We start from the raw sequence: 72,089 nt of genomic DNA, 5'->3' as shown, positions 1-72,089 counted from the left end.
TGTTTATCTATAGAATTAATTGTGCATTGTTTTTCACCAGTGAGTTTGTTCATAACTACATAAATCCTAAAACTAACCTATAGGTTTACAAAAAAGGGAAAAACATTTGAGCATTCTAATTTAATTTGCATCCCACCAGAACACAGGAAACTTCACATACATAGGTAGTATACCTAATTGCCATTGCAGCATAGTTTTCATAATAGGCACAAAGACCTCATCACTCAATGTTAGTGTATATTTTTTATTTACATTTTCTGTTTACTTGTAAAATCTTATAAGTTGAAGTGAGTGGAAAAGAAGAGGGGATAATAGCAAAGAGAGATAATGTTCCATGAACATACATAGAAGGATAGAAGGAAAAGTTGCTCAAGATTTTTTTAGTTGTCTAGTTATTTACTGTACAAATTGATCAAAGGCTTAGAACATTGACTTATATATTAATTATGTCTGTTTACAAAATGTTTTCCTTAACAAACTGCAAATGTAATCTCCCTTAATTGATGTATTTCACATATAAGGCTATTGAAATAATTTAAGATTGTCTTTATAGTTTTTGTTTGTTTAATTATTTCTTTTTTGAGGATTAATCAAGGCAAGTGAGAGGCCTTGAATTGAAGCTCATGCTCTCTGCAGCTCTTTCTTAAGTTTTAAATGTTAAGAAGATATGATATAGTATTGCAAAGCAGGCAAAAAGACTTTTTTTAAAAGAAATTGACTTGTACGTTTGTTTTTTTTCTTGTATTTTTTTTATTAACTTGAGTATTTCTTATTTACATTTTGAATGTTATTCCCTTTCCCGGTTTCCGGGCCATCATCCCCCAACCCCTCCCCCTCCCCTTCTTTATGGGTGTTCCTCTCCCCATCCTCCCCCCATTGCTGCCCTCCCCCCAACAATCATGTTCACTGGGGGTTCAGTCTCAGCAGGACCCAGGGCTTCCCCTTACACTGATGATCTTACTAGGATATTCATTGCTACCTATGAGGTCAGAGTCCAGGGTCAGTCCATGTATAGTCTTTAGGTAGTGGCTTAGTCCCTGGAAGCTCTAGTTGCTTGGCATTGTTGTTCATATGGGGTCTCAAGCTGCTTCAAGCTCTTCCAGTTCTTTCTCTGATTCCTTCAACGGGGGTCCTGTTCTCAGTTCAGTGGTTTGCTGCTGGCATTCGCCTCTGTATTTGCTGTATTCTGGCTGTGTCTCTCAGGAGAGATCTACACCGGCTCCTGTCTGCCTTGTACATGTCTTTCTAAGTCAGCCATTTTGGTATGACTAGTGATTACTTTCACCTCAAATAGCACGCATAGAACCTTCATCAGTATGAAAGCAAGTCTGTAGAAATAAGGATTATAGTACTGCACTTATTTTGCAAGGTTCTATGATCACATATGCCCAGTATTCAGTAATAGGATCTTATTGTCAAGTCCTAAAGTAAGGAATAGCAATGGCAATAGTTGTTAATGTTTGGGTGAACTGTCTATGGTACTGCATTGACCAACAACTCAAACTTCTATTCAGAGCAATTAGGCAGCAAAAACAAGTCAAAGGAATACCAACTGGAAAGGAAGAAGTCAAAATGTCACTATTTGCAGATGATACAATAGTATACTTAAGTGACCCCAAAAATTCCACGACAGAACTCTTAAACCTGATAAACAAGTTCTGCAAAGTGGCTGGATATAAATTAACTCAAACAAAGTGTGAATGCTTCAGACCTTCTAAGAAGGGGAAACAAAATATTTACAGGAGGTAAAGGGTGGGATGGACTTTAGAAAAAGAGAAGAGGTGCAGGGGGAAAAGGGGGCAGGATCAGGTATGGGGGGAGATGGGGATGATATCCAGATGGTCAAGTATTTGAACAGAAGTGTGTAGCAATGGGGGATGTGACACAGGAGGTAGCCACTGGAAAATCCCAGATGTCAGGAAAGCAAAAGACCTCCAGAACCCAAAGGGGATGACATTAGGTGAATTGCCCAACAGATTGGAGGGATAACCTATAGAATCCTTATACAGAGGTTAGGCACAGTCCCCACTTGAGGGATGGAGCCACTCAAACATCCCAAATTTTAACTCAGAATTGCTCCTGTACAAAGAAAATACATGGACAATGTGTGTGTGTGTGTGTGTGTGTGTGTGTGTGCGCGCGCGCGCGCGTGTGTGTGTGTGTGTGTGTGTGTGTGTGTGTGTGTGTGTAAAATTCTATTGAGTATAGCAGTTTTAGAGGTAACATTCTTTTGTGCAACATCTTGTGGTTGCAAGAAATTTACACTAGTTCGAAGCTCTAAATTTAATAAGATACTATTTTTTTTTTTGAGAGAAAAATGCAACCTTTACTTTTCTGGTTCTGTGTTATCTCACTCAGAATAAGCCATTTCAAGTTTCATCCATTTACCTGAATTTTAATTTATTTTATTTTTTTAAACCATTAATAAATTTATTGGTATTGAAATAACTGAATTTTAGATTAAATAATGTTTATCCTGAAACATTATTTTTAGATTTTTTTTAATTTATTTAATACTTAATAATAATTCTTTGGTTTCTGGGCAAACATCCTCCTCCCCCTTCCCCTTCCTTATGGGTGTTCCCCTCCCAACCCTCCCCCCATTGCCGCCCTCCCCCTAACAGTCTAGTTCACTGGGGGTTCAGTCTTAGCAGGACCCAGGGCTTCCCCTTCCACTGGTGCTCTTACTAGGATATTCATTGCTACCTATGAGGTCAGAGTCCAGGGTCAGTCCATGTATAGTCTTTAGGTAGTGGCTTAGTCCCTGGAAGCTCTGGTTGTTTGGCATTGTTGTACATATGGGGTCTCGAGCCCCTTCAAGCTCTTCCAGTTCTTTCTCTGATTCCTTCAACGGGGGTCCTATTCTCAGTTCAGTGGTTTGCTGCTGGCACTCGCCTCTGTATTTGCTGTATTCTGGCTGTGTCTCTCAGGAGCGATCGACATCCGGCTCCTGTCAGTCTGCACTTCTTTGCTTCATCCATCTTGTCTAATTGGATGGTTGTATATGTATGGGCCACATGTGGGGCAGGCTCTGAATGGGAGTTCCTTCAGTCTCGTTTTAATCTTGGCCTCTCTCTTCCCTGCCAAGGGTATTCTTGTTCCCCTTTTAGAGAAGGAGTGAAGCATTCACATTTTGATCATCCGTCTTGAGTTTCATTTGTTCTAGGCTTCTAGGGTAATTCAAATTTTAAATCATGATCCCCGTTCATGCCAATGATTCTATTTTAGTGTGACCATTTCAATTTGATATAAACACACTAGTCTACTTTTGTTTTCTTTCTCTCTGTTTTGCTACCATAACATGGACATGCCTATGATAACATTAAGAAATGTAATGTTTGTGTTTTCTCTTTCTTCCACTGAGCATTTTAATTTCAGCTATTGCAGTAAGTCTACATTATATAATTAATTTTGTATGGTTTGAAAGAGAGTATACTTTCAGACTTTAGCATGGAACTATATATCATTTGATCTCAAGACTATCATTACCATTCTGAGTACTACCATGCTAGTTGACTAGTTATGGATGGATTTTTCCTGGGGACTATTCTCATTAAATGTTCTATATGCTTGCAATGATAAAATTGACACACACTTCTAATTACATTAATTATGTATCCTAAATTCTTTTAACTGAGGAGCAAAAAAGTAATTAAGCATAATTTATAATAACTCCAATTAAAAACACAGAACTGGAAATTGAAACACTATTCAGGCAGTATGCATATGAATATTTGTGACAAATACTCAGTATCACCAATAATTAAGAAAATCAAAAGCGTAATGAAAAACTTCACCAAGTTTGCTAGTGTGATATTGTAGTGGTTATCACTAACACAAGATGGAGATATTGTGTAGATACTGTTTAGAAGTAACTACAGGAAAGAAATGTTGTGTAAAAAGGATGAAAGACTACAACATGTCAAGGCAGAGATATTTTGAAATTTCATGTTGCATAGAATAAGTCACATAAACTTAAGCATATATGTTTACTTAAGTAAAGCACTAAAGTGATTATATAAAGCTGAGTTAGTTGGTATGTGTTGCAGTTCAGTTAAGAAAGACGCATGTGAAAATGCCTTGGGAGAAAGAGATGAACACCCTGAAGTGCAGACAACCCTGAGACTGCAGGACAGACTAACATTTCTGCCCACCTTTGCCTATATCACTAGCCCAAGAGGAAACCGCATAGTGCATCTGGACACAGAAATATAGAAGCAGTCAGCTGCCAGTAGCTCTGGTTCAGGTCTGTGCCCAGAACTGGACTGAACTAAACTGAACAAGTCAAAGAGTTCCCTGCACCCAAATCCTGTGTGAGTAGAAGGGGGGACTAGACCCTCAGAAGTGCGGACACTCCTGAGAAATCAGAGGAGACTACTCTCTGCCCACATTCCCAACTCAAGAGAAAAACGACTAGTGCCATCTGTGCCCCCTGTGCACAGGGACCAAGGAGCAGTAGGGGCAGGGCCCTTCCAGTTGCTGCCCTCGCTGAGAGCTGAAAGTCAGCTGGCACGAACAACTAAACGCCTGAGAGCAGAACACTCTGTTACCATAATTGGCTGAAATAAATGAGGAAAACAGATCTACAGTAATGCTGACACACAGGCCTACAGGAGGGTCAAACCACCATCAGAAACAGCAAGATAAAATAACACTAGAGGCAACCTGATGGCAAGAGGCAAACACAGGAACTCAAGCAACAGAAACCAAGATTACTTGGCAACATCAGAGACCAGTTCTCCCACCAAAACAAATACTGGATATCCAAACACACTGGAAAAGCAAGATTTAGATTTAAAATCACATTTTATCATGATGATGGAGGATTTTAAGAAGACCAGAAATAACTCCCTTAAGGAAATACAGGACACCATAAGTAAACAAGTAGAAGCCCTTAAGAGGAAACACAAAAATCTCTTTAAAAATTACAGGAAAACACAACCAAACGGGAGAAGTAATTGAGCAAAACCATGCAGGAGTTAAAAATTAAAATAGAAGCAATACAGAAAGCACAAAGTGAGACAACCTGGAGATAGAAAACCTAGGGAAGAGATCAAAAGTCAAAGATATGAGCATCATCAACAGAATATAAGAGATAGAAGAGAGAATCTCAGGAGCAGAAGATACCATAGAAAACATTGACACAACCATCAAAGATAATGTAAAACAAAACAAAACAAAACAAAAGGTCCTAGCCCAAAACATACAGGAAATCAAGGACACAATGAGAAGATCAAACCCTAAGGATAATAGAAATGGAAGATAATGAAGACTCCCAACTTAAATGGCCAGTAAATATCTTCAACAAAATTATAGAAGAAAACTTCCCTAACCTAAAGAAAGAGATGACCAAAAACATACAAGAAGCCTACAGAATTCCAAATAGATTTGACCAGAAGAGAAATCCCTCCCATCACATAATAGTCAAAACATCAAATGCACAAAACAAAGGAGAATATTAAAAGCAGTAAGGGTGAAAGGTCAAAAGACATATAATTGCAGTCTTATCAGAATTACACCAGACTTCTCACCAGAGACTATGAAGGCCAGGAGATCCTAGACAGATGTCCTACAGACCCTAAGAGAACACAAATGCCAGCCTAGGCTAATATATCCACCAAACTCACAATTGTCATAGATGGAAAAGCCAAGATATTCCATGACAAAACCAAATTTGCACAATACCTTTGTACAAATCCCACCCTACAATGGATAATAAATGGAAAAGACCAACACAAGAAGGGAAACTATACCCTAGAAAAAGCAAGAAAGTAGTCTATTTGCAACAAAACCAAAAGATGAGAAACACACAAACATAATCCAACCATTAAGTACCAAAGGAACAGGAAGCAACAATCACTGTTACTTAACATCTCTCAACATCAATGACCTCAATTCTCCAATAAAAAAGACATAGATTAACAGACTGGATACGGAAAGAGGACCCAGAATTTTGCTGTATATAGGAAACACACCTCAGAGATAAAGACAGACACTACCTTAGAGTAAACACATGGAAAAAAATTTTCCAATCAAACGGTACAAAGAAGCAAGCCGGAGTAGCCATTCTAATATCGAATAAAATTGACTTTCAACCAAAAGTCATAAAAAATGATAAGGAAGTATACTTCTGACTCATAAAAGAAAACAGCCACCAAGATGAACACTCAATCCTAAATATCTATCTTCCAAATATAAGAGATTACCAAAAAACTTACCAAAGCTCAAAGCTCACATTGAACTTAATACAATAATAGTAGGGGTTTTCAGCACCCACTCTCACCAATGGATAGATCATGGAAATGGAAATTAAACAGATACATAGACTAACAGAAGTTATGAACCAAATGGATTTAATGGATATTTATAGAACATTCCATCCTAAAACAAAAGGATATATCTTCTTCTCAGCAACTCATGGAAACTTCTCCAAAGTCGACCATATAATTGGTCACAAAGCAGGCATCAACAGATGCAGGAAGACAAAAATAATCCCATGCATCCTATCAGATCACCACGGACTAAGGCTGGTCTTCAATAACAACAATAATGGGGTTGGGGATTTAGCTCAGTGGTAGAGCGCTTGCCTAGGAAGCGCAAGGTCCTGGGTTCGGTCCCCAGCTCCGAAAAAAAGAACCAAAAAAAAAAAAAAGATAAAAAAAAAATAACAACAATAATGACAGAAAGCCCAAATATACATTGAAGTTGAACAACTATCTACACAATAATAAATTGGTCAAGGAAGAAATTAAAGACTTCTTAGAATTTAATGTAAATGAATGTGTAACATGCCCAAATTTATGGAACACAATGAACTCTGTCCTGAGGGGGGGAAAAAAAAACTAGTAGCTCTGAGTGCCTGCAGAAAGAAACAGGAAAGATAATACATCAGCAGCTTGACAGCACACCTAAAACCTATAGGAATAAAAAAGCAAATACACCCACAAGCAGTAGAAGGCAGGAAATAATCAATCTCAGGGTTGAAATCAACAAAGTAGAAACAAAAAGGACTAGACAAAGAACCAACAAAACAAGGAGCTGGTTCTTTGAGAAAGTCAACAAGATAGATAAACCCTTAATTAGACTAACCAGACGGCACAGAGACAGTATCCAAATTACCAAAATCAGACATGAAAAGGGAGACATAACAACAGAATCTGAGGAAATTAAAAAAACAATCAGATCCTAATCCAAAAGACAATATTCAACAAAACTGGAAAATCTGGAGGAAATGAACAACTGTCTAGACAAATACCAGGTATCAAAGTGAATAAGGAACAGATAAACCATATAAACAACCCCATAACTCCCAAAGAAATAGACACAGTTTTTAAAAGTCTCTCAAACAAAAAGGGTCCAGGACCAGGTGGGTTTAGTGCAGAATTCTATCAAACCTTCACAGAAGACCTCATACCAATACTATCCAAACTATTCCACCAAATATAAACAGACAGAGCACTACCAAATTACTACTATGAAGCTATAATTACACTTATAAATAAACAACACAAAGATCCAACAAAGAAAGAGAACTTCAGACCAATTTCCCTTATGAATATTGACAAAAATACTCAAAAAATTGTGCAGACTGAATTAATGGACACATCAAAATGATCATCCATTATGATCAAGTAGGCTTCATCCCAGGGATGCAGGAATGGTTTAATATTTGGAAATCCATCAACATAATCCAGTATATAAAAAAAGCTCAAAGATAAGAATCACAAGACCATTTCATTAGATGCTGTGAAAGCATTTGACAAAATTCAACATCCCTTCATGATAAAAATCCTGGAAATAAAAAGGAATTCAGGGCCCACACCTAAACATAGGTAAGGCCATATAGAGCAAACCAGTAGCTAACATTATACTAAGTGGGGAGAAACTTGAAGCAATCCACTAAAATCAGGCACTAGACAAGCCTGCCCACTCTCTCCTTACTTATTCAATATAATTCTAGAACCCTAGTCAGAGCAATCAGAGAATAAGAGGATGCTAAAGGGATACAAATTGGAAAGGAAGAAGTCAAAATATCACTATTTGCAGATGATATGATAGTATAATTAAGTTACCACAAAATTTTCAAAAGAGAACTACTAAGTCTGATAAACAACTTCAGCAAAGTGGCTGGGTATAAAATTACTTCAAACAAATCATTAACCTTCCTGTACTCAAAGGATAAACAGGCAGAGAAAGAAACTAGGGAAATGACACCCTTCATAATCGTCCAAAAATATAAAATACTCAGTCTGCCTTTAGCCAAGCAAGTGAAAGATCTGTATGATAAAAACTTCAAGTCTCTGAAGAAAGAAATTCATGATCTCAGAAAGACCCCCATGCTCATGGATTGGCAGGATTAACATAGTAAAAGTGGCCATTTTACCAAAAGCAAACTACAGATTCAATGCAATCCCAATCAAAATTCCAATTCAATTCTTCATAGATTTAGAAAGAAAATATTTGCAAATTCATTTGGAATAAAAAGAAACAGGAAGTCTAAAACTATCCTCAATGATAAAAGAACTTCTGGGGGAATAACCATCCCTTACCTCAAGCAGTATTAGAGAGAAATACTGTTAAAAACCTTATGATATTGGTACAGAGACAGGCAGATAGATCAGTGGAATAGAACTGAAGCCCAGAAATTAACCCGTATGGTCACTTGATCTTTGACAAAGTTGCCAAAACAATCCAATGGAAAAAAGATAGCATTTTCAACAAATGGTCCTGGTTCAACTGGAGTTCAGCATGTAGAAGAATGCAAATTGATCCATTCTTATCACCCTGTAGAAAGTTTAAGACCAAGTGAATCAAGGACGTCCACATCAAAGCAGATACAAAAATGAAAAAAAAACTAGTAGAAGAAAAGGCAGAGAAGAGTGTCAATCACATGTGCACTGGGGAAGATTTTTCTGAAGAGAACACCAATGGCTTATGCTCTAAGATCAAGAATCAACAAATGGGACCTAATAAAACTGGAAAGTTTCTGTAAGGCAAAGGGCACTGACATCAGGGCAAAACAGCAACCAACAGATTGGGGAAAGATCTTTACCAATCCTACATACAATAGAGGGCTAATATCCAATATACACAAAGAATTCAATAAGTTAGACTCCAGAAAACCAAATAACCCTATTAAAAATTGGGTACCGGGCTAAACAAAGAATTCACAGCTGAGGAACATCAAGAGGCTGAGAAGCACCTAAAGAAATATTCAACATCCTTAGTCATCAGGAAAATGCAAATCAAAACATCTCTGAGAATCTACCTCACACCAGTCAGAATGACTAAGATCAAAAACTCAGGTGACAGCAGATGCTGGAGAGGATGTGGAGAAAGAGGAGCACTCCTCCATTGTAGGTGGGATTGCAGACTGTTACAACCATTCTGGAAATCAGTCTGGGCCTTCTTCAGAAAATTGAACATTGCACTACCTGAGGACCCAGCTATACCTTTCTTAGGCATATACCCAAAAGATGTTCCAATATACAACAAAGACACATGTTCCATTATGTTCATAGCACTCTTATTTTTATTAGCCAGAGGCTACAACGATCCCAGATGCCCTTCAACAGAGGAATAGATACAGAAAATGTGGTACATCTACACAATGGAGTACTACTCAGCTATCAAAAACAATGACTTTATGAAATTCATAGGCAAATGGATAGAACTAGAAACTCTCACCCCGAGTTTGTTAACCCAATCACAGAAAAACACACATAGTATGCATACACTGATAAGTGCATATTAGCCCAAAAGCAATACACGGACCACATAAACTCAAGAAGGATGACCAAAATGTGTTTTTTCCCTGCTTCTTAAAAAGGGGAACAAAAATATCCATAGGAGGGGATACAGCAGAAAAGTTTAGAGCAGAGTCTGAAGGAATGGCCAACCAGAGCCTACTCCACATGAGGCCCATTTATATACAGCAACCAAAACTAGATAAGATGGATGAAGCGAAAAAGTACTTTCTGAGAGGAACCGGATATAATATCTGCTGAGAGACAAGGCCAGAACATATCAAATATAGTGGTGAATGCTATCAGCAAACCACTGATCTGAGAACGGGACCCCTGTTAGAGGAATTAGAGAAAGGACTGAAAGAGATGAAGGGGCTTGCAACCCCATAAGAACAATAATGCCAACCAACCAGAGCTTCCAGAGACTAAATCACTACAAAACATGGGCTGGCCCATGGCTCCAACAGCATATGTAGCAAAGGATTGCCTTGCTGGGCACCAAAGTAAGGAAAATCCCTTGGTCCTGCCAAAGTTGGAACGCGCAGTGTAGGGGATTGTAACAGCGGGGTATAAGGTTGGGTGGATGGGGAGGGGAATACCTTAGAGAATGAGGAGTTGGAGGGGTTGGAGGCTGATGAACAGGAAACTGGGAAAGGAAATACTGTTTAAAATGTAAATAAGAAATATCCAATTTAAAAAACATGAAAGAAAAGAAAAAGACACATGAGGTAGAGAGCTGGTCTCACAGCAGTGCAAACAATCCTGACAGCTCAGAGGAGAAAATTACTTCTCCCCAAATTTCTGACCCAAGAAGAACCTGCATAGTACCCTCTGTGCCCCCTGGGCACAGGAACATAAGAGCAGTCAGTTGCAGGACCTTTCAGATTTCTGCTGGACCCAAGAGATGAAAGACAGTCCCCTGGAATACTGACATACTTGAGAGCAGAGGTAAGACCAACTCTTTTGTTCCAAGCAACCAACCTGGAGGCTTCGGGACAGAAAAACCCAGGGGTAGTTCTCTGTTTCCAGATCCTGCTAAAAGAAAACAGGTCTACAAAAGTGCTGCCTCACAGGCTTGCAGGAAGGTCAAGCTACTGTCAGACAGCAAGACAAGGTAACACCAGAGACAACCTGATGGCAAGAGTCACAGCAGGAACCTAAGCAACAGAAAACAAGACTACTTGGCATCATCAGAGCCTAGTTCTCCCATAAAAGCAAATACTGTATATGAAACACACCAGAAAAGCAAGATTTGGATTTAAAATCATATTTCATGATGATGATAGAGGACTTTAAGAAGGACATATATAACTCCATGAAGAAATACAGGACAGTACAGGTAAACAAGTAGAAGTCCTTACAGAGGAAACACAAAAATCCCTTGAATAATTGCAGGAAAACAAGCAAACAGATGATGGAATTGAACAAAACTTTACAGGAATTAAAAATGGAAATAGAAAAAATAAAAAAATGCACAGAGGGAAACAACCCAAAAAATAGAAAACCTAGGAAAGATATCAACAGTCATAGATGCAAGCATCACCAACAGAATACAAGGGATAGAAGAGAGAATATCAGAGGTAAAAGACACCATGGAAAACATTGACACAACCATCAAAGATAATTTAAAATATAAAAAGCTCTTAAAACAAAACATCCAGGAGATCAAGGACACAATTATAATATCAAACACAAGGATAATAGGTATAGAGGACAGTGAAGAATTCCAACTAAAAGGGACAGTAAATATCTTCAACGAAATTATAGAAGGAAGCTTCCCTAACTTAAAGAAATAAATGCCCATAAAAATATAAGAAGCCTACAGAACTCCAAACAGATTGGACCGGAAACGAAATTCCTCCTAATACATAATAGTCAAAACACCAAATGCACAAAACAAAGAATGAATATTAAAAACAGTAGGGGGAAATGTCAAGTAACATATAAAGGCAGACCTATCAGAATTAAACCAGACTTCTCACCAGAGATTAAGAAAGCCAGAAGATCCTGGGCAGATGTCACACAGACACTAAGAGAAAACACATGACAGTCCAGGCTACCATATCCAGCAAAAACTCAATAAACAAAGAGGAAAACACCAAGATACTCCATGACAAAACAAAATTTATACAATACCTTTCTAAAAGCTAAGCACTATGAAGGATAATAGATGGAAAGCTCCAACAGAAGAAGGGAAACTAAACCCTAGAAAAAGAAAAAGTAAACTCCTTGCAATGAAATCGAAAGAAGAGAGACACACAAACATAATGCTACCTCTAACATTAACAATAACAGGAAACAACAATCACAAATTTTTAAAGTCTCTTAACATCAATGGTCTCAATTCCCCAACAAAAAGACCTACACTAACAGGCTAGATACATAAATAGGATCCAGCATTTTGCTACATATAGGAAACATGCCTCAGAGACAAAGACAGACACTACCTCAGTGTAAAAAGAGAAAGCCCACATATACATGGATGTTGAACAATGCTCTACTCAATGATAATGTGGTCATGGAATGAGCTTGAAGGGGCTCAAGACCCCATATGTACAACAATGCCAAGCAACCAGAGCTTCCAGGGACTAAGCCACTACCTAAAGACTATACATGGACTGACTCTGGACTCTGACATCATAGGTAGCAATGAATATCCTAGTAAGAGCACCAGTGGAAGGGGAAGCCCTGGGTCCTGCTAAGACTGAACCCCCAGTGAACTAGACTGTTGGGGGGAGGGCGGCAATGGGGGGAGGATGGGGCGGAGAACACCCATGAGGAAGGGGAGGGGGGAGGGATTAGGGGGATGTTTGCCCGGAAACTGGGAAAGGGAATAAAAAAAAAAGAAAAAAAAAGAATTTAAAGACTTTTTATAATTTAATGAAAATGGAGGCACGACACACCCAAACTTATGGGAGACAATGAAAGTGTGCTAAGAGGAAAACTCATAGATCTGAGTGACTGCACATAGAAGAGCTATATACAGAATCAATAAAACTAGGAGCTGGTTCTTTGAGAAAATCAAGAAGATACACCTTAAGCAAACTAACGAGAGGATACAGAGAATGTATCCAATATTAACAAAATCAGAAATGAAAACAGAGACACAACAAGAGAATCTGAGGCAATTTAAAAAAAAATCATCAGATCCTACGACAAAAGCCTATACCCAAAAAACAAGAAAATCTGGAGGAAATGGACAATTTTCTGGGCATATACAAGGTACCAAAGTTAAATCAGGATTAGATAAACCATCTAAACAATACCATAACTACTAAATAAATAGAAGTAGTTATTAAAAGTCTCCCAACAAGCAAGCACAAGGCCCTGGGTTCAGTTCCCAGCTCCGAAAAAAAAAAATAAATAAAAAGTCTCCCAACAACTAAGCCACTACCAAAGACTATATACATGGACTGACCCTGGACTCTGACCTCATAGGTAGCAATGAATAGCCGAGTAAGAGCACCAGTGGAAGGGGAAGCCCTTGGTCCTGCCAAGATTGAACCCCCAGTGAACGTGATTGTTGGGGGGAGGGCGGTAATGGGGGGAGGAAACACCCATAGAGAAGGGGAGGGGGAGGGGTTAGGGGGATGTTGGCCTGGAAACCGGGACAGGTAATAACAATCGAAATGTAAATAAGAAATACCCAATTTTATAAAGATGAAAAAAATTTAAAAAAATACTGATGATTATTAAATATTATTGCAAATTAAAAAAAAGTCTCCCCACCCAAACAAAAGGACCAGATGGGCTTAGTGAAGAATTCTATCAGACCTTAATAGAAGGCCTCATTCCTATACTATCCAAATTATTCCACAAAATAGAAACAAAAGGAACACTACCCAGTGCCTTCCATGCAGTTACAATTATGCTTGTACATAGACCACACAAAGATCCAAAAAGAAAGAGAATTACAGACCAATTTCCATTATGAATATCGATGCAAGATTACTCAATGAAATTCTTGCAAACCCAGTCCTAGAACACAACAAAATCACCATCCATCATGATAAAATAGGCTTCAGCCGAGGGATTAAAGTATGGTTCAATATACAGAAAGTCATCAAAGTAATCTGTTGTGTAAACAAACTCAAAGAAAAATACCAAATGATCACTTCATTAGATGCTGAGGATGCATTCAACAAAATCCAACATTGCTTCATGTTAACAGACTTGGAAAGACAAGGAATTTAAGACCCATATCTGAACATAATTAGAACAATATACAGCAAACGAGTAGCCAACAATAAAATAAAGAGAGAGAAACTTGAAGGAATCCCTAAATCAGGGACTAGACAAGGTTGCCTGCTTTCTCCCTACTAATTCAATAGAGTACTCAAAGTCCCACCCAGTGCAATCAATCAGACAAGGAAAAATAGGTCAATCAATAGGTTGATTTCTTCTTTTTAAAATAATACATAATTGTTCTATTGTGGCAAACATTGCTTTACATACTATAAACCATTCTTACAATATGGAGATGTAAAGTTTGTCACTTCAGAAACTAGGTCGTACAGTAGATCCCTAACAATTATTCACAGAATAACAAAATCTAGAGTCTAAACATAAATACCTCACTCTTTTCCCTATCTCATGCCTTAGAAATCATTATCGTACTTATTGATTTAAAACTGTGATCATTAAATGGACATATAAAATGGAATTAGGAAATATTTGTATTTATAAAAGCATATTATTACCACAATGTCTTTGAAACTCATCTGAGTTGTCAAAAATGGCACAATATCTTTTTCTTAAATGTCTGAATATCATTGTGTTAGGCATTTTCATTGAATCCAAGCATCATGTTTCCTATATTTGTCTTTCCCTAAATGAATGTTTTTCCAATGTACTGACTGTTGCGTGCATTCTTCCAAGGAATATAAAGTTTCAAATATATTTTCAACATATAGATTTCACTTTTTAAACATACACAAAGAAGTATTTTGACAACATTTATTAGTTTACATGGAATTTGGAAGGATCTTTATGATTCCAATCGTGGCTATATCATTGTGCCTTTTTAATAACAAATCATATATTTTTCTTGTATTCACACATACACTCAGACATACATACACATAAAAACACAAGAGTGTGAACATATGTGCATTCATACATATAGACACACATAATCTTGATTTTTTTAAAAAAATTCACCCCAATTGGTGTAAGATATTATTATATTACAGTCTAAATTTTCATTTCACTGGTAATTTATGATATTGTCTATTTTTATACAACAATTAGGATCTTATGTGTTTTCCATAGGTAAAACAATTGTTCAAAGCAGAAGGTTCCCTCTTATTTTGCCATTGTTATGATTACTGAGCTGTAGATGTTCTTCACATGATTTCAAATGAACACTTTACCATTTATGAGATTAAAAAATAGTTTCTCCTCTATAGTTTACCTTTTGGTTGCTGTTGAGACTTTTCCTGAGGATCAGACTTATTTATGCAACCTTGATAATTTTGCTATATTGCCTGAGGTTTTGATGTGACAAATCCAAAACACTATTACACAGTCAAATAGCTAGAAACTGCTCTAGAAATGCAGCCAATCACTGCATTTATTTCATTAACTTACTTTGAATTGATTTTTAATATGGTATAAGCTAGGTCTAGAATTGATGCCTTCTATTTCATTTGCATATTCATGTCTACTCTTCATATATTGTTTATTAACAGAACATTTTTTCCATTGTTTATTCTACAAATTCTTATAAGAACATTGAATCTTTTATACTTGAAATTATTTGTAGCATTTTGATTCTGATTCACTCTTCTATGCACTAGCCACTGTTCTGAGGATAAAATCTACTAAAAATAATATTTCTACTTACCTATGTAGGCTTTTCACATCTATTGCTGGCTGAGTTTTCTTTGCTTTCCATTCTAACTTTTATTCATATAGTATAGAAATGAGGATTTGCAACAAGTATAACCTATAACCCAACTAAATTTTAAACTCTTTGGCTTATATCTATTTGAAGAGTGAGAGTGACATACTCAGTTAACATTTGCAAGCTTGCCTTGTCAATCCTTCTTAATTAGTATGACTTTCATAAGCAACAGAAAACTCACAATAGAAATGTTGTCAGATGTGAATCATAGAGAAAAGTATATACATTCACCTTCTAAATATGACTAAGCAAAAGGGCCTACGACTGAATATTCAGTGCTCTCTTGTATATAATATTGTATTGTGGAGATGAGCATAGCATGAATAAACTTGAAAAGATTCAGTATTCAAATATTGTAATGATCTCATATTCATCAAACGACCTTTGCTTTATTTGACTTCTTGCAGTTTCAGACTTTAAAAGAATATGCTAATCATACTGCTTAGTTTTCTGGTCCATTAGAATAATTATATTTCTCAAGACAAAAAAGGAAGTTGATATGATCCTTTTCTACATCAGTATTCTGAGCTTGCATAAAATAAGAGCACTTGTTCGAAACAGGTCCCCTCTAGTGCTAAATCATATTGAATGTTAAGAGTAGTCTAATGATAGAAAACCTGCAATAATGATACTGCTGCATGACTCTTTAGAAATGGGCAATTTAGCCTTTTCTGCATTAATAACTACCTTGTGTAGTATCTCATTGGTAAGTCTATTATCGAGATATAGAAATCTCTTTAATTCCTTTTACTATGATTTTGTAATGATTCGTGAAATATTAATATTTATTAAAAATTTACAATATATGGTATATGGAACAGTGATAAAATATATACCATCATTACAAACAAGAAACACTGAGAAAAATTCTTAAATGTTACAAAATCAGGAATAGTGTAACAAATTAAGAAAGACACAAAAAAGAGTCCCTAGAGATGGCTAAGAAAAATACAGATAAGAATGAATGCTAATAGATAAATATATAGAAAGAAAGATATATGGTTTAATATTTGCAGATTAGCAGAGACAGGTGGCTCTCTGTGAGTTTGAGGTCAGCCTGCTCTACTGAGCTTGTTTTGAGTCAGTCATGGCTACACAGAGAAATCCAATCTTGAAAAATAACAGAAGAAAATGCAAGAAATCAATTAATTGATCAATCAATAAACAAACAAACAAACAACAAAATTCATTTGAAGCCAAACACGGTAGTGCATGGCTTTTATTCCCGCATTTGTGAAGCAAAGACAGGCAGATTTCTAAGGAATAGAGCAAGAATGAGACAGAGAGAGAAAGAGAGAGAGAGAGAGAGAGAGAGAGAGAGAGAGAGAGAGAGAGAGAGAGAAAACAGATTATATGTGACTTTGACTTTTGAGATTTTGAGCTTCATCACTGTAGCATTATTACCCAACTAATTCTACTCAAATAGACCTGAGTAGTGGTGTAGCAGCAGTGTTCTTTGCTACTCAACCAAATATTCTGGGTTCTCCAATGAAAAACACATAAGCCTGACGCCTTATATTTTAATTTGCCTTGAACATCTGAATGGCTCAGCTACTTTCAAATCTCTATGTGGCTAACACAGTCCTCTCCGATATTCCTGAGTTATTACTCACTACAGCTTATATTTATCTTCATTGACCTGGACTCAGACCTGCAGTACTATCAGGCTGAGTTACCCAGTACCTAGAAGACTGCTATGTTTCCTGTCCAGCACCTCTCAGGTATTGCATCTATTCCTTTCCTATCCTGGCTGCTCTCTTTTTTTGCCCTTCCTTAGTCCCTTGCCAGGGATTTCAAAAACCCCACTTCTGTCTCTCTGTCTAGTCATTGGTCAATGACAACTTTACTTACCAATCAAAAACAATTATGGGGCATGGTCCCTCAAAGTCTTAACATGCCATCATGTAGATTCATGTTTAATTTTGGGCACCAAATCCATAATACTTTAAGCCTTTTTGTCCATTAAAAAGGAGTTTTCTTTCACACACACACACACACACACACACAGACACACATGTATATATATATATATATATATATATATATATATATATATATATATATATATATAAAACAAAATTTATATAAACACTAAGGTATGATATACACTAATGATGTCTAGTCCATAATTTCTGTCAATTCATGTACATCCCTTTAACATTCATCCTAACTTAAAGAGCTTACAATTCTGCACCTAAATTATGTTTTGATTTTAACTTGCATTACCATTCTTTTACATCTAGATCATCTGCCTTAATGGTTAACAACTTTAGTTTGATTTATGAGACTATAAGTAGATTTCAAAATAGTCAGAGATTTGAGAATGAATTAAATATTTCTTGAATATATAGGAGGAAACATAACTTTCAAAACTTAAACAATTTGTAGAGACAACTGACTTCCTTGATAGTGCCCTATATTCCTCATAATATTGGCACATCTGTCTTCATCCTTCTGATCCAGAGACAATTGACAGACCTTAAGTGAAGCAGGGATTTTGAAGGACTATCTTACTCTGTCTTGGCAGAGCAAGAGTTGGTGACTATCCTGAATCCAGTAACATACATTTATTTATTTATTTATTTATTTATTTATTTATTTATTTATTTATTTATTCATTCATTCATTCATTCATTCATTCGTCTTCAGATGAATTAGGGCAATTCTTGAGCAATGGCTACCTTGCGAAAATTGGAGCAGCTCTACATGGAGGTTATGATTCTCAATATCTTCTCTTAACCATGAAGGTGGTCTGTCAGGATCAGAGATGTCTCTGAGTTAAAAGATTTCTTAATAATGAAATGATTTTAAATGCCATGTCTTGTGGACTTCTTGTGCATTTGAAATATATATATATATATATATATATATATATATATATATATATATATATGTGTGTGTGTGTGTGTGTGTGTGTGTATCATATGAGCTGCTAAACCTTGACTATACTTAGATATTTCTATTTGAATAATAATGAAAACACTAAATTATAATTAAATCAGAATCACTATCTCATCTGTAATTTTCATTACTTAGACATCCTCAACAGTTTATAATGGGAGTTGTTGGAAGGATTGGGTCTAAGCTTTGTGTTCTAAATTGAGTTGCCTATATACAATGCCTAAGAGTAGCAAAATTATTATTATTATTATTATTATTATTATTATTATTATTATTATTAAATAATAATAATAATCTTTAACCATATTTACAGTCCAAGAGTCCAGTCCTTATCCCTCTCCTGGTCCACCACCCCCACAGTTCCTCATCCCATTTGCCTTTCCTCTGTTTCCAAGGGGAAGTCCCCAACCCCTTATCCTCCCTACACTCAACCCTGCCAGGCCTCCCCACACCCTGCGTCAAGTCTCTCAAGGTTTAGGTGAATCTTCTCTCATAGAGTCCAAACAAGGCAGGTAAATATGTTTGGGGCCTCGTACCAGCTAGCTTATACTGCCTGGTTGGTGTCTCAGAGTTTTACAGATTTCATGGGTCCTGGTTATATGAGTCTACTTTTCTTCCTATGGGGCTAACCACCTCTTCAAGTTCTTCCAGTCTTTCTCTAATTCAACCACAGGGACCCCTGATTTCAGTCCATTTGTTTGATGTAAGTATCTAGGTCTGTCTCAAGTCAGCTGCTTGTTGGGACTGTCTAAAGACAGACATGCTAGGCTCCTGTCTGTAAGCACACCATAGCACCAGTAATGGTGTCAGGCCTTGGAGTCTCCCTTGAGATGGATCCCAAGTTAGGACTGTCACTGGACTTCCTTTCTTTAGAGAGTAACAATTACTGTTGGACATTTCATATAAGGTCCCTTTGAACCCTGATATTATCCCATCTACCAGGTCTTTGGTGCATTCTAGAGGGTCCCCCCACCTGCCTTTCCTTGAAGTTGAATATTTTCATTAATTCTTCTGGCCTTCAGGGCTTCTCTACTGCCCTACCCACCTCAAGCCCAATATATGAACATATTCCTCTTTCCTCCCTCCCCTCCCACACCTAAATCCCTCCCTCACTTTGCCTCCAGTTATTGCTTTCTTCTCCCTCCCAAGTGGGATTGAAGTATGCTCACTTGGCCCCTTCTGCTTGTGAATTTTCTACAGATTTTATCCAGGTTATTCTACACTTTTTGGCTATTATCCATTTATTAGTGAGAACACACCATACATGTCCTTTTGGTTGTGAGTTATCTCATTAAGGATGATATTTTCTAGTTTCATGCATTTGCCTCCAAAACTTATGATGTCCTTGTTCCTAATAGCCAAATAGTATTCCAATGTGTAAATGAACAACATTTTCTGTATCCATTCTTCCATTTTGGGATATCTCAGTTGTTTCCACTTTCTGGCTATCACAGATAAGGCTGGTATGAACATAGTATAGAACACATGTCCTGTGGCTTGGTAGAGAATCTTTTAGGTATATGCTCAAGAGCGGTGTAGGTGGGTCTTCAGGTAGATATAATTCTAATTTTCTGAGGAAGCTCCAGACTGATTTCCAGAATGGCTGTACCTATTTGCTCTGCCACCAGCAATGGAAGAGTGTTCCTCTTTCTCCCCAACTGGCCAAAACGTGCTGTCACCTGAGTTTTTGATATTAGCCATTCTAATTGTTATAAGATGGAATCTTGGGGTCATTTTGATTTGTATTTCTCTGATCTCTAAGGACTTTGAACATTTCTTTAAGTGCTTCTAGGACATTTGAGATTACTCTGCTATGAATATTAAGATCCATATCCCATTCATCAATTCTTCATCTTTGATCCTGAGCTTTAGAGTTTTGTTTAGGAAATTTCCCCCGGTGCCTATGAGTTTGAGCCACTTTCATAATTTCTCTTCTATTAGATTGAGTGTATCTGGTTTTATTTTTTTAAAAAAATTGATATTATAAATACAAGGCATCATTTCTCCTTTCCCTTTCTTCCTTCCAAACAAAACGATATTCCTGTCCCTTCTTACATTCAAACTTATAAACCTTTCTTCACCACTAATTTTTATTGTATGCATATAAATTTGTGTGTATATGTATATGTTGCTGATATAACATGTTTAGTCCATATAATGTTGCATTCATGCATGTTCTTGGGGTTGGCAATTTGGTACTGAAAAATGAACTGTTGTGGTTTCCTTTGGGGATGCCTGCTTCTTCCATTCCCAGTTTCCCCTGCTGCTTGTGATGCTTTCTGTAAAATGGAGGCCTGTTGGATTTTCTCTATCAAACTTGTCACACCCTTGTTAACCTCACATTTGGGCTGAGATGTTCATGAAACTTTATGAGTGTAAACTGTGATGTTATAATGAAATGCACGAAATCTTTAGAACATCAAATCTCCACACATAATGTCAGAGCAATTTTTCTGATCATCTGGCTCTGAGCATTTTTCTTCTCTTCCTCCTTATTTTTCCATGAAGCTTACTTGCAGGAGTATTTTATAGCTTTATACGGTGAATAATTCTTTTAATAACTAATTGTAAGCATCTGGCTTCTCAATATTTTTCCTTTCATTTAAAAAAACTTTTTCTCATATAACATATTCTGAATATGGATTCTTCTTTTAATCTTCCCTGTTCCTTTTTAACTTCCATACAGTTAGGGTCCAACACATTTATGTCTCTCCTTTGAAAACAAACATGGATACTAAAATAAAATAAAAGAGAAAAAAACCCAACATATAGGAATAGGACAAAAGAAGTAAGTAAGCAAGCAAGCAAACACAGAGAAAGAAAAGAGCCCAAATAATGGATATATGTATATGTATGTACATATATATATATGTATATATATGCAGATATACAGAGATCTACTTGTTTTGTTTTCACACTCAAAAATCTCATAAAACACTAATATATAAATAATATATACATGTAAGTACCTCTAGGGTAAGAAGAGAATATATATATATTCTCCTCATATATGTATATATATACATATACACACACGTTTGTGTGTGTGTGTGTGTGTAATAAAAGCTAAAGAACCAATATCCTAGTGTTATTCCCTTTCAGAATGCAAATACTTCAATACATCCTGTGTACAAAACATTTTGAAAGTGTTCATTTGAACTCTTATTTTAAAATATATGGTCCCTCAAAATTATAAGATAATCTTAGGACTTAGAAGTAGTTTTCAGCTTTATGATTTTGAATTACATCAAAATTGTTAAGATTTCAGGTATTTGTACAAATTAAGTAAATATGAGTTACATTATGATGTTGGCATAAGTCTTTGAGTAATTGTGATGGAACATTAAATGAATTAAAGTTGGTATGTTGAATAGGGTTGGAATATTAAATGAATTAAAGGTGATGTATTTATGCATCTGGAGAAATTGTTCAGTAGTTAAGAGTACTTGTTGATTTTGTCACTGTGCCTGATTTATTTCTAAGATCTACATGGTAGCTCAAAAATATTTGTAACTTAAACTCCAGAATATCTACCATTGTCTTCTGGCTTCTGCAGACATCAAGGATGCAGGAGGTGAATGTACATACATGTAGGCAAAGCTCTCATAATGTACACATAAATACATCCCTTAAAAATGCCATGAGTAGTTGTTGTGTTGAGAAATGATTAGTTTATGATGGTTAACCTTTTATGATCAATTGCGTGGATTTGAACTCCCTAGGAGATACACCTCAGTAGAAAACTTTGAATAATTTTCTAATAAGGTTTAACTGAAGATGGAAGACCCAGTCTGAATATGATGGCAATGCTGCACAGAGGGTATAAGACTGGCAAACAAAATAGAAGCGTATACAATTCACACTAGTGCTAGGTTTACAATGTTTTTCTTTATTTACAAGTATACTGACACAATTGCTGTAGTTTACCTACTCAATACTGTACTTAAAGTCCTAGCCAGAGCAATTAGACAACAAAAGGAGGTCAAAGAATGCAAATTGGAAAGGAAGAAGTCAAAATATCACTATTGGCAGATGATATGATAGTATTCTTAAGTTACACCAAAAATTTCACAAGAGAATTCCTACATCTTCTATATCAAGTTTCACTACTTTCCTGTGGACTGTTAACCAAAATAAATGTTTTCTTTAAGTTGCTTTGACACTATTGGTGACAGTTATGAAACAAAAGGATAGTCATATAAGTCATATTAAGTAGAAAATATCTGCAAGGAAGAGTAGCTTTGTTTATAGGGATAGCAAAAATATAATGACAAAATCTGCAACTAAGCAAATATTTTCTTGATAAAACTAAGATAAGGCTCCATGTGGTCCTATGGTGCCAGAACTAGTGTGGAATAAAAGAAACTTTTATTTATTTATTTATTTATTTATTTATTTATTTATTTAGTTTTACTGCAACACATACCTTGCACCATTACTGGGGCTAAGAATCTCTGGCTAGACACCATACACCCTGGGGCCTATTACTATTATTCTACTAAGCAGTTATATTATTAAACAAACTCTAAATCACTTATCATTGTAACCATAGATTCATGCATATCTCAACCTTCAATAGAGGATCTTCTTTTTTCTGTACATGGTAATTAACTCAGAGATACACAATTGGTCATGGTGTTAGTTAAACTGGCAATTAATATGTAGAAAATGAAAATAGAACCATATTTGTCACCTTGCACAAAGGTCAAATCCAGGTGAAACAAGGACTTCAACGTCAAACCAGATACACTGAATCTAATAGAAGAGAAGGTGGGAAAGAGTCTTGAACTCATTGGCATAAGGCTCTAAACAGAACTAAACTCCTAAATGGGACTTGGGCTCTAAGATCAATAATTGATAAATGTAATCTCATGAAACTGGAGAGCTTCTGTAAGGCAAATGTTGTAGTCAATAAGACAAACCAGCAACCTATAGATTGGGAAAAAAATATCTTCACTAACTCCACATCTCATAGAGGGTTAATATAATATATATATATATATATATATATATATATATATATATATACATATTTTTCCTATTTCTTTTTTATTGAATATTTTTTATTTATATTTCAAATGTTATTCCCTTTTTTGGTTTCCTATCCCAACCTCTCTCCTCCCTTCTTTTATGAGGATGTTCCCCCTCCCATCTATCGACCCCTTCCAACTACTCCACTCTGACTTCCCCTACTCTAGGAGGTACAGCCTTAGCAGGACCAAGGGCTTCTCCTCCCATTGGTTCCCAACAAGGCCATCCTCTTCTACATATGCAGCTGGAGCCATGGGTCTGCCCATGTGTACTCTTTGGATTGTGGTTTCCTCCCTTGGAGTGCTGGTTGATTGGTTTTGTTGTTCTTATGGGGTTAGAAACCCCTTCAGCAACTTCAATCCTTTCTCTAACTCTTCCAGTGGGGATCCTGTTCTCAGTTCAATGGTTTGCTGTGAGTATCTGGCTCTGTATTTGTCATGCTATGGCAGAACCTCTCAGGAGACAGCTATATCAGGCTTCTGTTAGCATGCATTTCTTGGCATCAGCAATATTGTCTAGGTTTGGTGGCTGTATGTGTTTAGGGTGGATCACCAGGTGAAGCAGTCTCTGAATGGCCTTTCCTTCAATCATTGCTCCAAAAATTGTCTGTTTCCTCCTATTAATATTTTTGTCCCCTACTTTCTTTTTTTAAGATTTATTTATTTATTTATTTATTTATTTATTTATTTATTATATATAAGTACACTATAGGTGTCCTCAGACACACCAGAAGAGGGCATCAGATCTCATTACAGATGGTTGTGAGCCACCATGTGGTTGCTGGGGTTTGAACTCAGGACCTCTGGAAGTGCAGTCAGTGGTTAAGAGCCATCTCTCCAGCCCTGTCCCTCACTTTCTAAGACAGACTGAAGACTCCGCACTTTGGCCATCCTTCTCTTGAGCTTCATGCGTTCTGTCGACTGTATCACTGAGTAATCCGAGCTTTTGGCCTAATATCCACTTATCAGTGAGTGCATACCACTTGTGATTTGTTTACCTCACTCGGGATATTTTCTAGTTCCATCCACTTGCCTATGAATTTCATGAAGTCATTGTTTTTGATAGCTGCGTAGTCTTCCACTGTGTAAATGTACCACATTTTCTGCATCCATTCCTCTGTTGAGGGACATCTGAGTCCTTTTCAGCTTCTTTCTAAAGCAACTTTGCTGGATAATGATTTGAAAATAAATGTTTTTGTGCACAAAGAAGTCATTCTCATAATCTCTCCCCTCCAAAACTGAGGAATAACCAGTGAGTTATGCAATCTAATATAAAATCTAGTCCTGCTTGAGCTGCAGAGCACACTCTTACAAGCACAAATAAAAACCCGATGCATCTGATCTTACGTTTACCTTAAAGCAGTTTTATCAGCTAGATACATCAACACTGACCTATAACTCCAGTATATACACATGTACCAAAACAGACACACATACCTACATATATACACTACATATATAGATAGAATATACTATTTAAAATATATTTCCAATTGGAAAGTCATGTTAATTTACTGCTTTACAACTAATGGAGTTCTTTTTGTGTACAGTAATTCCATTTCTTTTATTGCCTCTAACGTGATAGTTAAAAGGGAGGTAATATGATTTTTCCCCTATCAATAACAGAATCACATTTTAGGCTTAAATGGCAAATGTGAGTAATAATGTGGAACTCAATTTGCTCTACTAGTTGATGGGACAGCTGATTAATAAATGACTTAGTTAAGTATAATCACCTTATCTAACTTATAATGCCTTATTTTTGACAAGCTCATGCAGTTTTCTCCTATCTCATGTATTCCTCTAGGTGATCATTAAGCTCCTTCAATTCCAATAGACACATTTTGATTAATAACGATTTCAAAATGACACTGCCATTTCCTATGTACACAAAGGCTTCCTAAACTGTAGCGGTAAATGTTCTATACTCTCATCTTATTATTCATGAAAAAAAAAACATTCAATGCAGTTTTGAAGTGTTTTCTTCAGCATGATCATGCAAACAACATTCTTCTCTTCAAACTGTTGATTAAGTTACATTGCTACACCCGCGGATCCCGGCCCGCAGCAGCTCTCTGCTCCCAGACCCGGTGAGAGAGAGACCCAACCGCCTGGTCAGGTGGGCACTCCTGAGGCTGCAGAGCGGAAGAGACCACCAACTCTGCTCACCCCTGCCCACATCCCTGGCCCAAGAGGAAACTGTATAAGGCCTCTGGGCTCCCGTGGGGAAGGGCCCAGGAGCGGCAGGACCCCTGTGCCTGAGACACCGCAGGAACCTGAAAGAAACAGACCGGATAAACAGTTCTCTGCACCCAAATCCCCTGGGAGGGAGAGCTAAACCTTCAGAGAGGCAGACAAGCCTGGGAAACCAGAAGTGACTGCTCCCTGCACACACATCTCGGACGCCAGAGGAAAAAGCCAAAGACCATCTGGAACCCTGGTGCACTGAAGTTCCCGGAAGGGGCGGCACAGGTCTTCCTGGTTGCTGCCGCTGCAGAGAGCCCGTGGGCAGCACCCCACGAGCGAACCTGAGCCTCGGGACCACAGGTAAGACCAAATTTTCTGCTGCAAGAAAGCTGCCTGGTGAACTCAAGACACAGGCCCACAGGAACAGCTGAAGACCTGTAGAGAGGGAAAACTACACGCCAGAAAGCAGAACACTCTGTTCCCATAACTGACTGAAAGAGAGGAAAACAGGTCTACAGCACTCCTGTCACACAGGCTTATAGGACAGTCTAGCCACTGTCAGAAATAGCAGAACAAAGTAACACTAGAGATAATCTGATGGCGAGAGGCAAGCGCAGGAACCCAAGCAACAGAAACCAAGACTACATGCCATCATCGGAGCCCAATTCTCCCACCAAAACAAACATGGAATATCCAAACACACCATAAAAGCAAGATCTAGTTTCAAAATCATATTTGATCATGATGCTGGAGGACTTCAAGAAAGACATGAACACACTTAGGGAAACACAGGAAAACATTAATAAACAAGTAGAAGCCTACAGAGAGGAATCGCAAAAATCCCTGAAAGAATTCCAGGAAAACACAATCAAACAGTTGAAGGAATTAAAAATGGAAATAGAAGCAATCAAGAAAGAACACATGGAAACAACCCTGGATATAGAAAACCAAAAGAAGAGACAAGGAGCTGTAGATACAAGCTTCACCAACAGAATACAAGAGATGGAAGAGAGAATCTCAGGAGCAGAAGATTCCATAGAAATCATTGACTCAACTGTCAAAGATAATGTAAAGCGGAAAAAGCTACTGGTCCAAAACATACAGGAAATCCAGGACTCAATGAGAAGATCAAACCTAAGGATAATAGGTATAGAAGAGAGTGAAGACTCCCAGCTCAAAGGACCAGTAAATATCTTCAACAAAATCATAGAAGAAAACTTCCCTAACCTAAAAAAAGAGATACCCATAGACATACAAGAAGCCTACAGAACTCCAAATAGATTGGACCAGAAAAGAAACACCTCCCGTCACATAATTGTCAAAACACCAAACGCACAAAATAAAGAAAGAATATTAAAAGCAGTAAGGGAAAAAGGTCAAGTAACATATAAAGGGAGACCTATCAGAATCACCGCCAGACTTCTCGCCAGAAACTATGAAGGCCAGAAGATCCTGGACTGATGTCATACAGACCCTAAGAGAACACAAATGCCAGCCCAGGTTACTGTATCCTGCAAAACTCTCAATTAACATTGATGGAGAGACCAAGATATTCCATGACAAAACCAAATTTACACAATATGTTTCTACAAATCCAGCACTACAAAGGATAATAAATGGTAAAGCCCAACATAAGGAGGCAAGCTATACCCTAGAAGAAGCAAGAAACTAATCGTCTTGGCAACAAAACAAAGAGAATGAAAGCACACAAACATAACCTCACATCCAAATATGAATATAACGGGAAGCAATAATCACTATTCCTTAATATCTCTCAATATCAATGGCCTCAACTCCCCAATAAAAAGACATAGATTAACAAACTGGATACGCAATGAGGACCCTGCATTCTGCTGCCTACAGGAAACACACCTCAGAGACAAAGACAGACACTACCTCAGAGTGAAAGGCTGGAAAACAACTTTCCAAGCAAATGGTCAGAAGAAGCAAGCTGGAGTAGCCATTCTAATATCAAATAAAATTAATTTGCAACTAAAAGTCATCAAAAAAGATAAGGAAGGACACTTCATATTCATCAAAGGAAAAATCCACCAAGATGAACTCTCAATCCTAAATATCTATGCCCCAAATACAAGGGCACCTACATACGTAAAAGAAACCTTACTAAAGCTCAAAACACACATTGCACCTCACACAATAATAGTGGGAGACTTCAACACCCCACTCTCATCAATGGACAGATCATGGAAACAGAAATTAAACAGTGATGTCGACAGACTAAGAGAAGTCATGAGCGAAATGGACTTAACGGATATTTATAGAACATTCTATCCTAAAGCAAAAGGATATACCTTCTTCTCAGCTCCTCATGGTACTTTCTCCAAAATTGACCATATAATTGGTCAAAAAACGGGCCTCAACAGGTACAGAAAGATAGAGATAATCCCATGCATGCTATCGGACCACCACGGCCTAAAACTGGTCTTCAATAACAATAAGGGAAGAATGCCCACATATACGTGGAAATTGAACAATGCTCTACTCAATGATAACCTGGTCAAGGAAGAAATAAAGAAAGAAATTAAAAACTTTTTAGAATTTAATGAAAATGAAGATACAACATACCCAAACTTATGGGACACAATGAAAGCTGTGCTAAGAGGAAAACTCATAGCGCTGAGTGCCTGCAGAAAGAAACAGGAAAGCGCATATGTCAGCAGCTTGACAGCACACCTAAAAGCTCTAGAACAAAAAGAAGCAAATACACCCAGGAGGAGTAGAAGGCAGGAAATAATCAAACTCAGAGCTGAAATCAACCAAGTAGAAACAAAAAGGACCATAGAAAGAATCAACAGAACCAAAAGTTGGTTCTTTGAGAAAATCAACAAGATAGATAAACCCTTAGCCAGACTAACGAGAGGACACAGAGAGTGCGTCCAAATTAACAAAATTAGAAATGAAAAGGGAGACATAACTACAGATTCAGAGGAAATTCAAAAAATCATCAGATCTTACTATAAAAACCTATATTCAACAAAACTTGAAAATCTTCAGGAAATGGACAATTTCCTAGACAGATACCAGGTATCGAAGTTAAATCAGGAACAGATAAACCAGTTAAACAACCCCATAACTCCTAAGGAAATAGAAGCAGTCATTAAAGGTCTTCCAACCAAAAAGAGCCCAGGTCCAGACGGGTTTAGTGCAGAATTCTATCAAACCTTCATAGAAGACCTCATACCAATATTATCCAAAATATTCCACGAAATTGAAACAGATGGAGCACTACCGAATTCCTTCTACGAAGCCACAATTACTCTTATACCTAAACCACACAAAGACCCAACAAAGAAAGAGAACTTCAGACCAATTTCCCTTATGAATATCGACGCAAAAATACTCAATAAAATTCTGGCAAACCGAATTCAAGAGCACATCAAAACAATCATCCATCATGATCAAGTAGGCTTCATCCCAGGCATGCAGGGATGGTTTAATATACGGAAAACCATCAACGTGATCCATCATATAAACAAACTGAAAGAACAAAACCACATGATCATTTCATTAGATGCTGAGAAAGCATTTGACAAAATTCAACACCCCTTCATGATAAAAGTCCTGGAAAGAATAGGAATTCAAGGCCCATACCTAAACATAGTAAAAGCCATATACAGCAAACCAGTTGCTAACATTAAACTAAATGGAGAGAAACTCGAAGCAATCCCACTAAAATCAGGGACTAGACAAGGCTGCCCACTCTCTCCCTACTTATTCAATATAGTTCTTGAAGTTCTAGCCAGAGCAATCAGACAACAAAAGGAGATCAAGGGGATACAGATCGGAAAAGAAGAAGTCAAAATATCACTATTTGCAGATGACATGATAGTATATTTAAGTGATCCCAAAAGTTCCACCAGAGAACTACTAAAGCTGATAAACAACTTCAGCAAAGTGGCTGGGTATAAAATTAACTCAAATAAATCAGTTGCCTTCCTCTATACAAAAGAGAAACAAGCCGAGAAAGAAATTAGGGAAACGACACCCTTCATAATAGACCCAAATAATATAAAGTACCTCGGTGTGACTTTAACCAAGCAAGTAAAAGATCTGTACAATAAGAACTTCAAGACACTGAGGAAAGAAATTGAAGAAGACCTCAGAAGATGGAAAGATCTCCCATGCTCATGGATTGGCAGGATTAATATAGTAAAAATGGCCATTTTACCAAAAGCAATCTACAGATTCAATGCAATCCCCATCAAAATACCAATCCAATTCTTCAAAGAGTTAGACAGAACAATTTGCAAATTCTTCTGGAATAACAAAAAACCCAGGATAGCTAAAGCTATCCTCAACAATAAAAGGACTTCAGGGGGAATCACTATCCCTGAACTCAAGCAGTATTACAGAGCAATAGTGATAAAAACTGCATGGTATTGGTACAGAGACAGACAGATAGACCAATGGAATAGAATTGAAGACCCAGAAATGAACCCACACACCTATGGTCACTTGATTTTTGACAAAGGAGCCAAAACCATCCAATGGAAAAAAGATAGCATTTTCAGCAAATGGTGCTGGTTCAACTGGAGGTCAACATGTAGAAGAATGCAGATCGATCCATGCTTATCACCCTGTACAAAGCTTAAGTCCAAGTGGATCAAGGACCTCCACATCAAACCAGACACACTCAAACTAATAGAAGAAAAACTAGGGAAGCATCTGGAACACATGGGCACTGGAAAAAATTTCCTGAACAAAACACCAATGGCTTATGCTCTAAGATCAATAATCGACAAATGGGATCTCATAAAACTGCAAAGCTTCTGTAAGGCAAAGGACACGGTGGTTAGGACAAAACGGCAACCAACAGATTGGGAAAAGATCTTTACCAATCCTACAACAGATAGAGGCCTTATATCCAAAATATACAAAGAACTCAAGAAGTTAGACCGCAGGGAAACAAATAACCCTATTAAAAATGGGGTTCAGAGCTAAACAAAGAATTCACAGCTGAGGAATGCCGAATGGCTGAGAAACACCTAAAGAAATGTTCAACATCTTTAGTCATAAGGGAAATGCAAATCAAAACAACCCTGAGATTTCACCTCACACCAGTGAGAATGGCTAAGATCAAAAACTCAGGTGACAGCAGTTGCTGGTGAGGATGTGGAGAAAGAGGAACACTCCTCCATTGTTGGTGGGATTGCAGACTGGTAAAACCATTCTGGAAATCAGTCTGGAGGTTCCTCAGAAAATTGGACATTGAACTGCCTGAGGATCCAGCTATACCTCTCTTGGGCATATACCCAAAAGATGCCTCAACATATAAAAGAGACACGTGCTCCACTATGTTCATCGCAGCCTTATTTATAATAGCCAGAAGCTGGAAAGAACCCAGATGCCCTTCAACAGAGGGATGGATACAGAAAATGTGGTACATCTACACAATGGAATATTACTCAGCTATCAAAAACAACGAGTCTATGAAATTCGTAGGCAAATGGTTGGAACTGGAAAATATCATCCTGAGTGAGCTAACCCAATCACAGAAAGACATACATGGTATGCACTCATTGATAAGTGGCTATTAGCCCAAATGCTTGAATTACCCTAGATCCCTAGAACAAACGAAACTCAAGACGGATGATCAAAATGTGAATGCTTCACTCCTTCTTTAAATGAGGAAAAAGAATTACCTTGGCTGGGAAGGGAGAGGCAAAGATTAAAACAGAGACTTAAAGAACACCCATTCAGAGCCTGCCCCACAGGTGGCCCATACATATACAGCCACCCAATTGGACAAGATGGATGAAGCAAAGAAGTGCAGACCGACAGGAGCCGGATGTAGATCGCTCCTGAGAGACACAGCCAGAATACAGCAAATACAGAGGCGAATGCCAGCAGCAAACCACTGAGCTGAGAATAGGTCCCCCGTTGTAGGAATCAGAGAAAGAACTGGAAGAGCTTGAAGGGGCTCGAGACCCCAAAAGTACAACAATGTCAAGCAACCAGAGCTTCCAGGGACTAAGGCACTACCTAAAGACTATATATGGACTGACCCTGGACTCTGACCCCATAGGTAGCAATGAATATCCTAGTAAGAGCACCAGTGAAAGGGGAAGCCCTGGGTCCTGCTAAGACTGAACCCCCAGTGAACTAGACTATGGGGGGAGGGCGGCAATGGGGGGAAGGTTGGGAGGGGAACACCCATAAGGAAGGGGAGGGGGTAGGGGGATTTTGCCCGGAAACTGGGAAAGGGAATAACACTTGAAATGTATATAAGAAATACTCAAGTTAATAAAAAAAAAAAAGTTACATTGCTACTTCTTAACTCATGCCTAGGCAATTACATGCTACATACACATTACTGCTATTATATAATTACTATTAAACATGAATTTAAAATCTATTTCTTTTACAACATTCATTTCCTTGTTTAGCATTTGAGGTTTAATTTGCAGATTTAATTCTACCTTCTAAAACAATGAAAAGTTCTGTCTTTTAAATGTTCTGATATAAATGAGCTAGTAGGGAAACTGTATCAAGCAGGTTGACTTTTTACAGATGTAACATTTTCTATTCTGCTAAAGTTCAGCTGACTTTGACTTCCCTGAACTGGCTGTTGTGAAATTGCCCTCGGAGCTTTATTGGAAATGCTGCCGTCTTAGTAATGAAATGTTGTGTTGCAAAAGTCATGCTCAGAGTGTTGGTTCTGCTTCTAAGTGACATTGTTGGAGCATAACACATATTTAGTTACCTACCTGACAACTTGTCTCTTTAACACAGAAAAAAATGATCTGACTATGATTGATGGCCCAGCTACCCCTTCTCAGTGATGGGGAAAATAAGCTGAGTCAAAACAGATCTGACTGCACAAGGGAGAGTCTGTCTGCAGTGGATTCCCTCATTTCTCTTCATTTAGAAAGGCTTTCCTTTGAGCATATATTCCCACAGTCTCCAATCTACCAACCACTGTGATTATTGCTTTCTTCTTTTCACTTTGAAATTACTTTAGAAGCATTATTCTGCCCTGGTCTGCATTAGAGAAAAGCTTTTCATACATTTTTAGCTACATGCTATTTGGGTCAAGGACAACAATACTGAAAATTAGAGTCCTTACTAAGTACTACTAACTGAATCATTTACTTCTGGATACAAGTTTCTTTTATCTGTTGACTTGAACTGTTTTGTTTGTTTGCTTGCTTTTTATGTACATAAAAGTGAATGTTCTTCACATATAGTTGTATAATTATAACCATTATGAGGTACCTTAAGACTGTAATTCATAGAATATTAGAACTTGTTGCCATTTTAATTTGAAGCTCCATACACTAATGTGATATCTGTGTGGTGATGTCCAAATATGCGTTACAAATGTTTAGTTGAGTGAATGAGAAGATATTTAAGTGACAGATTTGAAGGTAAAAAAATATCTACAGAAAGAGAAATGGTTAAGAGTCATTGGTGTGGTCCCATTTGGGCCAGTTCAGAAAGGAATTAGGAATAGATAATTAAGGGCATAAACTACTAAACACGAAATTGTATAAGTAGGGTTTGAGTGTGCAGAAAGGGTAAATTAACTAAAAATATTGACAGCTCTAAGAATGCATGAAAAGGCAATGTATCATTTAACTCTTATCCAAAGTAAACACGAATTTTGGGTGTATATAATAGTAATACTATGAATAAAAGAAACTTGAACCAGAAACCTTCTTTATGGGTTGATAATATTGATTCTAGAAGTTAGAGGATTTTAAATAAATATACCAGTAGCAGAATTAGAATGCTTCTGTATTAGTTGTAAGACAGTGATGTTTCAAAAGTACCCAAAAAAGTACAGATTTTGATATTTTGCCTGGTTTACCACCAAACCATAATAGTAAAACACTATTCCTAATGACACTACAGTGATAGGATCTGGTGTGTCTGAAGACAGCTATGCTATACTTGTGTGCATAAAATAATTAAATAAATCTTTAAAAAATGTAATAACAAACTGCTTTAAAAGTTTTTTTTTAAGTTTAGAAAAACGAGACAAAAAAAAACTGTTGAAAACACTGTCTATTTGCTTTTGACCTGGACACATGGATTACTTTCCCTACCAATTCCACCACACATACCACAGAGGCCTTTGTTGTAACTAATACAGTTCTATCAGTAAATTTCCAGTGAAGCCCATAGTTCACACTGCTATTAATCTTTGGTATACATTGTAAGAAGCTGCTGAAATGTAATATTCTGTGTGTGTGTGTGTGTGTGTGTGTGTGTGTGCATACGCACCATTATAAAACTCTACAGAATAATTGTATTGCCATACAAATTCTAGAAATAACATTGAAAATATATTAGCATGAGGCTGTATCTCACTAGAAGAAACCCATGATTCATTTTTATTTAGAAGAATGTAGACTACACTAGCTTTTCCACACTTTGCTATTATGCAAACAGAGCTGTTTTGTAATAACCATGGATTATGTAAGAAATACATGTAATATGTGATTATTCCAAAGAGGTATTCTTTTGCCCAATTGGAAATAATCAAATCAAAGCCTAATTATATGCAGATTACATGACCATCTATTTAAATAAAAGTTTTTACCTTAGACTACTAGAAGTAATGGGAAGAATACAGCAAAGTTATAAGATAAAACACAATGAACATAATAAGTAAGATTGCCATAAGCCGATTACATTTATTTGAAACATAACAGTGAAATTCAACGACACTTAAAATAGCTATAATTCTGTTTAGAAATGGCTACAGAAAATTAAAGAACATATTTAATCAAGATGAAAGACAACTACCATTTAAATGATGAGACATTGAAGAAATATAAGATGATATGAAGATGAAAAGATACTTCATGTTTCTAAATTGTAACTATCATTACTACAAAAACATCAACACTAGATGATCCACAGATCTACTTGTAGCATTCAAAACTGATCGCCACTAAAGTATTAGAAGTAATGACTTCAATAAAACACAAAGGGACTTTGGTTATAGTAAGTTTAATAGGAAATAAGAAAAAGTGCTTAAAACCACAAAAAACAAAGGATATTAAATATACCACAAAATGTAAAGCAATGATGTAATTTGGATTCTTCTTCTATCACTCAAGGAAACTTCAGAAAACAATCATCCTGTTCTCACATCAGAAAATTTTTCTGAGCCTACGCTTCAATGCTGTTCTATAGATGCTTCAGTTATGATCTTTGTAATATTTTCCATTAGTTACAAAATATACTTCTTTGATGAGGGGGTGATATATGTACATGTTGGTGGATATACAGTTAAACATTTAGAATACAGTTTTTATTCATATAGATTCTAAGAAAATGTCAGATGTAGGTTTCCCTTTAGGGACTGTGACATTACTAGCCATAAGTAGTTGGTTATCTTTAGAGTAGCAGATGTGAATTTCCTTCTCCTGAGGAGGCCATGTATCCAAGCACACAGCTGTTGGCTGCCTCCAAGATAACATTTCTGCTGTAGACACATTAGAGACGTCTTGCTGGGCTGGTTCCTAATCATCGGCTTTTATAGCCTTTATGACTGGCTGGGATTATTGATTAATTTTCTCCATTGGCAGCACTATAACACCTTCAGATACTTAAGAGTAAGACCTCGGGGAGAAGGCTTAAGGACCAGTTACAGCTCCATTCTTCAAAGCCCTATATCTAAAGAATATATAGTGTTCAGTAAAAGGCCTTATCCTCAAGTTCTGAGGAGCAAACAAGCACAATAATAATAGCCTATATTGTTTGGGGCATTTGGGACCAACTGAAAAACAGCTGTAAGGCAGTAGGCTGCTGATTGTCTGCAGCTCATTATTATACTTTATTGAGAATATTCCCTGAATATATTCTGATTACAGCATTCCCTCTCTTTACTATACCCAGTTAATCCCTACCTTCTGTTTCCTCTGAATCTACATTTTTCTGTCTTTCCTTAGAAAGCAAGCAGGTACCTAATGAATAATTATACACCAAAACAGGATATTTTTTTAAGAAAATCAGAATATGACAAAAAAAACAAACAATAAAGAATACCTCAAAAGTGAAGTAAAAAAAACACATATAAATGCAGAGGCACACATGTCACACACTCCCATAAATTGACCAATCCAGAAGCCATAATGTACAGACAAGGGACCTGTAAGGTAAAGAAAAAAAATGCCCTGTCTTAACATTGTAACACAACAACAAAAATGAAAAAGTAGAACAAAACAAACGAAAATCTCCTAAAACAGGAAACAAACAAAAACGAAAACGAAAAAGAAACCTGCAAAGTCAAAGATTCCATTATTAAGTTTATTTTGAGTTTGCCCATTTACTAATTTCTCATTCACAAGTAGAGATAAATTTGGTGGAGACTCATGCAGGCCTGATACATTTGGACACAGTCTGAGTTATATGTGTGGCAGACATGTTGTGTCTAGAAGGCAACAGTGTGGGTTGTTTAGGGGGGTCCATGAGACCCCTTTGGCCAAGAACTTGATTAGATGTAAACAAATTCAGGGATGTGAAGGTCATTTGGTGAAGTGAAATGTACAGTTGGGGCCCTGCCTCCTCTCATATTTGGCAATTTCATTTAGATAACCCCTCATATATACAGTTTTTCTACTATATGAAGATTCCATATGACAAATGGCTCTTAGTTGTAGCTGTTCCCTTTGTCATTCCTACTTCATCTTCCTTTTTTGTGCTCTCCTTGTTTGATCTTACTATTCCAGTTTCCCTCGTCAAGTCCATCTGTAAATATATTTCTGATTTCCCCTTCCTAGGGAGATCCATCTATACCTGATAGTTCCTTGCTCTATACAACCTCTATAATTATATTCACTGTAGTTTGTCCAATAACTTCACGTCTCATATCTATATATGAGCAAAATCATGTCTTATTTGTGTATCTGGACCAAGGTTATCTGACTCAGGATGATGTTATTTCTGGTCATATCATTTAGCTGTAAGATTCATGATTCAGTTTTTAAATGTCTGAGTAATATTTTACAGTGTAAGAGTGCTATATTTTCTTATTCATTGATCTGTTGAAGGACATTTAGATTGTTCCAAGCACTGGCTATGAAAATGTAAGAAGAAATGAATGTAGTTGAAAAAGTGTTTCTATGGTAGGCTGAAGTGTCTTTGGGTATTACCCAAGAGTAGCACAGCTACATCTTGAGGGATATAATTCCTCTCTTTCTGAGGAGCAGTCACACTGATTTACATACTGAATACAGTTCGTACCCATACTAGAAATGGGTAAATGTTCCCCTCATTCCACATCCTTACCAGAATTTTGTTTCACTGACCTTAGTCTTACTGAATTCTGTAAGAAGAAAATTTGAAATAGTTTTGATTTCCATTTTCATGATGACTAAAAATGCTGAGGTTATCTTTCGGTGCTTCTCAGATATTTGAATTTCCTCTTTTGAGAATTCTCTGTTTAGATCTGTGCCCTCATTTTCTAATCAGGTTATTTGTTTTCCTTATGTCCAATTTTTAAATATTTGTTTATAATTTTAGGTAATAGTTCTCTATAGGAGGTGGAATTAGTGAAAATCTTTTCCTGTGCTACAAATTCTTGCTTTATCCAAATGATGGTATTATTTGAAGTAGAGAGGCCTTTCATAATGTCCCATTTATTAATTGCTGTTCATAATACCTGAGATTACTTTACACTCTTCTGTTCAGAAAGTGAATCTCTGTGAAAATGATTTCAATTTTATTCACTGCTTTGTCAATATCAGATTCAGCACAGCCATTTGATCCATTTGTAGTTGAGTTTTATGCAGGGTGATAAGTATAAATTTATTGGATTCTTCTACAAGCAAATATACACTTTGACCAGATGTTGTTCTAGATGTTGTCTTCTTGTAAAACATGTAATTTTGCCTTCTTTATCAAAAAAAGCAGGTATGGAAATGCATGTCCTTGTCTTCAATTTGATCACCCTGATTAAGCTGCCTGTTTTGGTGACACGAATATGTTGTATATATTAATATATCTCAATTGTAAAATTTAGATTGAGGATGATGATGCCCCCATCAGTTCCTTTATAATTCAGGAGTGTTTTTACTATGCTGGGATTTTTGTTTTGTGTGTTTGTGTGTGTGTGTGTGTGTGTGTGTGTGTGTGTTTCCATATGACTTAAAAATTGTGTGTGTGTTTCCATATGACTTAAAAATTATCATTTTAAATTCTGTAAAAATTTGTGATGAAATTTTGATGGGGACTTCATTGAGTCTCTAGAATATTTTTCATAGGAGAACCATTTTTACTATTTTAATTCTACCAATCCACAAGCATGGGGGATCTTTTCATTTTCTGACATCCTCTTTAATTTTTTATTTAAAGTATGAAGACTTTTAGTTGCAAACATTCTTACTTGTTTAGTTAGAGTTACCTCAAGATACTTTATATTTCTGAGGTCATTGTGAAAGATGATGCCTCCATGATTTCTTTTGTAGTCTCTTAGTCATTTATATATAGGAATTCTACTGAATTTTTGTGTTTATTTTGTGTTGTGCTACTATACTGAAATTACTTACCATATGTAGGAGTTTCCTTATAAAATGTTTAGAATCATTTATGTAAGTATATGTAATACATATCTTATGTTCTGCAAATAATGACATTTTTACTTTTTCCTCTTTCTATCTTGTATCCATTTGACTTTGTTTAGTGGACTTATTCCTCTAGCTAAGACTTCTAGCACTATTTTGAATACATAGGGAGAGATTAGAGAACTTCGACTACTTCCAGATTTTAGTGGAAATGCTTTTGCAGTCTTCATCCATTTACATTTATGGCTATGGGATTGCTGTTAATTGCCATTATAAGTTGAGATATGACCTTTGTATCCATAATCCTCCTAGAACTTTTATCATGAATTTGGATTTTGTGTTATCATGTTTTGGTTATTGACAAATGACTTTTTAATACTTATGGAGACTACCTGTCTTTCACTTTTTTGAATGATGCATTAATTTTATTGATTTACATCATCCCTGAATTTCTGCTTGAAACTTATTTGATCATGATGAATGATATTTCTGATGTTTTTTGGATTTGATTTAGGAATATGTTAATGAGAATTTTAGCAGCTATGTTCATATGTCTGCAATTCTCTTTAATTGTTGTGTATTTATTTGACTTAAGTGTCATGGTAAATGTAGTCATATAAAAGAATTGGGCAAATTTCCTTCCAGTTATATCTTGTGGAAAATTTTTAAGGAGTATTAGCAATAACTGTTTTTTGGCTCTGGTGGAATTCTGCACTAAAACCTTTTGGTTTTGCCCATTTTGTTGTTGTGTGATTTATGAGGACTGTATCTATGTATCTATTCACCTACTGGTCATATGTCTTTGCAAGCTGCTTAGTTGATCTTGATTTTAGTAAGAGGCACCTATCAGGGTAATTATTATTTCATTTCAATTTGGTGGAATACATGTTTTAAAGTACTTCTTTAGGATTCTCCAGGTTTCCTTGGATTCTTTTTATATTCTTCCCCCTTCCCCCTCCAATTTTATTAACTTAAATATTCTTTCTCTGAATTTTAGTTAATGTGGATGAAGTTTGTCAATCTTGATTCTCGAAGAACAAACTCTTTGTCTCACTGACTATTTGTATGTTTTATTATTTTAAATATTTTAGTGCTGACTTTGATTATTTCTTGCTATTTATTCTTTTCAATTATAGAGCTTTCAAATGTGATGTTAAGGTATCAGAATCATATCTCTCTACTTGTTTATGTAGGTACTTTGTGCTATGAACTTGCCTGTTTACTGTGTCTCAAGAGTTGTGATACATTTTCTATTCATTTTCATTCAACTTTGTGTTTTTGCTGGAGTTTTATGAGTTTATCGAGGCATTTGAGTTTGGAAAGTATGTAATTCTAGGTGTCGATAGCTGCCATTTAAGGATGGGTGTTTTCCCCTTGTTTTCTATTATTATTTCTCATTCTTTGAAAAAGGTGGTTGCTGTATAGTGCCTAGTAAAATATTCTTCAGGGATACTGATATGGCCACTACTAGTTCCAGGTAAAATGTATTTCTCGATATTGGGAACTGTGGGAATTGACAGGATATAAGGGGAACTAAGGAGGTACACAGGAAGGGAAAAAAATAAACAACAGTGTTTCACTATGATCTGTCCAGTTCCTTGGGAATGATGGCCGAAAGTGAGGATAAGCCAAGATTGGTGGCCTGGAATTACAGAGCTTGAAATAACACTGAGGGATTTGAGAAGGGAGCGATAGAGAAGATCTGCAGTTAGAATGCCTGCTTTGCTGGCTTGGAGCTGGGGACCTCAATAAAGCAATAAAGAGGAAGATGGACATGCGGAGTATAAAATCTGTTTCATCCACTGAAGAAGGCCTAGAAGCTGGAAGGAACATGTAGCAGGTAGTCTACTATAGAACTGAGGATAAGATGGGAACTTGGTTTATAAGTAGCTGGGGAAGAGGTGAAAATCTAGTTTGCCCAACTGCTTCCCTGGCCAGAGTTGTCTGTGGGTTTCCAGGGAGTGCCTGCTGGAGTTCTGGACTGATTTAAAGCAATGAGTCATTTTGAGAGAAATAATTAGTAGGGAAGATCTATATGATAAACATGAGATGGGTCTTGGAGGGCAGGGAGACCTTAGCAGGTAGTTTGCTGTTTATTTATGAATGAGACTGGGTCATTGAATCTGGAGAAGAGAAGTGAGAGGTGCAGATTTGCAGTTAACCAAAGCGTTTCACTGGCCAATGTGCTATGTAGGATTTTTGTACCTTGATAGGCATCTTCTTTTCTGGATGAGGCAATATTCTTCTACAATTATATTGAGCATATTTTCTGTGAATTTGATCTTATTTTCTTGTTATTCTTCAATTTCTAATATTCATGGATTTGGCCATTTCATAGAATCACAGGTTTCCTGCAGGTTTGTGCCAAGAATTGTTGATTTTTGTTTGTTTTTGTTTCGTTGTTTGTTTCACTGGTTGTTTTTGTTGATGTTTTGTTTTTGTGATTTACATTTTCCCTTAGCAAAGTATCTATTTCTTCTAAGAGGCCTTCATACCAGAGACTCTCTCATCTTCCATCACTGTTGATAAGGTTTCCCTCTGGTTCTTGATTAATGTCCTGAATTTTTCAGCTCCTGATTTCCCTTAGTTTGGGTTTCCTTTATTGATTCTACTGCAAATTGCATGTCCTGAACAGTTTCCTTCATTTCATTCTACTGTATGTTTGTGCTTTCATAGATCTCTTTGATACATTGATTGATTTCTTCTTCAAGAACTTTAACAAATATGTAAAGGGTATTTCAAAATCCTTGGTTTGGGCTTCAAGTATACTGCCTTTCTTGAGGATTACAATAATGAAATTGTTGGGATTTAGAGGACACATTTGTCCTAGCTGTTTCTCAGTTGGTTTTTATGCTGATACATACACATCTGACTTTGTATGTTTGCAAGTCCAGGTGCTGATAAATGGTTTTGTCTGTGATGGTTGAGTGTTCTATCCCTTGTTCACTGTTGTACTTTCTCATTCTTATGGACGTGTGGTGCTTTTAGGTTCCCGGGTAAGTAATTATACTGTGTGTCCTGCCTTGTGCTATTGTTGGCACTTTGCATTAGAATGCTTTTCTTTGTATTGGGAACTGATACTTGGGGATTGAGATTGGATAAAAAATGTGGGGTATTTGAGGGAATCCACAGGAGGATAGGAAAGCAGGGTGTGCCACCAGAGTCTGCCCAGTGTCTTGGAAATGGGACCAGAGAGGAAGAAGCTACATCCAGTAGCATACTGTAGTGCTGGGAATGAGACTTGGCCGTTAAGTTTGGAACAGAGAGGAGACTAAAAGGTCTGAGATGACTTATCTGGTTCCCTGGCTACTCTAGCTGCCAGGGAATGTCATGGGACTTGTAGACTGATTCAAAGGGAGGCTATAATAGAAGATCAGAGTTATCTGTTGGAAGTGAGAACAGAAAGGAAGCTAGTCTGCACTGCTTCAGGGAAGCACTATCACCCTTTGCAGCATAACTCAATTTAAACTCTCTGTCTGTCTCTGAGTCTCTCTGTGTCTCTCTCTGTCTCACTTCCCCTCTCCTTCCCTCCCACTCCCTTCTCTCTCTTTCTGTATATATCTTGCAGAAATACATTTAAGTTTGTTTGTATGCATATGTGGGTAACGTTGACCATTTATGCTTGAATACTTATTTTATCAGGGAATTTGTCTATGGTAAGACTGATTCTCCTCTCCCTCAGTAAACACTGATTACCTGCAACTCTTTACATGATGGTGGGGCCTTGTGGAATTTCTATAATTCCATAAGGAAAGCCAGAGGTGTTTTCATTATATAGGTCTTATTTGGCAGCCATGTTGTCAATGTGGCTTCTCTATCAAATCTAGAAGACACTGTTTAAGAGCAGGTAATAAAATGTTCTGTTTTTCTTTTGCTCATCTAAATCTTCATATTTATTTATACGTGTGTGTGTGTGTGTGTGCGTGTGTAATTTTAAAATTTAAAATTCTTTGAATATCACTATACTGTTATTTAAATGTGTGTATATGCATAGGTAATAATAATTACTATAAAAATAAGAGGTCATGGATTTGAAAGGAAGTAGTAGAAATATTGGGGGCATTATGAAGAAGAGAGGAAAAAGTGAAATTATGTAAATATAGTACTCATATATTCTTAAAATAAATGCTTAAATAAAAATCATAAAATAGTGGTATAAGGGTTACTGGTATAAAAGACAAAATAATATACATTTGTTATTAATAAGTTTGTGGAGATAAATCTTTTTTATTTAGTTCTATGGTGTCATGTAAACAAAACTGCCAGATATATTTCATGAAATGGTCTGTTGGAATTAGAATGTTAGTCACTAACAATTTCAATGTAAATGTGTTAAAAATCACAGCAGGCTTTGAAGCCATTGTGTTTTAAACTCAGGTTAGCCCAGCAGGATATCTCGGAACCTAAAAAGAGATTAGAGCAATTATGTGTGCCAACTACATAAATGTCAACAATAATTTAGAACAAGAATAGATTGTGAAAATGTTTCCAGTTCAATATTTTTTTCTGAAGGCAAATAATCAGTATGAGGCTTTTGCAACAGCAAGTTAGTAGGAAATATATTGACAAATAAAACAAGCAGCATACTTAAGGAAGAAGTTTTATAAAAACACAGTGTCATTGGGTACTAAATATATTGGTAATTCCCATTGGGTTTTCTAAATTTTTTATTTTCTTCGTATGTCACATGTTTGGTAGAACCTTCTTCTGTGTCCTTAACAGGGTATTTAGTGATGAGGGTTTCTGTTGAGTGATTTGTTTTTTCTATAAGCACTTCATTTTTGAAGCATAAAGCCTTCACTAGTGTTATTGTACTATTATGTCCAGTTAAAGAATATTTAAACTGAGTATGACATGCAAATTCACTGTGAGGTTTCTTTTAGAAGGGGCTATATTTTGTAATCTCAAAACCAATGATAATATTTATTGAAGATGTTCCTTTATGAATATTTAGTTAATATTCAATGAGAACTACTTGGCAATAGATGGTTAGGTTTTAGAGGTATTCTTTCAGCCCTTTCAAATATATCTAGAAGAGAACAACTGAAAATTATGCTCTTATGCAACTGTATTATCACAAAAATGGGTAATGCAGGTAATTGCATTTATAGATAAAATAGTTTCACCTGTTACAAAATATCCTGTTAGTCATCTTTGACTAATGAACATATCATTGGTCAATTGATCCATTGATATGTCAGTTGATCATCTATCATCACACAACTTGAATAATAAATGCAGCTATATTTACAAATAATATAGATATAACCCTTAAATTTTATTGTATTATAAGATATCTTTCTATTAAACTCCAGTATGCTATACTAGAATTTTTTAAAGTTAATATAACCTATTTATTATCTTATAAATATTAGAATTCCTTCTTTCAATGGTCACAAATTAAAAACTACACAAGAGGTCTCTTGCCATATGTAGTGTATTATAATTGCAGCATAGTTGATCTTTGGGGGGCTTTCAATAATCATAAATAATTTTGTTATAGCCTCTTGACTGGATTGAGTCTATTTGGAGAACAACTCATAGTTCTAACAAAGCCAACACTTACAGGGTAGACTTAGTTTTAAAGAAAATGACCCACAGACCTTATTGGTTTTCTTAGGTTGATAGAAAGGACAGTCTTCATCTTAATTGAAGAATTCTAGATGCAGAAAATCTAGAAGGGGAAAAGAAGAAGAATCACAAGTGGTCAATCTACTCAGCAGCAATAAGCAACAGATTCAAAAATTCATTTGTCCTTGGTTTCTCCATTGTAGCTTCTCTGTATCTCACATAGAAATATTACATATTATTTTTTGGGAAGGAAGAATTGATTTCGCCTTGAAGTTCCAAAGCACAATCTATTGAAGGAAGTCAGGGCAGGAAGTCAAGGCACGACCCTGGACACAGGCACTGTAGCAGAGACCATTGAGGATCACTGCTTACAGGTTGCACCCTGTGGCCTGCTCAACCTGATTTTATACGACCCAGGATCACTTGCCCATGGGTGGCATTGCCCAAAATTGGATGGGCCCTTCTCCTCAATCAATAAAATTGTCCCACAGGTTTGCCACTTCAGATATTTTCACCTCTCGGTACACTCTTCCGACAGTTCCACATCCCATGCCTTCTCCCCGCCCCCACTCTCTGTGTCTCCACAAGGAAGTTCCCACTCCACCAACCCCACCAGACATCTAAACTTCCTGGGGCCTCCAGTCTCTTGAGATATATCTTTTCTGACTGAATCCAGACCTAGAAGTCCTCTGATATATATATATATATATATATATATATATATATATATATATATATATGTGTGTGTGTGTTTGTGTGTGTGTGTGTGTGTGTGTGTGTGGGTGTGGGTGTGGGTGTGGGTGTGGGTGTGGGTGTGGGTGTGGGTGTGGGTGTGGGTGTGGGTGTGGGTGTTGGAGGCCTCTGCTCAGGTGGTGTATACTGCCTAGTTGGTAATTCATTGCCTGAAATATCTCAGTAACATATCCATGTTACTTGAGATTTCTGGTCCTTCTATAGGGTTGCCCTCCTCCTCAGCTTCTTCCAACTTTTCCCTAATTCAACCAGAATGGTCAGCAGCTTCTGTTCATTGGTTCAGTGCACATATCTGCATCTGATTCTTTCAGCTGTTTGTTGGGTCTTTTGGAGGCAGTCATGATAGGTCCCTTTTGTGAGTGCTCCATAGCCTCAGTAAAGGTGTCCGGTCTTGGGACATACCCTTGAGATGGATTCTACTTTAGGCCTGTCACTAGACCTCCTTTTCCTCAGGCTTTTCTCCATTTCCATCCCTGAATTTCTTTTAAATAGGAAGAATTATGCGTCTGAGCTTTGATTATGGGATAGCAACCCCATCCCTCACTTGATGTCCTTCTGTTGGAGGTGAATTCAATAAGTTCCCTCTCCCCACTGTAGAGCATTTCATCTGGTGCCTGCCTTCCATTCGAGTCTTGAGAGTCTCTGGTACATTCTAGATGGTTCTCCTAACCTCTTTCCTCCAGAGGTCGCCTCTTTCCATTTTTTTCTTCTGACCCTTATGTTCCATTTTCCCCTACCCGATACCATATCATGTTCTCCTCTCCCCCATTGCTTTTCCCTCCCTCCTTCCTCCCTCCCTACCCCCTTGTGGTTCTTTTTTTCTCCCTCCCAAATGGAACTGAGGTGTCCTCACTTGGGCCCTTCAGTGTGTTGAACTTTTTTAATTCTATGGACTGTATCTAGGGTATTTTGTACCATTTGTGGCTGATTTCCACTTATTAGTAAGAACATATCATGCATGCAAGTTTGGGTCTGAGTTACCTCACTCAGGATGATATTTTCTAGTTTCATCCATTTTTCTGCAAAACCCAGGATGTCCTAGTTCTTTATAGCTGAGTAGTATTCCACTGTGTAAGTGATCCACATTTTCTGTATCCATTCTTCTGTTGTGGGACATCTGGGTTGTTGCCAGCTTCTGGCTATCACAAATAAGGCCTCTATTTTTTTTAAGAAACTGTGTTAGATTCCATAATAAACTAGACTGTGCATTCCATAGGCCCATATCATTAAACTCAGCTTGATCTAGTTTTACGTTCATTTAATCATTATACCATACCTTTAAACGCAATTTACCCAGATTTATGTTTGAAGGAATTAGAAAACACATTAAGCTCTATTGTGATTGGAGCATTCCTCATTGACTCTACTTTCTACATCCTCCTAGCAGCCTGATAATTCTTATGCCTGATTATATGTGTCTATGCAACTTTGTTTGCCTGGTCATTCCTTTAAGAGGAGTCTGTTCTGTTTTAGAAAATATAAAGGATTAAATTTCTTAGACAAACCTGGAAAATGTAATATTTTGAGGTATTAGGGGTGGGATACATCTTCTGCTAAGGAGGTGACAATCTGATAAACCTTTGAGAATTAGAGTGTTTAAGGTTCACATCATCAGATCTTCTTTCCATACATTTTCATACTAAGATACAGAATACCTTATTTCCTAATGAATGTCTTTTATTAGGATGGTATTAAAAGGAATGGCTTGGGGTTAGGGATTTAGCTCAGTGGTAGAGCACTTGCCTAGCACAAGGCCCTGGGTCTGGTCCCCAGCTCCGAAAAAAAGAAAAGAAAAAAAAAGTATGGCTCACATTTAATGTAGACCTTCTTTCCTCAAAAGATCTAGATTTGATGTCTCTTCATTTCAATTAATATAACCAAGTATACTCCATCCCTCAGAAATATATCCAGTTACTTGGGTTTTAATTAATTCCAGATGTGGTCAAGCTGACAACCAAGAATTGTCATGATGGACAAATCATGAGATTATATGCTATGTGTTGTCTACTGAAAGAGAAATCTTTAATGATGGTTGAGCAATTCACCAATCTATGGGCATGGTCATCTGTCATTAAGAGTAATTTAATTTGTATGTTTCTTTAGCAGAACAAAGTATTAGATTTACCCCTCAAGTTTTTGTCTCAAATGACAATGTAAGGTATTTCATGGGGGCACTCCTTAAATTCATTAAAGTCTGTTGGTTACTACAGTAATGTTTTTGACAAGATTTAATGAATGGACATACCTTGTAAAGCAGGCCATCATTGCAGGTTTAAGGTTATACATGGGTATAATTGATGTTTTTTTTTTCAGAATATGCTCTTACTATCAAGTCCTGGAACAGAAGCAACAGCTCTGGCAATTGCGTGTAATGCTTAGGGGACTAGGGCAACTAACTCACTGGCCACCGGCTCAACAAAACAGTAACACATTCCAGGTACTGGGAGTATTGTTTACTAGTACATAATATATTCTTGGAACACTGACCCCCAAATATAGGGTATCTGAATTGTAGCTACTTTATAGTATGTATATATTTAGGAAGATTCTACAATGTGGCTGCTTCAAAAAGGTTTGAGTGTTATTCATCCCCCTTTAGAGATTTTAATTACTTTATTTTTATTGTGAATTTGTTAGACCAGGAATTAATTTCTTGAAACAGTATGCTTTCTTTAGTCAATATTAGATGATCATTTAGCACTTGCTTTATTTTAAACTTCAGTTAGAATTCCAGTGTCGATATTGTTGCATAGTAATGTGACATTCTCAATACATTGGGGTGGTTTCTATTAGTTTTCTTTTGTTTTCTGCCTTTGTTTAATAAAGTAAAAGTACAAATATCTGTGTTTTTACTATTTGATAGGTTCGACTTATTTTGTAGCTGCTTTTCAATGTCAACCATGCCTTTAAGGATACCAATTATTTTAAAGCTATTGGCAAAAACTATGCAGTGAAGGACAAACTACAACAATTTAAATTGAACTTCTCTTCTTTGCTGTTCTTTTTCATTGTTGTCTGTTAACTTCAACCGTTTATTGTGAGCCAAGCTTAACTACGAATGTAAAAGTAGTGCTTGCTACTGAAGCCTATACTTTCTGAAAGTTAAAGAAATAGCTTTATTTCATTCGTGATAAAAGTGATTGATAAATCATAATGCTGAGACAAGTTGTTAAGGGATTTATTGAAAATATTGAATTCCAAAGGCATTAATTTATACGTTATAATTAGGTACATCAAATATAATCACATTTTTAGTGAAACATCTTATACTTTACTTATATGATAAAATATATGATAAATTTTATGTTATATATCTATGGTTAAGGCAAAACATATTTAGGTTCCAGTGTTAATAACAAGTTTCTAAAAAATATGTTTCGATATGTGAATTACTAAAGAGAAATAAATAATGATTCTTTTGCCAATTTTCACTAAGTAAGTCAGTGAAGTTTGGAAATCACATTTTCTCATTAAAATATGAATTAAACATCTTTATTTAGTCACTGTTAAGGGAAAAGAACATGTACATACATTTGCAATAAGTAGCAGAAAATCTGGATACTGTGTAAAACTTTTGGTCTTGTTTTCTAAAGATGAGGATGAGTTCAATCAGTGAAAAAGGCCTTAAAGTTTTTATACTGGAGAAATCAGGCTGTAGTCAGTGAATGAAATAAAATGAGTGGAAATAACTAATTGAATGTGCCTATATTTTCATTGCCTGAGCATGTTTATATAAATTCTTCCTGTTTTCAATTTTTCTAAAGATCATTAGAATTTGGCACCTAAAATTTAGTAGCTAAAATGTGTATGCACATATACATTACATGTATGTACATTTATTATGTATATATTAATGAGTAATATATTAATAGATGAATATATATTAACAGAGTAATATTGTGTCAGATTAGTATATTAACATATTAATATATATTAGAATAGATTAATATATATTTTAATATTAAATTCAATAGAGTCTTATAACTTTATGACAACAAAGAACAAAACCCTTCAAAAGATGTATATCTAAGTATAAAGGCAACACAAAGCAGAGTGAATATTCCGATTTACCTTAGATGTACTAAATGCTCAGTCTTAACTTGTTTCAATAAAGAGTATTACTTAAAGTCTGTTTTTAAAGAACACAGGGAGCAACATCAATTTTAAGTAGTCTGACTCAAAAGTGATTTTTGATCGTGGTCAAGCATTTATTAAATATGAATATTCAGTGTAAGAATGAGGAATACATGCCAGCATACACACACACGCGCACACACACACACACACACACACACACACACACACATATTAATCTGGCTCTATGAATCATGAAAATTTGCCTACACAAAGCTGCAATCCTGAAATTGTTCTGAAATGTGGCAGATGCTACAATTATCTTACTGTCCACTTGCAACTAAGTCAGTGGAAAAGCTGAATAGGGGCATTCTATCTCAGATTTGCTCTTATTGAAGAAAGGGAAGCAGAAACATTTCTAAACACATTTAATTTAATGCCAAAGCAGAAATATTGACTCTTCCTTAGTTTTCATGTTCATATGAAAGGGAAGTAAGGCAAAATTTATATAAAGATTCTTTAAAGAGATATTAAGTTTCTCTGGTGGGAGAAGTAGACATGTTCCATAAAAGGTTAAAGAATAAACTTTTAAAGGCACAATTGTAAGCTTCCTGTTCTTCTATAATCTGTAGCAAAACACAAAGAAAAAAAATCATCCTTCAAATCTTTGAAGTAGCAATGAGTTTACTTGGTAAAATATGGTGGTTTCCCTGTCAGTTGCAATCACTGTTAACATTTGCTGATTTAGAGGGTAAAATACATTTGAAAATACTTCCCTTTAATAAGCATGTAAATGTGAGCATGAACATAAACAAGAACTCAAAACCAGATGTTCTCTCTTCATCATGGAACTTTAATTTTTCTTTGTAAATATATCTCTAGCTCTATGTGCACGTGCGTGGGTGTGCACACACACACACACACACACACACAGAGAGAGAGAGAGAGAGAGAGAGAGAGAGAGAGAGAGAGAGACTATAGTTCAGCTTGTATTTTATACACCTATAATGTTTAACATAATGTATATTCACTGATTTGTTTAGTCCTTAAAAGAAATTTGATATTTTTTTTAATTCTTGTTCATTAAAATCCATGAATAGAATTTTCTTGCTGACAGGTTCCATTATTAAAGCATTTGACTTTGAACATAACCTGAACATAAGGGATGAAAAAATTAGATGCTTATATTCCAAATATGCATTGTGCTTAAACAGCCATCCTTTAATATAAATATGAATCATACATAATGTATACTGAAATAGAAAGCAAAAGTAAAGTATTTATCACAAAACAGACAGTAAATATAAAGTTCAGTCTCCCTGAAATAATTCATGAGGAATGTGCACAAGCATACTGTGTAATGAAGTATTATTGATTGCAATTATAAGATTGAATGGCTCTGTTCTTATTTCTTTCACTTATTCTTGCCTTTCTTTCATTCATTTTTTCTTTCTTTTTTCTTTCTTTTTGTTGGCTATGCTTAATTTGCTTTACAGAATTATAATGGTATAGGGCTAACAAACTTCATACACTTGTAACTAGGTTTTATATTAGCACTTTTGAACATTATTTATAAAGTTATAAAGGCAGTTGTGCTTGTCAAATATAACATGAAAATTCATGAAGTGCTGGCTTAGAAAACTTGAGAAATACACAGACCAAGATGCCAATCCATGATCTATTTTGAAAAGTACATTTTAATGAATTTAAAATCCACTCACAGCTTGACAAGGTAAGTTAATTCAGCTAATACTCAACATATAAGACTGACAATAATGGTCTTTGTCACCTCAGTGTAGAAAAACGTGTTATTGCTTCAGACCTGGTCCCACTGGTGTGTGCTTTCTTTCTCTTATATATTAAAATATCAGTGTCAGAATGGTGTTAAACAAATAAGAGCATTATTTCACTGTCTGGGACACACAGTTTTCAGTTCCCGAAAGTTTACAAACAAAATATGAAAATACAGTGATATGCATATGTCTAATGTGACATAAAAGTCTATATATCCTAGGAACTAGATGTCTACATTGGCTTTCTTGTCCCTTCAAGCTGACATCTCCACTGTTCCCTGAATACCTATTTTTACCTAACAACATATACATCTTTATAATGCTTGGTATACAAAAACATGCCATTATTTCTTTTTAAAATTTTACCAACACTCAAATTTAGAAAAGTAGCAAAATCTATTATAATTACCACAATAATGCTTATTCAAGTTCAGTCTATGTGGTCTGCCTTTGGCTTCCACATTTATACCACCTTCCAAAATACGTCGAGTCGGGAAAAGAATCTAGCCCAAATCCTTTACTGCATTAATCTATATTCCTCTTTGGGCACAATGTGGACAACAGAATGTCTACTTGTATTGTGTAATTTTCCTCAGTCTTTTATTATTAAATATATGCACTTTGTATGGACATAAATTGTAAATACACACATGAAAATATGCTTAGATACGTGTCATGATGCAAAGCTGCAATCCCAAAACTGAGGTGATTTCTAGCCTTGCCTGGTAACAATTTCTATGCCAGATATCCAGGACTACCTAAGGAGACCTTGTTTCAAAAGAATAAAAATTATAATATTTATACACTATCTGCTTAGAAAGGCTTATCACCCATTTTAACACTATTAAAGTGATTTTTACCTTATTAATATTTAACATTTATTTTATCTCCAGTGCTACATTTTTCTTGTCATTGAAATACTACTTGTTTTTTATAAATATAATACTTTAACCTAGCATGTGAACATCCTAAGTGATCTACAAGTAGCATGCAAAAATAGGAGCCTCTTTTGTTTTCCTTTATTTTGTTACAAAAGGAAGTGGCAATATTTTTTTGTTAAATATATTTTTGTTTACATCAAAAGACACCTTTGCCATTTGGCCTTGTTTATTCAAACCTTAACTCTTTCAATGCATCCATTTTTGCATTATTTGTACCCCATAAATACCTTACTATTTTATAGATATTGGTGATTCAATTATAAAATTGCTTAATGTTTTGAGGGCCTGGGTAGAGTTAACATTATTGATGTCATTTGAGAGAGTAGCAATCCCTAAGCAACCCTCCTTCTTCTAGGTGTCAGGATGGAAATTGGACGGGAGGTGCACAGTATGTTGGAGACTGAATTTTGGCAGAGACTTGTCATGTCTGAAGGTTTTTTGCTGAGTTGAATGGTCAGGGACTTTTAGTCCTTTGGAGATCACATGGAATGCAAGACTCGCTACTCTATTGCTGTAACAAATTTTATTGTTATACTCATAAATGGGCTTCTAAAAAAGATTAGCAGGAGGAATGTCAGCCCACTCAATAAAGATACTATTTTTAAAATAACAAGAAGCAATTTGGCCCCCAGTACAGTCAAAGATGGCCTTTAGATGCCGGCATCAACATGTTGTTTATACCACCATACTTCACAGCTTTCTCAAGGCAGCAATTTAGATCCAAAATGAACACATTGTGTGCAGAAATAGAGAAAATCTGCCAGTGAGCATTCCATTTAACTCTAGGAGGACCTTGTTCATTGCCTTGTCACCACCAGTAGATAGATCATATTCTTAGTATTCAAATGGACACCATGCCAGAAGAGCTGCCCACCAAATTCTGGATTATGATGATGGAAAGGGATGTGCTCATGAATTCCTCTATGATGCCAATGTGTCCATGGTTATCAGAGCCAAGAGACTAGGCAATTGGTAGTTCAAAAGGAATTTCTAACACTTGTGAGTGAATTCGCAAACCTCTTTTGGTATTTCCATAACAAACAGAGGGTATCAACAAAAGGTAAAGAAATGATGACCTTTTGGGGTCTACCTTGAAGTGGGTCTTGGTATTTTCCATTGTAGTATGTTCCAGTAGACTACACAGCATACATAACATCAGGATTAACAAATTGAATGTTAGCAGTATCTCATTCTTTGAAAATAGAAATAGTCTTCCCAATGATGACAAGGTTCTATTTCCCAGTCTTGACTGTGATGGAATATGGATGGAGTCTTAATAGACTATGGACACTCTGTGATTGAGAACAATGAGGCAGTCACTGAGGGCAACAATATACAGTTTACCAGTGTTGAAGTCAGTTCAGTTAACCAGATGCCTTAAGCCACAAAATGGGTTGACTACTTATCCGCACAATCATAGCTTAAGTAGGAGACTGGTACTACATAGGGTGTAAATGTCTCTTTACTTGGAGAAAAAGAGAACCCTTTTTAAGCTAAATGTATTTCATTTGAATAATTTGTAACTAATTTTAGAGAGGAATTCTAATCCAGCAACATGGTTGAGTTGGCAAGGGACTACATACAAAAATCTTCTAGGACTGGGTAATCTGACTGGAATGTAGGCATGCCCTTAATGTACATCATTAATCCCAAAGAATTTAAGTATGGTTACTGTATAGAAGTAAGCAAACAAAGCAACGGATCAAGCTTTGACATGAGTAGATAGAATGCATGTAACTTTCAAGTGAACAAACAGGAAAGAGAGATAACAAGGGAAGGGGAGAGAGAGAGAGAGAGAGAGAGAGAGAGAGAGAGAGAGAGAGAGAGAGAGAGAAGACAGAATGAAACAGAGAATGAGAAAGCCAGAAGATTAAAACATATAGCCAAAATTAGCTTGAGGGCAAGCCAAGAGAGAAGTGTGGGCCAGAAGAACTGATTTGAACCTTTGAACCTCTGTTTGGCACTTCCATAATAATTCAGCCAACGTTCAGAAAAACCTGGAAAGGATAAACGTATTCTAGCAGTAAGCCTATGACACGACATTTACTTTTATAAAGTTTTCATTACAAAATACTCATAGTGTAAAATAAGCAGTGTATGGAATGAGGTAACACGAGGTCAAGTTGACTGCCCATCCTTACCCACTTGCATTGTTTGCAACTTGGAGAGTAATCTTGCAAGGAGAGTGTCTAGTCCATTCTTTCCTGATCTTTGTGATTTCTCGTCAAAACTTTTATTAAACTTTGAACAGTTTTCTTTCTCTTTTTCTCAGAATTGTTTTGATTGTCCAACTGGCAATGTCTTTTGCCTAACAGACGTTTATCAACTTCATGAGCTCTTATTTATCATCAATTGTTGATCTTAGAGCCTGAGTCATTAGTATTTTGTTCAGGAAATTTTCTCCTTTTGCCAATGAGTTTGAGGCTCTTTCCTACTTTCTCTTGTATTAGATTCAGTGTGTGTGGTTTTATTTTAAGGTCCTTGATGCACTTAGATCTGAGCTTTGTTTAGGGTGATAAATATGGATCTATTTTCATTCTCCTACATACAGATTGCTAGTTACACCAATAAATGATAATTTATTGAAGATGTTTTCTTTTTTCCATGTTTTTTGGCTTTTTTTGTCAAAGATCAAGTGTTCATAGGTATTTGGGTTTATTATTAGTTCTTTGATTCTTTTTCGTTTATCAACTTGTCTGTTTCTTTATTAATTCCATGAGGTTTTTAATCACTTTTGCTTTGTAGTACAGCTTGAAGTCAAGGATGTTGATCCCCCTGAAAGTTCTTTTATTGTTGATAATGGTTTTGGCTATCCAGGGTTTTCTAGTTGTCCATATAAAGTTGCTAATTGCTCATTCCATATCTGTGAAGAATTGTGTTGGAGATTTGATGGGGATTGCATTGAATCTGTAGATTGCTTTGTTAGATGGTCATTTTCACTATGTTAATCCTACCAATCCATGACCATGGGACATCTTTCCATCTTCTGAGGTCTTTGATTTCTTTTTCCAGGGATTTATAGTTGTTGTCATACAGATCTTTCATTTGTTTGGTAAGAGTTACACCAAGATATTTTATACCATTATGACTATTGTGAAGGGTGTTGTTTCCCTAATTTCTATGTCAGCTTGTTTATCATTTGCGTAAAGGAACACAACTGATTGTTTGAGCTAATTTTATATCCTGCCACTTTGCTGAAGTTGTTTTCAGCTGTAAGAGTTCTCTGGTGGAATTTTGGGGGATGTTTATGTATATTATCTTATCATCTGCAAACAGTGGCACTTTCACTTCTTCCTCTCCAATACGTATCCCCTTGATCTCCGACCATTCCATACCTTATTTCAGAATTTCTGTTTATGAATTAAGCAACTTTTACCTACTTTTAAAATCATTCATTTTTAAAAAGGTGTCCAATATCTTAGTTAGGGTTTCCATTGCTATAAAGAGAGACTACGCCCAAAACAGCTCTTATAAAGGACATTTAATTGGGGTTGGCTTATAGTTTCAGAGGCTCAGTCCATTATAATCAGAGCAGGAAACATTGTAGCATGCAGGAAGACATGGCTCTAAAGGATCTCAGTTTTACATCTTGTTCTGAAGAAAACCAGAAGAATGGCTTCTAGGCAGCTTGCAAACAAGGCCATACCTCCTAATTGTCCAACTCACTGGGCCTAGTATATTCAAACTACCACATACAATCTAAGTAGAATATGAGTTTCATTTAAAAATATGCTCATTTTCAAATTATTTATACGTTATTCAATCTTACCATGGATGAGATAACATAATATCTTCTCGGTAATTTCTTTTTAATTTTTGCTGATTTTGAGCCAATTTCTATCATGTTTTATGATAACAAATTTTTGTAGAGTTAAAATGCTTATTTTTATTGCTTTCCAAACTCTGAGATCAAGAGATTTATTCAAAAATTATATTTAGAAAAAATACTTCTATAAATTGGTAACACAGCAAATAAATAAATTGGTATTTTATAAATATTTTCAGAAACTTTCAATATTCGTTTCTTGCTTTTTTTTCTTGATTTCTGGTATTGTTTTTCTTCTTGTAATTATGCTTTGTTTTTAACTCCTCATGTAGTTTCTAGTCACATTTCATTTACTTTCCCAAGGGATATAGTTCTGTTCTTCATGATTCTCATCCCTCTATCTGACTTTACCTTTCTCTCCCTCATCTTCCCTCTCTGTTCTTATGTAACCTCTAAATTTACTCCTCCTAAACATTCTATCCCCAAGCTACCCATCACCCTCAGCTCTTTCTATTGACAATCCAGTGGAGTGTCACTTCTTCCACAATCATCAGTCGAATAAATCTATAGACTTCTATATATAAAAAAATTTCGATATATTGTGATTCTAGGTAGACGTGCTAGATTAAATTGTATATGAGGTCATTTGCTGTTTTACATAAAATTCAATGATACGACTTTCATTTATTAATATTTGTTAGCCCATTGGAATACATTCCAATTCTCCTCTTACTTAGTTAAGCATTAATTTGTAATTAAATAAGTTTTCCTTTCAATGAAAACCATAATTGATGAATCTACTTTGGTGTGATTTCTGAGTACAGCTGAAAATTTAGTTTCCTACTTCTACATGTTCTCCTTATTATCTATAATATGTGTTATTTGCAACAAAAACTATAAATCATTTGTATTTCCCCTTTTAAAATCAACCCTTCCCACATATAAACTAGTCTAATTTATTCAGGATTCACTTGAATTGTTGTGATAAACACAAAGGTAAATATCATTTTGAGAATGGAAGGGCTTATTTCATTTTATGTCTTACAGTCCTTCTCATGGGAAGTACAGCAGGATGTAAAGTAGATACCTAAAGGCAGGAACTGAATCAGAGACCACAGTGGAGTGTTGCTTAGTCACTTGTCCCTCAGGGTTTACTCAATTGGTTTTCTATAAACCCAAACTGACTGCTTCATATCAAAGGCTGGGTCTTCCCACATCAATCATTAGTCAAGCAAATGTTCCATAGATGTGTCTACTTGCCGGTCTGATGAAGGTACTTTCACAAATAAGGTTCTTTTTTTTTACAGATGACTCTAGCTCTTGTCAGGTTGTTAAAAAAAGTATTACATGTTGACTTTAAGAATATGTTCAGCTAAGCTCACAGTGGATTTCTTTTCAATTGATTAATCTAGCAAAATATTAGCCTCAGATGCCATGTTATAAAGTATCTCTCCATATTTAATTTGATGTTATGACAGTACTATTTTGCTCTTCTTTAATTAATTCTCAGATATTAATTTATTTTAACAAATAGAAAGTGGTATGATCTTACGTACTTAAACTTTAATAGCAAGTATGATTTCTAGGAGAGTTCCAATGCTTTGTGAATATAAATATGTACTATGTGCATATGAGTTATGGTGCTCAGAGAAACTTTAATTTGGGCTGGCATCCAAATTTTTATACTACAATAATCATTAATATCAACTTACATGATCAGCATAAAATCATAGAGAATCTTACCTAGATTAATTCTCTTAGGTGGCTTACAAATTATTTACATATGGCACAAATTGAATTTGCATACCATTGTAAAACACCTAGTAACCCTTAATGAATATTTAAGAAAGATTTAACAATCTTTATTAACACTAGAGGTAGTGACATCTAAAGCAGATAACCATTGATTTTTAAGTTGATTACACATTACTTTGTTTTGTTGACAGGATGTATTGAGCTCTATTAAGTAGTTTACTAAACTCAAACATATTTATTTATTTCATATATTTTAAGGATTGATGGTAATAGTAATAAACAAAACAGATTACATTGATTTATAATTAATTCAATTACTTTAATGATTCAACCTGAGTGCTATAATGTTTGCTTTTAGGTATTTTTATTTTGTATTAGATTACCTCATATCAAGTTGCATTTTCAATAATGCAATATTATTATGCATTATTATGCTAATTATTTAGTATTTGATTTAACAGTAATAAACAAAAATAGAACAGAATGTAATGTTTATTTAGGAAAACTAGAAGAAAAATTTTATATATTTTTGATATAAGTAAATGTTCAGTGATATTTAAAATGCTTAAGAATCTATAGGTTTTTTGCCATTCTGTTAATATTAGCAAAATGTATATGTTATTTTTGCATCAATCAAAAATTAGAGTAGTCATGTACTTATAATAAGTAGCTATAACCTAGCCACTCAAGTAAATAAGGGGATGAGGATAGGAATTTAAGACAGCCAAATCTATAGAGTACATTGTATCAAAATAACATGAACAAGTACTGAGATCATTTGTTTCTATCTCATAATTGTAGTGGCAAAGCCATTTTCAATATATAGATTACCATATATTCTATAATATTTGAAAATATTTTTATTTTGATATATATCACACATATTCAGGCCAAATGCAAAACAACTTATAAAGACAATTATTTCAAAGAATTTAGCTTTTTATACTGTGTGTGTGTGTGTGTGTGTGTGTGTGTGTGTGTGTGAGTTTATCTATGCATTCCTGAATGAATGAAGGTGTACCTGCAACCAGTGCATTAATGGAGACTTGAGCAAAGACAATTCAAGCCACCGTTCCCCGTTTGTTATTTTCTTCTGTGAACACCAGGATCCTTAGAGCTTGCAGAGAGGCTTCTCTCTTTCTTTCCATCTTAAGAGTGTTGCGATGAAACCCTGACACTCTTCCTGATGCTATATTGTATTTGCAGACTGGAGCCTACCATGGCTGTCTTCTGAGAGGTTCTACCAACGCTGACTGAAACAAATGCTGATACAGCCAAGCATTGAACTGAGCTCTAGAACCCCTACAGAAGGGTTAAGGGAAGGACTGGAGGAGCTGAAGGGGATGGTAACCACAACAGTTGGATGGAAGACCAACTAACTTAGAATTCTGGGAGCTCCAAGAGGTTAAGCCAGTAAGCAAAGGGCATAATAAAGGGCTTCTCTGAGCACCTCCTCCATCCCATCAACTAGCCATATATGTAGTAGAGGACTCCTTGATTGGCCTCAGTGGGAGAGGATATGTCTAATCCTGTAGACACTCGATGCCCTAGGGAAGGAGTATGTGGGGGTAGGGGGAGGGGAGGACAACCTCTCAGAGGTGAATGGGCCGAAGAACTCCAGGAGAGAAGAATGGAATTGAGGCAATATCTGGGATGTAAATAAATAGAATAATTAACAAAGGTTTCAAAAATTATTTTGGCTTACCTTAAAAAAGGAGTTTTGGGATTACAGACCTGTGTTATATCATATGACTTTTTGTGTGTTCTTTGGACTAGAACTTGGGTCCTCACGGTTCTGATGCAAGTAGTTTATTCACTGAGCCATTTTTCCTGCCCTCTGATCAACTCCTTAGAGCTTTTATGAATGTTGATGTAAAAACACTTAACTTTGTTACTTCATATGTAGAAAAAATGAAAATATTAACCTGCGTGTTCTGTAAAAGCAAATGTGAATATCACACATTCAAAGTAGATGTCTGAAAATTGAAAAATACAACTATTAAGTATTGAGGTAAACGGTGTCAATGGATAGCAATTGCTAACAGATAATGGAAAGTGAGACTAACATTCATGAAAAAGGATGGCTGAATCTCCAGCATAATCTGTTTTACTGTATCTTGGGAAGTTTGTCAAACTTTCTATTAGTCTATTGAACCACTTTGTGTCATTTTGGGCTATTAAGAACAATACAAATATAAATATTTATATGAACTTTGCATGTGATTTTATGTCTCCTGTGCCTTTATAAATAAACCTAGTAGGTCATATCAAGCAATTTATTCAACATCTGAAGAAAACGTCAAGTATTTTTCTATTTAAAAATAAAATCAACCATATCTTAGTTTTAATTTTTACTTATTCTAACCAGGTATTGTTATTCTTTTATTTTGTCTACCCTATTGTACATAAATACAGGTCTTATTTTGACTTTATTTCAGTTTCCCTAGTAACTGCTTATTGATTATCTTTTTTTATAAAGATAATTCATATATATCATATATTTGTCAAAATGTGTGGGGCCAAGGACCATGGGATTGGTCCTTGGTCAAGCTAAAGGTTTGAAGCCCAGAGACCCAGGTTTGAAACCCTGGAGATCCTGAAGGAAGAGTAGGAGCTTTGTTTGTTCCAGGGCACCAGCTCCCTAGAGATTATGGCTATCAGTCATGTAAGCAAATCCTTCAAGCCCTTCTACATGTAGTTGAGGCATCCCTATCAGCTCAGACCCAGACAATAGGAAAAGAGACATGACCTCTTGTCCTGTAGGCTCAAGGCAGAGATTTTTTGCTAATGAGATACCTAGAGGCCTGGTGGTATTGCCAAGAAGATTCCCTTCCCAGACATTCCTCCCTGCAAAAGGTATTTAATCTCAGGCCCATTCTAAGAAGTGCAGTTTTGTTTCTTGCATGCACTTTCCACCATGACAATAAATGATTTGGAACCACAGACTGTCTCTTTTCATCGGATTCTGCCACAGGGAGCCATGAAAAAAATCTTAACCTACAGAGCTACAGTCTAGTCTCTGAGAAGGCTTCACTGCACTCCCAGTCACAAACACCACCAAGCTCGCTGCCAGTCAAGTCAAGGACTCTCCCCATTGGAATAGCCAGAGCTCTCAGTGGCCCCGGGCTAAATCCAGCCCTTGGAACCCTACTCTGTTCTCAGGTCTTTCTCAACTCCCACCAGCATCTGAATGTCCAAGAGCCTGAGAACCACACAACTCTGACCTCAGAGCTGTCCCAGGAATTCCCAAGCTAGCTCTGGCCATGTCTCAGACTGCAGTTTCTCACCCTGCAGTGAGGTGTCTTGGTGCAGTAGCCATGCTTTGTGGCAGAGCAGACACAGGCCTACAACCCTACAAAAAATGAATTGTCTTTTTTTTTAAGATTAGATGTATTTGCCATTTCTAAATTATTGTTATCAGACATATGAGTTAAAATAGTTTTCTACTTGTATGGTATGCTATGCTTTATTTTCTCTTATTTATTTGTCTGCTGAAGTAGACTGATAAAGTTTGTATTAATTACTCTTTCAACGTTACAGCAAAATGCCTGGCAAGAAGCTACTTTAAAAGGGAAGTATTTATTTTGGCTTTAGGTTAGCCAGGTGCCAGAAACAAGAAGCAGCTGGTTACATTCATAGTGAGTAAGTAAGGAAAGAGCAGAAAGTTGTACTGGACTATTAAATATCCAAGGTCCTCCACCAGTGAATCAGTTCCATAAATGGTGTGCTATCTCCTTCAGATTCCATTGCTACCATCCTTAGAGCAAATGTTCAAAAACATGATCCTATGGGGACTAGTTATATTCACTCTACGCAAAGGGCCTAATCCAAGGTAATTTACTACTCTTTATTTTAATGCCATAGCTTTTATCTGTTTCTTAAGTACCATTTAAACATATTGAGGTAGTCTCTTTTGTTGTTGTTGTTGTTGTTGTTGTTGTTTTTGTTGTGTTGTTGGTGTGCATGGTGGTGGTGGTCGTGGTGTGTGTGTGTGTGTGTGTGTGTGTGTGTGTGTGTGTGTGTGTGTGTGTATTATAAGTTAATGGTCCAACCTATTTTTTTTTCAAACCATTATTTTTTGGATATTTTCTATATTTACATTTGCTTTTCCCTCCAGAAATCCCCTATCCCATCCCCTCTATCCAACCTACTATAAGGGTGCTCCCCCACCCACCCATGAACTCCCTACTGCCTCCCTGCCCTGGCAAACTCCTACACTGGGGCATGGAGTCTTGACGAAACCAAGGGCCTCTCCTCCCACTGATGCTCGATAAGGCCATCCTCTGCTACATATGCAGCTGTAGCTGTGGGTCTCACAGTGTGTACTCTTTGGTTGGTGGTTAAGTCCCTGGGAGCTCTTGGGGGTCTGGTTGGTTGATATTGTTGTTCTTTCTATGGGGTTGCAAAGCCCTTTAGCACCTTCACTCATTACTCTAACTTCTCCATTGGGGACCCCCAAATCCTCTTCCATCCGCCCTTTCTTCTCTAGATACCCAACATTCTGCTTATCTAAACATTTTAACTACCAATCAACACTATCATATTTAATTTGTGCTCCTTATATTCTCTTAGCTATATGACCACTCTCTGGAGTGTTCAACCTAGCAGGAGCTACATCTTTAAAGACAATAGAATCCTCTGTTACAGCAGACATCAATTGTGAATATATTGATCTTGAGTTCTAAAACAACTGTGTCTTATTTTGGGTTTGGCTGCTGTGAAGAGACACTATGACCATGGCACTGTGACACAGGGAACATAGATTGAGCAGATATGACCTCAAGTCCCACCTTCACATTAACATACTTCCTCTAACAAGGGCATACCTACACTAGTAATGTTATGCCTCCTAATAGTAGCTTTTTCTATGACCAAGTATTCAAACACATGAATCTGTGATAGACGATACCTATTCAAATCACCACATTCTACTCTCTGGCACCCACAATAAAAAGCAGAAATGCATTTTTCAGTCCAACTTCAAAATTTCCAGAGTCTATGAAAGTCCCAAGCTTGCTTAAAAATATGAAGTTCAAAGTCTCCCCTGAGACTCACATATTTCTTAGTTGTAATCCCCTGTAAAATCAAAATTAAAAGATGTATCATATGCTTCCAACATACAATGGCATAGGATATGCATGCCTTTCAAGTCTCCAACTCCTTTCACATTTGTTGAATGCAACACAATTCTTTCTCTTGGGCTTACTCCTTGTTAACAGCTATATGACCATCTGCATGTATGTCATGGCTTTGGCATTTCTAACCTCTTAAGGGTCTCCAAAGAAATCCAAGCTTCACCAACAGAGCTTCATACAATAACCTTTCTAAATTTCACAGTGTGTCATCTCTGGAACTCAAAATAGGAATACCACTGCCACAGACCTGGCCTCTGTGACATTTACTAATTGCAGAATAATATTTCATAATCCCTTTCTATCTAGACCTCCATGCAAACACATCCATGCCACACAACTGGCCTCAGAGATTTTCCTACTAACAATTTTCTCCTTCTAAATCTCGAGAAACATGATTTTTTCCATGTTTCAAATTATTCTCAGTAACACTACCATGGTTCTACTAAAATGGTGCACTTAAGCAGCACTTAAAGAATTCTGCTGCTCTCCTAACCCATGGTCCCAAAATCTGCACTTTCAAACAAAAGCATGGGCTGGCCTTTATGAGGAATACCACAGTCCTTGTACTAACTTCTATCTTAGTTTGGGTTTCATTGCTCTGAAGAGACACTATAATCACAGTCTCTATTATAAAGGAAAACATTTACCGTTTCAGAGGTTTAGTCCATTATCATCATGGTAAGAAGCATGGAGGCAATCAGGAAGATATGGTGATGGAGAAGGAGATTAGAGTTTTACATCTTGATCTACAGGCTTAAAGGAGGAGACTGTGTTATACTGGGCATAGCTTGAGCATATACAAATCAAATTCCTGCCTCTATCTTGAAACACTTCCTCTCACAAGGTCACACATTCTCCAATAATACTACCCTTCCTAATAGTACTATTCCCTGTGGCCAAGCATTCAAACACATGAGTCTATAGTACATACATATTCAAACCACCACCGGCATTTAATTTTTTAAATTGTTTCCCGATATTTTAAAATAAATAGTAAAAGATAGTGTTAACTGTGAGATGAACACAAAGATATATTTGAAGTATGAAAGCAGAGTGAAGCCTTCTAGAAATTTCTTACTAAGTACCTAGTACTACAGCATACAGGATATTGAGAGCACTTTAAAATTTCATGGCCATTGATTTCAAGTACAGCACTTGTGTTTCTTGGAAGGCAAAGAAAATATCTGTGTCTAGCCATCGTTTAGTCAGAGTTATTCAGGTGACACTTTTGTCAAGAAAAGGTGTGAGCATTTGCTTTCTAAAGGAATAAATAAAACCACACACTCTTGCGTATATACATGTCAAACAAAAATGTAGACAGGTAAAGGATGGAATTGACTTCTGTCCTTTCTCTGTATACTCTAGAGTCACAGTGGAAGAAAATGTTTCCTGTATTTATCTCTATAATTGTATAGCAGAATTCCCTTACAAATTTTTAAAGAATGTAAAAATCTATGAATAACTCTAGTGTAGTTTCCAGTCTATGTTGCACTAACAATGAGTAAAAAACAATGCCACCATAGTAGTCGGCAGCCTTATTTTCAGCAGTAAATAAGATGAGGCAGAGGAAGGTTTCAAGTTCAAGGCCATTTTAGTTTATTTAGTGCGATTTGCCTAAAGTAACAAAAGGTTGAAAACAAAACAAAAGAAAAATGTTAAAGATAGGAAAGATTCCATAATACTCACATCAAAGGTAGGCACCTCATGTCCAGCTTCCCACCTGTGATTTGTACCTCTTGATATGCTGAAAAGTTATGTAGATGCCATTTTTCTGCTCTTACCAGGAAAAGGTTTGTCCTTCATTCTCCTGTTCCCAGAGGAAAGCACTCAGGCCAGAGACACAGACAACTTAATCAGAAGTTCATTTAGTAAGCCAGAGCCAAGACAAACAATGTACTCCAGAGATACATTGAAACAGGCTTGTTTATGAGTGTTTTATCCATCAGGGTCCCTACTGTCAAGATACAGCTATATTTTTTTTAGTCTCAATACATCTAACTTCCTGCTTACCTGGTCAGGATGTTTTAGAAGAATACTCTTCTCCCGCTCATGCCTGCCTAGGTGCCGATCTAACATTGCCTGTTTGTTTTGCAGAGCCTTTCATCATTGCATTTGGAGATGAAAATGAACAAACAAACCAGAAAAAAGGAGAGTCCAGGAAAATACGCCATGTGTCAGGATAAATGGAAAACAAAGAGAAGGGTCAAGAATAGTTTTCTTTATAGTTGAAGTAAACCATTGAAATAAAATAGTAACTATGCACGGGGAGTCAGGAGAGATTTTGTTTATACTTGGAATAGGATACAGCATTGTGCTCAGTGTAGGGGATCCATAAGTGATTGGAACATTAATGAGTTTCTAAGACATGGTTAGGTAGAAAAAAAATTGAAAGTAAAACTTTCATTGATGAAATTGATACAAAGTAAAACAAAATACACAAACAAGTAAACTAAACAAATAAACAAAATTTTTACAAGAAAAGTAGTTTCACTAGTCAGAAGAAATGAGCTGCAAAATACTACTAAATTATATATACTGGAAAGGTCAGAGTAGGAACTTTGAACATATTAATGATACTGAATTTGTTTAGTATAACAACATAGATTCAGGCTTGGTATAAAGATAAATTTAAGAGGTCTTACTTAGATCACACAAATCACTCATGTTGATCCCCAGTAGCTATTACAAAGCCATTGTACAAATGAACTCATGGACTCACTGCCATCTGATGATACAAAATTGGGCCCCTTATCACTTCATCATAGTTGGAGCAAGATGCATGAGGCCCCACTTCTCTCTGAAAGACAATTAGTAGTTTCTGTCAGATGAAATGCCACTTTTTAAAAATGATGTAAGCACTGATATAATTTCACTTACTCCAGAAAATAATCTACCACTTAAGTACAAGCAAGGAATCTAGTTAAACTAAAACAAGCATACACAAACTAAAGATGTGAGAATGAAAGAGGAGATTTCAGAGGAGACAGGTTCCAGCAAGAGAGAGAGAGAGAGAGAGAGAGAGAGAGAGAGAGAGAGAGAGAGAGAGAGAGAGAGAGAGCGCCATGAGAGTGAGGAAATCAAATCAGAGAAAAGAAAAGGGAACAAAATTTAAATTAAACCACTCTAAGGTCTTTGCACTTTGCAGTGTTATAAAATGTCGTATATGAAAATACAATCTAATTGAAAACATTTTTTAAACAACCAAGCTAAAACAAATATAAAATAGTTCTTATCTTAAGATTATTATAAAATAAAGGTAAAAATCTTTTTGACTTTCAGAACTATTCAGCTTTTATATAGAAATCACTGAAATGAGCTGCATGCCTAAATTTTTTTTCTAGAAATTTTAAGAACACACTTGCATTTTGCTTATTTGTTCTTTGTATTTACTCTCGGGGAAGAAGGCCATGCGATTTTAACCCTTCAGGATAATATGACTGCAAATAATGAAATTTCTTTCACAATATTAGACTGTCTTACAAGACGTTTGATATATTATTGTTTTTATCTGTATATTAAGTTAAAAAACAACAGATGGATATTTCATAGTAATTACACAAATAATGTATGAGATTTTTTAAAAGCTCTTTGTTGCCTGAGTACTTCTTTCCCACAGAATATTTATCAATTTTAATGTGTCTTAAACTGAGGTAATAATTTATTTTTCTCAGTATAATTTAACTATAAAGGAGGTTTAATTAACTCTAGTTACTTTTATTTATTTGTTTATACAAGAAGAGTCTTTTAACATGAAAAAAGTTTAAGACTGATTACCTGAAGTCAAATAATTAATGAAATTTTCCTAAGTTTGGAGTATAGTTTAAGATTTTGAGACAGCTTTTTCTGTCTTAAATGAGGCCAACTATACTTTAATTTTTATTTTAAACTAAAAACAAGCACTGTAAGTTTTAAAATATAAGAACTGCACAATGGAAAAGAATAAGTCAGAAAGTGTTTAGCTGTCCAGCATGGGAAAGGTGCTGTCCTTTGTAAATGCACCCTAGTTTTGCTATGGCTAATGACTTTAATTTAGACCTTCCAGGACTAATAATCCTATCTTTAATCATTTATTCTGCAAGCCTCTGTCTTATGTGCTCTATTTTCTCAATTGACCCATTCTCTAGCTAGTTCACATCCTATATTACACTTCCCATTCAACCCAGTACACCATCAGCTCACCCAGGCATTAAGACATTTCACTGCTTAAAGAAAAGAAGACCATGTACATAAGCACCCAAAGACATCATTATCATGTTTAATGTTGATGTTAATGCATCTCTGAGTTTTGGTAGAAATGCATAATAACATTTCTGACGTGTTGGATAACTTCAGACCTTATAAAAAAGTATAAGAAAGTGATATTGACTGCCACTAAACCACTTACCACTTCCACATTTATTATCCAGAATAGTTAAGAAATAAATAATTAAACACACCTTAAATATGAAATATACGTTGATTTAAACCTACTGAATTTAACAAGCAAACATTTTAGAACATTTCAAAATCTTGGAAGATTGTCAGGTTAAAAATAAAAATTATAGGCTATATGGGAAAGTATGTCTTTACCATTATAGGAATTTCCTTATTTAAAGACATAGTAATCAAATAAAACCAACCTCTAGCCCACAGCCTGTTATTTATAAAAATAAAAATAAAATACTTTTCTCATGACTTGCAATAAAAAAAGGAAAAATCTGGCTGACTGATTACAAGTAAATATTTCCTCAGAACATAACAAATTTATTAAAATAGTAGCTTATGTAAATTAATGTGTGCAAATTTACATATACATATATGTAGTTTGCACGAACACTAATTTATTTCTCTTAAATACTTTAAGCTAAATTCTGAAATATGATAGAATATCAACATAATAGTTTTTGCTGGTTATATTAATATTTTTAGATATGGATACAATTCTCCAGAAGTAGACGCTTTTAAGTAAACATTTTAAATAAAAATGCAAATAGCTCAGTAGTTAAGTGTCAGTTCAATTCTCAGCACCCATATGGCAGCTCAGAATTGTCTGTAACTTCAATTTTAGGGACTCATGCTCTTTCCAAAGACATCCATGCAGACAAAATTTCAACGTATATACAATAAAAATAAACCATTCATTTGAAATGAATGCAAAACCAATTGGTCTCTCTCTCTCTCTCTCTCTCTCTCTCTCTCTCTCTCTGTGTGTGTGTGTGTGTGTGTGTGTGTGTGTGTGTGTTTGTGTGTGTGTGTCTCGCGCGCACGCACGCATGCTTGCAGAGATTTTTTCAAAGGACCTGAGAATTTTGAAAGAGATTATTATTTGGCAGCACGATGAACAAACTCCCATTTTCCATCTTTACAACAGAAGAAAAAGAGCTGGGCGTACGAACATTTGCAGCCAGAGTCAGACTGATTCAAAGCTACGTTGTCACACATAATGTATGTCTGTTTCTCCTTTCAAATAAATGAAAACAGAAGTTTGGGAATGGTCACCATAAATGATCAAATGATTAAATGTTAAAATATTACTTACATAAGCCAGAAATAATTCTAGTAACAAGATTTTTTAATAAGTGTAAAGATGTAGACAAATTTTGAGAAGGGACTTAAATTTCAGTGAAAGCCCTTCCTTTTTGAAAACTAATTTTAATTTTATTTTTTTTTTTACTTAGTCACTTTAGATTCTGCTCACTACTCCCTCCCAGTCACCCCTCCCATAATCCTTCCTCTCCCCTTTTTCCTCCCCTTCCCCCCCCCCTTTCCTTTGAGCGGGTGGGGACTCTCCTGTATATGCTTTCAACACTGAAATATCAAGTCCTTTGTAGGTACATCCTCTCCCATTGAGGCTAGACAAGGCAGCCCGGCTAGAAAAATATATCCCACAAACAGGCATCAGTTTTTCAGATAGCTCCTGCTCCAGTTGTTCAGCACCAACATGAACAGCAAGCTGCATATCTGCTACATGTCTGCGGGGAGACCCAGGTTCAGCCCAATATGCTTCTTGATTGGTGGTTCAGTCCCCAAGAGCACCAACTGTCCAGGTTAGTTGACTTTGTTGGTCTTCCTGTGGAGTTCCTATCCCCTTCAGGATCCATAATCCCCCTATTCTTCAATGGGAGTCCTCAAGCTCCTTTCATTGTTCCCTATGGGTGTCTGCATCTGTCTGAGTCAGCTGCTTGGTGAAGCCTCTCAGAAGACAGCCATGCTAGACTCCTATCTCCAAGTATAACTGAGGATCACTAACAGTGTCAAGGATTGGTGCTTGCCCATTGCATAGGTCTCATGCTGGGCAGGTTATTGGTTGGCCATTCCCTCAGGTTCTGCTGTACACTTTGTCCCTGCATTTTTTTGTAGAGAGGGTACATTTTGGGTCGAAAATTTTGTGAGTGGGTTGGTGTCCTAACGGCTCCACTAAGGTACTTGTCTGGCTTTGGGAAGTAGAAAGCTCTTTCTTTTGGCACTAGACATGAATCTCTATCCCAAAATAATGAATGAGAAGAAGTTATTTGATTTAATAGTAATGCAGTTTATTAAAAAGTTGCTACTAGAATTGACTATAAGAGTTCACATTGTGAAAAATCAAATATGTCAGAAGACAGACGCATTAATAATTATGAAATGGTCATTTAATTATGTGTACATAGAATAAAGATCCATGTATGAGTAAGTTATTTTTTGTCAACTGTATCTTTATTATATTTTCTATTTACTTAAATCAATTTTAAAATTTGAATATATTTTAATCATATTCTTTCTTTCCTTCAAATCCCTCAGGAACCTCTTGCCTTTCCTACCCATACAACTTTAAGTTCAAATCCCAATCTAAATCCCACTACAACAAAAAAAAATGATTTTCCCTGTCAAAGAAGGTATGACAGTTCAATCATAAACCATTACTACAGTGGCTAGGTTTTCATCAATATATCCATCTATTAATCCATGCATATATCCATAAATCTATTCATTTATTTTAATATAAAATATATGAAAGTATAAAAGTATGTAAAGTAAAGTATAAGAAAACAAAACCTATCATATCCAAATTGGACAAGACAAGCCAACAAAAGAGCCCAGCAAGACTCAGAGATCCACTCATGCCATGCTTAGCAATGCCTTAAAAACAATAAGCTTTCTGTAATGTCTGGCTGTGGGTCAATGTTTTTGTTCCCATTAGATATAAAAGGAAGTTCCTCTGAATGATGGATGAGGCAATTACATCTTAATAAATCAAAAAATAAACAATGACCTTAGAATGTTGGAAAATAAGTCAATGGCAACTACCCATTAAACTCTGTAGGTTTGTTTCAAACAAGTCAGTCAAGTAATTTTTGGTGTATGTCCCATGTATACCCCACCTTGCAGGGCATTTTACAAAGACATACTTTGAATATTAGTGGATTCTTGGAAATAAGAATATCTTATGAGGACAATCTAGACTATTACAGTTCACCAAAAGGTATTACCCTTTCAGCTGTGGTCAGGTGTGCATTTGAAACGGATCTAGATTAAGAGATTGCCCCTTGCTTCTCCTGTAGCTCTCATTCTCTCACTTTAACCATTATCCAGGTTTGTTAAATATGTTTACGTCTACATGAGAAACTATCAAAATGCTAACTGAAATAATTGAATAGTTTTCTTTACTCCATGTCATGAATGATGTTTTCAGCTGCTGCATATTATATATCCATATATCCTGTTGTGTTCCCAATACTTCCCATCAGTTCTAGTTATCTAGTTATCTTTTACTCATTGCCAGACAAGGTTGAACAAATTCCCCTAAAGGATTGTTGGCCTTTTGTAAGTCATATATATATATATATATATATATATATATATATATATATATATATGTATATATATATATATCCTTTCCTTATGATATTCAAATATTCTCATCATTTTGAGATGGATAGTTCACTAATACACTAATATTAATTATAGTCATTCTATTTTTGTACAAAGTACACAGATACCACAAATATACATATACATCTATGCTCATAATTTTATAACATTTAAGCTTGATACAAACATTTCTGGAGTACTTTTGTGAACTAAACATGTTTCTTGACCTCTAATATTTAAAGATATTCTCCTGTGCTCAACATATCAAGTTGAGTAATAAAGCCATTAGAAGGGAAAATAAAACCATCCCCATTGGACATAAGTGAGTTATAGAATCCTAATGTTCAAAAGCATCAAGTTTGTTATATGATTTGTTTTACTTTTGGGTTTTATGAATGTTAAGGGAATGAGTGTTTGTTACTGTGTTGTAAATAAACTATAAATGAGAATAAAATATGTTTTCTTGAATGCTCTCGTGATACAGACTGAGCTATAGAAATTACTTCATATCTGACAGGTAACTGAAGGTCCCATCATTGAAGCTTATATTGCTACCAAGAATTTAATTTCTTCTATTCTTAACATTTTAAAAATACACTTATAGAATGATGATCCTATACAAAGTTTTGATTCACACTTTCCTATGTAAGTGAAATAAAGAATATCACATTCATTTTAATGAAATAATTGACTTATAATACATTTATGAAAATTGTTTAATGTAAAAAGTCTCTGAAATATGCCTCTGGGGAAAATGAAATGTTTATGGTTTGATGAACTCCAATGTAGCTGTCATTCCCAACACAGACCTTTGCAGGAGTACAAAAGGAAACATTTGTCATTAAAATATGATATGAACAAATACAATGAGTCCTCTTCATGGGATCAGATTGTCAATAGTATACAATAGTGTATCATCACTCTCAATAGAAAATTGATAGATGTGCAACACCATATTTCATCAAATGTCCAGAAGATGTCTAAGATCAATTCTATTTTTAGAAGCAAAGGAGAAGGTCTTTCTTATTTTCTGTTAAGAGTTGGTACAAGTTCATATACCAATTTCCATATGAAAATTATGTTAGTTCTTGAAGCACAAAGACAATAATGATAGAATAGTTTAATTTAAATAATAATTTTATAGAATTATTTGTAGTGGATTTTAGAATTATACGTAATAACATTCTGTCCTGTTTGTCAATATTTTTCAGCATTTTCCTAGGCAGATTTAAACAGTCACGAAGGCTAAAAAAATTTTAACTTCACAAAAGTTCATACTTTTATACAACTTCTGCTGTAAATAGAATTCTATGTATTAAGAGTATAATATGAGTGTATGCTAGATCCAGAAGAAAGACCAAAGCATAGTGGATGCTCTCCTAAAATTTTTTTTACTGGATCCTCATTAGTAGGGACTCTCATTTTTTTAAAATAAAATGGAGCTAAACCCATTACTCACTTCAGCAATCATGAGAGAAAATACTCTGGGATTGTATTAGATAATTTAGAATGTTCAAGAGAGTTCCTGGAACTGGGCAACTGAAACAACATAAATTAATTCTCAATCTAGTTTGAGCAAGATAGGGCCTCATATGTTCATTTCTTCAAAAAACTCTTTCTGTACTTTTTGATGGCTGTCTTCTCCTAAATCTTCACATGTTATTCCTCTATTTGTACATATCTGCTATAAAAACACAGGTCATATTTTACTAGAGTGTATTTCCTATCTTATTAAGTGTAAAATTTCCTTCAAGTTCCTCTATTCCCAGAAAACACTATGAGCTAAGTCTTTATCATTTGAATTGGGCAGATAAAAAGGAGTCAATTGCACAGTTGAAAATCTCCTATACATTTTTTATAGATAGAGCTAATGAATTAATGAAAACCAGGGGTTTCAACTGAATGAGACAGCATGTCACTTCAGTCATACTGTTCTTGTAAGAACATTTGTCTCAAAATTCACTGTCCTCTGTCTAAGGTGTCACAACCCATGGTCATGATGTGGCACTAAGGAAGAAAGCTCAGCATATTAGGACTTTTGCCCCAAGATGAGCAGTGGCTTTATCCAGGCTCCTCCTAACATTGAGCATGAGAGAAGAGCATATAAAATGGTTCTTCTGTATCACTCTAGAAGTGCCTGTCAGGAGACACCCATATCTGGCTCCT

Source organism: Rattus norvegicus, chromosome 13 (genome assembly GCF_021556685.1).
Source record: "Rattus norvegicus strain SHRSP/BbbUtx chromosome 13, alternate assembly SHRSP_T2T, whole genome shotgun sequence".
Classification (NCBI taxonomy): Eukaryota; Metazoa; Chordata; class Mammalia; order Rodentia; family Muridae; genus Rattus; species Rattus norvegicus.
This window is presented reverse-complemented; position numbering follows the sequence as displayed.